General features: G+C 37.1%; 4 protein-coding genes across 23 annotated transcripts; 1 reads left to right on the top strand and 3 right to left on the bottom strand.

The window, feature by feature from the left end:
- Positions 1–17,528: 17,528 nt before the first annotated feature.
- LOC122090994 (hydroquinone glucosyltransferase-like) lies at positions 17,529–18,985 on the bottom strand. The gene has a single exon (XM_042660786.1). It carries the CDS (start codon positions 18,983–18,985, stop codon positions 17,540–17,542), a length of 1,446 nt encoding a protein of 481 aa, XP_042516720.1. The 3' UTR covers positions 17,529–17,539.
- Positions 18,986–24,251: 5,266 nt separating this feature from the next.
- On the top strand, positions 24,252–33,258 carry LOC122091850 (probable arabinose 5-phosphate isomerase). 13 transcript variants are annotated; one of them, XR_006144046.1, is made up of 7 exons: positions 24,252–24,985; positions 25,977–26,200; positions 26,276–26,391; positions 26,492–26,599; positions 27,470–27,529; positions 32,201–32,562; positions 32,878–33,258. XR_006144046.1 is itself a non-coding variant. In XM_042662031.1 (5 exons), the coding sequence occupies exons 1-4, from the start codon at positions 24,338–24,340 to the stop codon at positions 26,578–26,580; spliced, it is 1,071 nt and encodes a 356-aa protein (XP_042517965.1). In that variant the 5' UTR covers positions 24,252–24,337; the 3' UTR covers positions 26,581–26,599; positions 32,878–33,258. The 13 variants fall into 13 exon arrangements, 7 of the variants coding, with proteins under 7 accessions (XP_042517965.1, XP_042517963.1, XP_042517964.1 ...); XR_006144048.1 differs by lacking the exon at positions 32,201–32,562 and having other exon boundaries at positions 27,476–27,529; XR_006144047.1 differs by lacking the exon at positions 32,201–32,562.
- Positions 33,259–34,821: 1,563 nt separating this feature from the next.
- Positions 34,822–50,865, bottom strand: LOC122091589 (putative lysine-specific demethylase JMJ16). Of its 8 annotated transcripts, none has more exons than XM_042661603.1 (14): positions 50,211–50,865; positions 48,699–50,006; positions 48,320–48,483; positions 47,907–48,196; positions 47,711–47,782; positions 47,509–47,586; positions 46,859–47,386; positions 46,552–46,764; positions 46,038–46,199; positions 38,817–39,185; positions 37,104–38,697; positions 36,897–37,000; positions 36,047–36,244; positions 34,822–35,448 (listed from the first exon to the last, which is right to left on the bottom strand). In XM_042661603.1, the coding sequence occupies exons 4-14, from the start codon at positions 48,189–48,191 to the stop codon at positions 35,116–35,118; spliced, it is 3,936 nt and encodes a 1,311-aa protein (XP_042517537.1). In that variant the 5' UTR covers positions 48,192–48,196; positions 48,320–48,483; positions 48,699–50,006; positions 50,211–50,865; the 3' UTR covers positions 34,822–35,115. The 8 variants fall into 8 exon arrangements, with proteins under 8 accessions (XP_042517537.1, XP_042517538.1, XP_042517540.1 ...); XM_042661604.1 differs by having other exon boundaries at positions 49,434–50,006; XM_042661606.1 differs by having other exon boundaries at positions 49,434–49,522.
- A 4,604-nt stretch (positions 50,866–55,469) lies between these two features.
- On the bottom strand, positions 55,470–63,231 carry LOC122092116 (protein CUP-SHAPED COTYLEDON 3-like). Its single transcript, XM_042662433.1, has 3 exons — positions 62,817–63,231; positions 57,450–57,715; positions 55,470–56,102 (listed from the first exon to the last, which is right to left on the bottom strand). Exons 1-3 carry the CDS (start codon positions 62,983–62,985, stop codon positions 55,689–55,691), a joined length of 849 nt encoding a protein of 282 aa, XP_042518367.1. The 5' UTR covers positions 62,986–63,231; the 3' UTR covers positions 55,470–55,688.
- Between the last annotated feature and the right edge of the window lie 8,858 nt (positions 63,232–72,089).

Raw genomic sequence — 72,089 nt, 5'->3', positions numbered from 1 at the left:
TCATTAGAAGGAGAAGGAGTTGCTACAAATGGCAGATAGTGTAGCATCCTCCACGGTTGGTAAGTGGAGGGACTCTCAGGTGTATAAGAAGGGTAGTAGCCGATGTGGGACTAAGCTCTTAAAACTCCCTCACATGTGTAGTAGAAATTGTTTGAACTCTCAGGTGTATAAGGGTGGTAGTAGCTGATGTGGGACTAAACTCTCAAAACTCCCTCGCATGTGTAGTAGAAATTGTTTGAACTCTCCGGAGTATAAGAGGGGTAGTAGTCGATAGCCATTGTGGGACTAAACTCCCAATACTAGCTCCCCCGCATGTGTGGAAGAAGCTGTTTGTTAGCGGGTGATATTTCATTTTCATTGGTAGGAGAAGGAATTGCTAAAATGGCGAACATTGTAGCATCCTCATCACTTGAACAAGTAGGTGGAAGGACTCCCAGGTGTATAAGATAGGTAGTAGTCTATGTGGGACTAAACTCTCCCCCCACTCACCCCACGTGTGGCAATACGTATTGTGGTGAAACTCTGCTCTGATGCCATTTAAAGTTTTCATCGATCCTAAAAGTTTGAACTGATAGATGAAAGGACTCTCAGATGTATAAACACGGGTTGTAGGCTAATTAATAGCCAACATGGGACTAAACTCCAACACCTTTTAACCTCATTTTTTTTTTTTTTTTTTTTTTTTTATTCTCATCTCATTGACCCCTTGGGGTTCATCTCAAGGGGTTCAATGAAAACAGTTAAACCAAGTTTGAGCTTGAAAGAAACGAAATCTATTTAGATCCTTTTAGGGAAAAAGACATTATCCCATTCTTTCCAATTTCCATCATATACGGTAGCTGAGAACAGAGACAAGTTTAAATTCAATAAAATAATTACTTGGAAAGAGGAACAATTGGTTTATTGAGATTTGAGTTAGCAAATTAACAATTTCCTGATCAATCTGGCCGACAACCTACCTAAGGTGATGAATCGTAATTGTTTATGATTGGTTGATGCTGGGTTTTCCATTTTGGAATATCGGATTATTTATTTGCTTTTGAACTTGAAGGATGTAATTTGCTCAGTCTTCTATATGCTTGAAGATGGAAACTCCCATCCATCACGTGAGTTTATTAGTATCTTGTGTTAATTTTGGCAGTGCGAAACTACCACTAAGCTTGATAAAAGGTCTCTTCCCTCTAGTGATCATCTAGGATTAAGTCAAGATTTTTAAAACTCAAAGGGCCCATCTCTAAGAAAAACAAGGAATGATTCATGATAGCATTTTCTTTGTGATGTCATGAAAATTTGTTATTAATTATTATTAATTGGCTAATTGTACTTAATTTTATACTTATTATTTAATACATTGTTGACCCTGATAGGCTGAATGTTTAAGGTTATTAAGCTAGCCCTAGTGCCATTAGGGTTTCTTCTGAATTTCTTTCTCCATTGAAAGCAACTTCATAATATTTCTACACCTTCCCTTCCCCAAATTCCTTTATATCTAGGGCATGCATGTAAACCTCAAATTCATGGATGAGTTGGGACTTCGATGTTATCTTATAGTAATTCTCCTCTAGGTTTGCTTGATAATAATGATAATAATAATAATAATAATAATAATAATAATAATAATAATAATAATAATAATAATAATAATAATAATAGAGAATCCATTGGTAATCATGTTTGTTTAATTTGATTGGGATATTTTAACCTTTTGCTCTAAAAGAAGAAACCTGGAAGATTTATCCAATGGGGATTAGGGTTAGGAGAAAAGTGAGATTTTTTTTTTGGGGTGGGGGGGCGGTGTTGTGGAGGCAAGGCATGGCTTTGGCATTTGGCGTGGCCAGGTCCTCTCTCTTTCTCTCTCTCTCCTTTGAAAATGATCTACATGCCCCTTGCATCTACCCCCAATTGATTGAGCTGCTAGTTCCAGGAAAACTAGAGATGTGCCTATCACTATCCTTTTTTGCTAAAATATCAGTTTGTATTAAAAAATAAAATAAAAATAGAAATAGATACAGAGAAATACGCTTAAGACCTAGATGATTATAACCACAAAGCATAATAGAGATGCCCCGACTTGAGCATTGCCATCAGCAAGGGCTTCCAACCACTACGTATAAAAACAAAATTTAGGCCTATAAAGCACACCAACAACTAGCTTTTCTTTGATGTGAAGAGACAGATCAACCATAGCTGAAGAACAACCAGATTTTGCCACATCCTTAAGGGAAAAAAAAAATCAACAATAGGATTAGCTTCACTAAAAAGCAATGAGTAGCTTTTCATGATATCGATTAAGGTAATATTGCAAATAGATCCAAGTGAGAAAACCTGATGCTCCGATTTATTGTGAAAATATATAGTTAATAATAATATAGTACCATACCCTTTTAATATATGATCGTAATTCATTAATTGCAACTTTACCTTAAAAAAAAAAACATTAATTGCAACAGAAATGGTGATGGGACTTCAACCTAAATGGATTTAATCCATGAAGAATGTGTTCAGTTTTATAAACATGTGTGTGTGTGTGCGAGAGAGAGTGTTCTGCATGCAGGAGATAAACCATTAAAGGGAAGATTCTTCCTTATTGATGAAACCATAAAAATCCAAGAAATACTATTGCATGAGAGACAATAGATATATTCCCATTGGAAAGATATCTAGGTATTATTAAAGATAAAATTTTAGCCCCTTGTATGACAAAACTTTGCCTTTCCAAGAAAGCATCTTTGATTGGACACCATGGATTGGGTATGAGCTATGTGTTATAGTCTTAGAATTCACAAGGGCATTCTTGTAAATACAGAAGGGTGAGGCTTCTCAGTTGGATTCCAATGTGAGAGTTGAAAGTGCATCATGTCTGAGGATTGAGGATTCCTTATTCCCCATATATAGATATATATATATATATATATCTCATCATTCAAACCTAAAATAACCAAATAATCAAACACAACACAACTCATATCCTAAAATTGGTTATATCCAAGAATACCCAAAAAGCATCTTTCGTATATGAACCTAAACTAACTGTAGGGGCAAATGGGTTCATGAGAAAAGTAGTTTTTGATGTCTAATCTACTTTATACTTCTGGGGTTAGTTGCCTCACTTTTTTAGAACCCTAATCTACATCTATGATCATCATCAAAAACCTAGTCTTTTTTGGATCTTTTTGTAACAGTAACTTGGAGCATATAATTGAGAACACCTAGCTACCTACTTTCCTCTTTGAAAGTCTAAATTCTAAAGGAACAAGGTACCCACCATGCTCTATGACCAACTCATTTGTCCATTCTTTACCCATAATTCTTAAGTCTTCATGACTTCTATTTTAAGTATCTATTACACTGTACTTAGCTTCTTGGTTTGAAGCTAGGAGAATCCATCACCTTTCAGATCATCTTCATTTTACTACTGTCATGAAATCATTTGGAAGGAAAATGAAGCCAGTAGCCGGGAAGAGAACCGCACTTTTTGAGGTATTCCCTTAACATGGCATAAGCAAAAGCAGGAGATATATGGTGCTTTTGGGTCCATGAGAGAGAGAGAGAGAGAGAGAGAGAGAGAGAGAGAGAGAGAGAGAGAGAGAGAGCACAGTTATTGACAGTTAAGATTAATAAACGAGGAATTATAAACAGTTAAAAAAAAGTTCAAACGCTCATAGAAGTCCTGAAGTCTCGGCTGGATACTCTCTCTCTCTCTCTCTCTTCACCACTCTTAGTTACTGTGCGTTTCTGTCGATAATCAGCACAGAGAGCCAGAGAAAATGGCTTTTTTCAGTCATCTTGACACGCGACTGCCTTTGTTTTATTCACACGTGTGTCTTCTTCCAAGGTAAACAAAAGAAAATACCAAAACTACGCTCGAATGAGAACGTCATGTCACGCGGATGACCCAGCCTCAAATTCCGTTGGGGGGCCGGAGGGATTCAAAGACAGCTTAGAAGAAAGCTACAATCATGGTTTTAGAGTAAGGTATCGGAATAGGTATCCTCCATCTCAAAATCGTTTTGGAATTATTGGTATTGAATCATTTTTTTCAGATAGAAATGCCTTTGCTTTTCATTAAAATCATTTTTTTTTTTACCCTTAATTTATTCTATTCAACTGATATGATATCAGCGAAGTATTGAAATCAAAGACTTGCCAAACTGATAAGGATCACTCATATCAAGTGATCTAATACCGATACTTAGAACCATGCTATAATTGTATGTCACATATTAATTACTAGTATGAATATTAAGATAGCTTAGTGGTGATTGTTTCGACTTGAAGAGCTAGTACCCAAAAGAAGAGGTTGTAGGACTGAACACTATCGTATATATTGTATGTTTGGGTGTGTATGTATAGAAGTAGGTGACCATTGATCATACTAGAGTCCAGTGTAGCTTCTCTTAATAGGATAGAGTAGTAAAAAATAAAAAGGATAAAAAAATTACCAATGAGTGAAGAAGAGGGAGGAGTGGCATTAGATATCATGGTTTGAGGAATTAAATTAAGAGGCCTGAATTGATCGAATCAGATCGATATCAGTCTTGATTAATTTCGATTCTTGATTGATATCATATCAGTGTACTCGAAGGGTATAACGGTAAAAAAAATATAATGATTTTTTTTTCTTTTTAAATGAATAGGTCGAGTAGGAAAGCGAGTGAGTTGAGGAGACAGTCGCACTGGCAACTCCTCCGGTTTTCTCTCTCTAAAATTAAGAAAATAAAAACATAGAATCTAAACGACTCGTACGAAGATTCAGGGTTACCGCACTCCCTCTCTTACAGTCAATTCGACGGGACGTATGACTTGACTCGTGGGACCCACGAGGTCCCACCAATCGTGCTCTTACTCACGTGGCTGTCTGTCATGCATGTCGACTACACGACACAGCTACTGAAAGTCTTGTCTGAAAGCCATTACGCTTTCCTCAATCCTCATTTCTTACCATCAGATCCTAACAGCCACGTGTCATGATCAGATCGATTAAACATCCAAAAAATGGAGGTGGGACCCATACAATTGGTTTTCCCCCGTCCGTCGGTGTCGACCATGACTATTCCTTTCTGTCTTTTTTTATTATTATTATCTTCCTTTGGCAGAGTCCAAACGGTCAAAATTTCCACATGTGGGTCCCACAGTTTATTATTTTTCCCGACTTTACCGTACACCACTCGCCTCGGGTTGGTTATTATTATGTGCAGACAGAAATGGAAATTGAGAATTAAAAGAAAAAAAGCGCAGAGAAACGACGAGATGTCTTGTCACCGAAATGAGGTCGAGAAAACTTTGACGCACGGAAGGTAGGTAGGGCGAGAATCCTTCTCCTCATCCTCATGATACCACCTTCATTGACTTAGGTCTATACACATAATTGTGGGGAAATGGGAATATATGAGAAGCTTTCACCTTACTCCAATGTTTCTGCGTAGTGGTGGGGAATTTTTCACTTTGGCATCAAATCGTTTCTTTCACGTATGAGTTCTATCAATTTACAAAGTGAGAAAACCTAATATCATATCAATTCGCATAGAAAATTAATGTGAAATTAGTTTTCATAAGTTAATATTAGATTGTAACATAGGATTTAAATCTCATTTTTTCTTTTCTTGAATTTAAGTGTAGGCACTATACTTTTTAATAAAGTCTTTTTTTTTTTTTCATCCACATAATTTATGGGAAAAAGAAGTCTGAAAGGTAGTGTGGCCTCGGCACCCAGATATAGAGGGGGCAAAATGAATGCCCCATCCCTCATGAAATGTGAAAATCCCATATAATTGATGTTTCCACATTTGCAATCCCATTGACTCTTGCGTTGGCACACGTTATGGATGACAAAACCTAATCCAAATCGGCAAAATCAAATCAAAACAAATATGGACTTATTGGATCCTGTTTCTGGACTAGGATTTTATGAGGCCAAAATCAAACCAAGCTGCAGTGAAACTAATAAGACACTAGACCAAACATAATAACCAACCAAAACTTATGTAACCCAAAATTCATTAAACAAAAATCAATAAATAAAAGAAAAACACATGCTCTTTTCATACTTCTAAATATATTTACATGATAAATCGTGACCAAACGATATGAAATCAAAACTAAACAGAAACTGATGCACCATTGGTTACCCTTAAGCCATGGTGCCTTCCAAGGATCCCTCTCCCTTATTATATGTAAGAATTGTTGGGTATATGACATGACGTCCCATTAGAGCACAATGAGATTTTGGAACCTATACATAAGGATGTGAATTTGAAACCAAAACTATTTACCAAAATCGAACCAAGTCGTTTACATCGAAACTGCAAAACCATTTAGTGAATGGTTCGATTTTGATTTCAAGTTTAAGACTGATTAGTTAAATGGTTTAGGTCGGTTTTAACTGTTTAACCCGTTGATTTCAAACCGAATTGACACTGTAAAAATCGAACCGTTTAAACTGCCAAAATCGATCTGATTAACCTATATAATGATTAAATATTTGTTTGTTTTAACAAACATAATGGTTTAATTTAGGGAAGAATTAAGGACCATAGAGGTTGTCCAACAGTTAATTCAATAATTTACTTCTATTATGTAGTTATGTAGTTAAATCCTTGCTTGTTGAATGCCTTATTTAATTTGATACAAGATTGAAGTGTTTATCAGCAAAAGAAAATTTTAGTAAGCATGCGAATAAACTAATAAATCGATTACTAACTGTTTAAAAACCATATAGAATAAACCGTCATCAAAACCGTATAACTGACACTGTTTAAAAACCGTGGAACTGAAACCATTTACTAAATGGTTGCAGTTTCAGAAAGTGGAACCGTTTAGCAAATGGTGCGGTTTTAATTTCAGCGAAATAAATATGAACCTAACCTAACCACACCGTATACACCAAAATCGAACCGATTAACACCCTTACCTATACATACCCCATTGTAGATTTAGGCTACGTTTGATTGTCAAGAAATAAACAGGATTTTTTTTTTTAATTTATGCATATTTTGTTTTGCTTTTTTTTTTTTTTTGGGTCTATCTTTCTTCTAAATTAAAAAAAAAAAATTTATTTATTTCTTGACAACCAAACATATCCTTAGAGTTTGATTAGATCGATCACAACCCTCCAAATGGTGCTAAATGGGCTCATCAAAATCTCATCTGAGTATGAGGCATCAGATTTGGGATGGGGGGGGGGGGGGTGCACACCATTTGTCCAATTGGAAGGAACATAGCACCACTAAAAGTGGTGAAACGACAAGCAGGTGAAGTGGCATTAGAGTTCATAAAGTGTTGTTCACTGCTCATATTATCCTATTAAAATGGGGCAATGAATCCTCTCAATTCTAAGTCCGAAACTCACACAGTGTCTCTCACAAAAAGCAAATAAAAATCACTATTGAGGTTACCAAAAGTATCTCAACTTTATATGAAGTGACTATGGGAGAGAAGTGAGAGAGGCTGAAGGCTGAGGCAACGTAGGGTTGGGATGACATTTGGTACGTTTCCAATGTGAGAGAACAGTACGTGCATGGGGTGGCGTTATTCACTTTTTTTTCTTATGTATTCGGACGGATACGTTCGCCACACTGGTGCATGTTTAGGAGGGAATCTTTTGATGATATATATAGTTCATTTGTGCTATGGATGATGATGTGGCAATTAAATTGTCAGAGATATTTAAATAATATTTTATGGGAAATGGTTCTCTTCTTTTCGACTCGAGTCTCCCATTCTAGTTTTTGCATTTCTTTATGTTACTTTGAAAACAGCTGCTTTAGCTTCAGCCACTTGAATTTTCGATTTTTTTTTTTAATCAAATAAATGGCATCTTTTTTCTGAAAATCTTAGTTATTCTTATAATGATATTTGGAAATATCATTGTTTGCTAGAGAACATGGCCTTGGCACCAATGTGGGGGTCAACGGAAGCACACATTGAAGCATCAACATGATGGACATTTATGCCTTTCATGACGATCGGGTGGTCATTTAGCCTCCCTCTGTGTCTGGGTAAATCCTTCACACTCTTGGATAATCTCTTTTCCCATATTTTATATTAATTAGTATTCAAATTTTATACTTGAATTCAATTATGGGAGAGAATCTGCACTTCACACTAATGGCGATGCAGAAAACGATATCATAGAGTAAGAGAGAAAATCTATGTCCTCTACTCTCCCATACCCCCTCCCCGAAAAGAAAAAAAAAAAGTAAGGAGATAATAAAAATCTCAGATGAGAGGAAATGGCATCTTAGTGATTATTTTACTTTTAATTATACACCTTCTTATGTATTGGCATGTCTTTGCATATATGACCATATATATCTTTCTTTTTCTTTTTTTCAGTTGGCTAAATTCTTTTGGCCTCAAATTTGGTGGGATTTTTTCATTTGGGATAAGAACACTACCCGACGGCATTCCTTTTGCGCCCTCTCACATTGAGGGGTGAAATGACCACCCCTCCTCCCATTGGATGTCTATGTAGTGCTTTCATTGGCCCCACGCTGGCATAGGGACCACACAACTTGGCAACAAACCCCTTCCGTTTTTCATTTATACAGAGCCTTGAGCTAAGATTATTCGAATGGTTCACTATTTTGAGCCACATAGGAGAGTGGCAATTCTATCTATTAGATTAGGGTACCTAATGCACAAGGCTCTAGCATGTGTGAGGTTCGAGGGGGAGAGAATTATACTGCCTTACCTCGAGAGCAACGAGAGGTTGTTTCGACTACTTGACCACCAAGTCACAATATTCATACCTTAACGTTGGACCAAGTGCAGCCCTTTTGGATTGGCCATATATCGAATTCCAGACTTAATTAAATCAAACATACATACTTTTTCTATGTATTGTCATTCATTCTTGTATTTTTCAACGACAATATATGCACATGCACCCTCACACATAGTCCATAGATTTTCGAAGCTTTATTTTTCCACTTGACAATCCATCCCATAAAACTATTTCAATTAATTGGTTTCGTGGGAAATACATTAAAAACTATCTTTGTAGCTAGTATACCAATTTTTTTAAAACTAAAGGGGAAAAAAAAGTTATACCCCCCCGAAAAGCACCAATCAAATGGAGAACTGAAAAGGTAAATATTTCCCTAATTTTTTTGCGGAACAAATATATGCATCTTAGGATATCCCAGGAAAAGGAAAATAAATGTGATCTTAGGAACGATAACTCCTGGCACATGTATATACCAACGGGCATGGCCAATTGAAGGTCGCATGCAAGCATATGTAGCATGGTCTTTCCGCATCCTCTATGTCTAAGACTTTAAACGTAGGTACACGCTAGAGGATAGCATTCTTTCTTTAAAAAAAATAAAAAATAAAAATCTCTCTCTCTCTCCCTCTTTTATCATTTCCATCACAACCAATAAACAAGGACATGGCAGAACTAGACACTGAAGGTAAGAACAAGAACACTAGCAACTGTAGGTATCAGCATAAATTTGTCATCTACTTAGTGCAGTACCACTTCAGTTTAGTAGCAACTTAAGTCTCTTTCTTCATATCTACGATTGGTGCTGTATATAGTTAAACTTGTTGAAAAGGACATCTAAGAACAAGTACAAGTACAGGATTAATAATAAGTATTCATTGGGAGATAAAAAGAGATACAACAATAAGGTCAGACTCCAAACAGGAACACTAAAACATGGGGAACATACCAACCCGTTGAGCAGTAATTCTTGACTGAGAACATGGGGATCGAAATGCTATGATATGAACAAAAGAAGTTCCCTGTTCTTCTCACCAGAAAACAAAATTCCTTCTCTCAAGGTATAGCAAAACATGTGTAGTTAGCTACTTGTAGGCTCTATATCTAGCTTCTAATTTATAGGTTAATTAAGGATTCATTTAGGTTTCACCAACCTTCTCTGATAGATTTCAATACATTGTCTCCCCTTTTTTAAGTGATCAAGATATTTACCTAAACTTCGTCCATATGGGATTCATCACTTGCCTGCGATAGGAATACTATACAGTATGCAAGGACTTAGAATTTAGTGTTCACAAAGCCCACTTATCTGGGCCTGGCCTGTAGCATTAAAGCTTATCTGGGCCTGGCCTGTAGTATTAAAGCCAGTCCTGACTGAATGTTACCTGTACAAGATTTTATTTTATTTTATTTTTATTTAATTTTTTTTTTTTATGGAAGTGTTACCTGTACAAGATGGGGAGTAAGGGACATGCATGAGATGAGATCCCATGCTTCTATAAAGGCCCAATCAGCACTCCCCTTTTGGTTCAATGTATGAAGGGTAAGGGGGTCATTCGCAGGAGCCACACTCCCATACGGCCATACGGGAAACTTTCTTTCTTAAATATATTATGTCCTTGTTCTATTAAAAAATAAAAAATAAAAATGGTTTCGGGATTGGCATTATATTTGTATAGGAAAGGCCTCTCTGAGCCTAAGGCATACACTTCGCTTCCACACAATGTCATTTTTTTCTCCTTTAAATAAATGAATAAACAATGTTCATGTGTGTAGGCATGCGAAATGCCATAGGTTTATGTTAGATTTTATATCTATTTTATTATATTTAAGTTTCAAAATAAAGTCTTTCTTTTATGTGTTTTGATTGTCTTGTTATGGTGTGAGACCCTTGGGGTCAAGGTAGTGGAAAAGGGTCAATAACACCCTATGGGAGCCCTAAATTTCATTCATGACTATTACTATGAGTGAAGAGGTGGGCAAAGAGAAATGATTGGGATTAATTTATGAAATTAATTCTTAATTCATGCCATAGGTTATTGTCAAATGGAGGTAAATGATCAATGTCATTATGTGGGTGCTCTAAAGTCCATTCATGGTCACTATCATGAGTAGAGAGGTGGGTTGAAAAATGGTCAATAACACCCTATGAGAGCTCTAAATTTCATTCATAGCCATTACCATGAGTGGCGAGGTGGGTTAAGGAATTGATTTGGATTAATTCAATTTATTGAATTGATTTGGATTAATTCAATTTATTGAATTAATTCCCAATTCATGTCCATATGACATTATTCTTCAATTAACTTGCCATTAGTTGGAGGTTACTCTTGGGGAATCCAAGAGGGTGCAAGGGTTGGTTTTGGGTCTATATAAACCCAACCAAATATCTTGCAGAGACAGACATTCACACATTAACACTCCATCTATTTTTACTATTTGCAAACCATACAAATCTTTCTCTTTCTTCTATTTTTTCTAAGTCTTGTGTAAGGTTAGAGGGGACTGTTGTGGAGTAGCTTTTTGCTCCTAGAAGGGACTAGAAGAACTGTCTCATCTTCTAGTGGAATGTTGTTTTATCTTGGAGGTAGAGGTGCAGAACAACTCTTGGCAGTAGAAGGCATCAATTACCTTAAAGGCAGCACTATGAGTGTGACTCAACCTCAATTCTTTTCGAAGTTTCTTTAGTTGTTGTGGTGGTGATTCAACATCTATTTCAAGTTTTTTCTCATCTCATTTCAGCTAAGGATCAATACTACTACAACATTATAGTAGTTTCTATTGCAAAAGATTTGTACTGCAATTTATATTTTGTAAGAAATTGTAATACAATTACCCAACAAGTTTAAGGTAATTGATAGTTGTAAGATTCCATGACTGATCTTGAAAATGCAAGCCTCAACAGAGGTGATGACTCCAACAACAATGATGGTCCTTCAATCACTATCATAGGTGATGCTTCGAACAATAATGTCGTAGATGAAACTATCACCGGAGGAGATCCTTCAAACATCAATGTTGAAGGAACAATCAACAACCAAAGAGGCGGGATTCATATTAGCCACAATGGCAAGGGGGTTCTTCATTTCCCTACCATTGATTCAATTCTCACCAATGTTATCCCGTCGGTAATTGACCTTATCCTAGATTTGGGAAAGATGAGGATTGTAACTGAATTTGACAAAATTGAGCAGTTTGGAGGTTAAAACTTCAAATGATGGAGGCAAATGATGTTGTTTGCATTGGCCCAAATTGGGATGGTATTTGCCTTGACTGAACCCATGTAAAAAAGAATAATAATAATGATTCTGTAAAGGAGGGCAAAAGGGTAGCTTGGATTTAAGCAGATTACCAATGCAAAAATCGGATCTTGAGTGCATTATCCAATGACTTATACTATGTGTATAGTTCATTGGAGTATGCGTATTTGATTTGGAATGCTTTGATAAATAAGTACTCACAAAAAAGTACTTGGTGACTAACTTTCTAAATTTTACTATGAAAGATGGTGACACCATTTCAAACCAAATTTATCAATTTCAAATCTTGATTAGAAAGCTAGCAAAGGAAAAAATGGTTCTACCAGAAGAATTTGTGACCGATGCTTTAATTAAAAAGCTTCCATCTTCTTGGGATGCTTTCAAGTTGTCAATGAAACACAAGAAGACAGAGTTGACCTTAGACCAGTTGGTTGTAAGGATCGAAATTGAAGAAAAGAATCAGAACAAGGACAAGGGTGAAAAAGACCTTGACGAGAAATGCTTAAAAGCAAACTTGGTAGAAACCAAAAAACAAAACAAGCAAATGAAGAACCATCAATACAATGATGAGCCTTCTTTTAAGAAGAAGAAACTCACTTGTTATGTGTGCGGTAGCCAAGGCACTTCAAGAAAGATTACCGATTCAAGAAGAAAAAATCTGAAAATGTGAACCTAGTTGAAGACAACGTCTTTGTAGCTATAGTCATAGAAGCAAATTTGGTTGAAAAATCAAAGGATTGGGTATTGGATACCAGTGCTATAAGACACATTTGTAGTGATCTGAAGATGTTTTCCTCTTATTCCATGAGTATGGGAGACGAAAAGGTATTCATGAAAAATTTCCAAAGTGTCCCTATTATGGGGAAAGGAAAAGTAATGTAAAAGCTCACTTCAGAGAAGACTATGGTTCTCACCAATGTCCTCCATGTGCCGAACATTAGGCGCAATTTAATTTCAGCTTCTTTGCTTAATAAAATAGGAATAAAATTAGCTTTTAAGAGTGATAAGGCGGTTATCACTAAGAACAATGTATTTGTGGGGAAGGGATACCTTAGTGACGGGTTATTTCTACTAAGCATTGAAAATATTGTAATTGAGAAAGCTAGTACTTCTTCTGCTTACATTGTTGTCCTTACTAAAGGCCCGTTTAATAACGTTTCAAGAAACGCGTTTCTGCCGTTTCTGTTTTCAGAAACAGCAGAAACGGAGCAAAAAGCGTTTGATAAAACTGTTTCGTTTCACTTATTTTTAGAAATAGAAATAGAAATTTTTACTTATTTATGGTTCAAGAAACGACCCATGCGAAACAAGTTCAACTTGTTTCGCCATTTCTAGAAACGACTTGTGGCAATTCTTTCACTGGTTACCATCGACTTCTAAAAACATGACTTATCAAACACCTTCAATTCCGTTTCTGTTTCTAGAAACAAAAATTTATATTTCTGCCGTTTCTTGAAACAGAAACGGCAAAAACGTTATCAAACATGCCCTAACTCTTTTGATTTGTGACATGGTAGGTTGGATCATAGTAGTGTGAAATATATCACCAAACTATGCAAGTTAGACATGATCACCAATAAGGTGGAACCCCCTGTGAACAAGTGTACAACTTGTGTAGAGGCAAAGTTAACCAAAAAGCCTTATAAAACTATGGATAGAAAAAGTGATCTCTTGGAATTGATTCATAGTGACTTGAGTGACTATAAGTCATATGAGTCTAGGGGAGGAAACAATTATGTCATCATAACCTTTGTAGATGACCACTCTAGGTATACCATGATTTATTTACTCAAATCAAAGGATGAGGGTGGAAAGGAATTTACATCTTATAAAATGGAAGTTAAAAATCAACTTGACAAGAAGGTTAAAAGATTTAGAACCGATAGAGGAACTGAGTATTTTAACCTTGAAAAGTTTTGTAAGGAAAATGAAATTATCCATGAGACAACCACTCCATACCAACCGGAATCCAATGGGGTTGTCGAAAGAAAAAATAGATCTCTTAAAGAGATGATGAACTCTATGTTATTGAGTTCAAGTGTACCACTTGATATGTGGGGGGAAGCCATGCTATCGGTATATTATCTATTAAATAGAATCCCACATAACAAGACTAGTATGATTCCATTTGAGAAATGGTTTGGAAGAAAATCAAATCTAAAACACTTACGGATTTGGGACTGTTTGGCTAAGGTACTATTACCAGATACCAAGAAAAGAAAATTGGGGCAAAAAACATGAATTGTGTGTTTTTTGGATATGCCACAAATAGTGCTGCATACTGGTTCATGGTGATTAAAGCCATGGATGATGTTATTAAAACAAATAGCATCATAGAATCAAGGGATGTTGAGTTCTTTGAAAACATATTTCCCTTTAAGTCCAACTTACCTACAAGTAAGGATAGTCAATTGATTTATGGAAAAATTGAGTCAAATGAAAGGGTTACCAATCAAGAATTGGATAATAATGATAGAAGTCAACCAAGGATAGCAAGCGACTCAAAAGACCTAAATATTCAAATGATGAATGGCTTGTCTATTTAGTAGATAAGGATCCTCTTACATACAAATAGGCTATTACATCATCGGATGCCGTCTTTTAGAAAAAAGACAATCAAAAGTGAACTAGACTCAATCTTAAAGAATAATACTTGGGAACCAAAAGGTTGTGTTGTAAATGCATAAGAGTAAAAAATCTTCGAAAATCTTTATATGGATTGAAATAGGTGCCAAAGCAATGACATGATAAATTAGATAAAGTTTTAATTTCAAATGGTTTCGTTATGAACGATACTGAAAGGTGCTTATATAGCATGTTTTATGGTGGTAATGGCGTATTCATACTACTATATGTAGATAATATGCTGATAATGGGAACAAACTTGGAAATAATGAATCAAGCTAAGAAACTTTTGATGTCTAGTTTTGACACAAAGGACTTAGGAGAGATTGACATAATCCTTAGGATCAAGATCATCAAGCAAGAGAATAATATTTCACTATCTCAAGTCCATTATATAAAAAATATACTTAAAAAATATGGGTACCATGAAGTTTTAGTGGTTAAAACACATTTTGAAATGGGATGTCATTTGAAAAGAAACTTGGGTGAACCAGTGAATTAAAAAAGGTATGCTCAAATTATTGATTCAGTCACATATTTAATAAATTGTACGCATCCTGATATTTCCCTTGTAGTAGAAAATTTGAGTCAACATACTCACAATCCAAGTAAAGAGCATTGAAGCGCAGTTGATAGGTTGCTGAGGTAGCTAAAAGGTACAATAAACTATAGATTGCACTATAGTGGTAAACCAGAGGTATTTGAAGGATATTGTGATGCAAATTGGATCTCGGATACAAACGAGTACTTAGCGACTAATGGATACGTATTTACACTAGCAGGCGGTGCCATCTCATAAAAGTCTACAAAGCAATCTTGTGGGACGGGTTCTACCATGAAAGTTGAGTTTATAGCCTTAGAAAAGGCAGGAATAGAAGCCGAATGGCTTAGAAACTTAACAACGAATATTCCATTGTGGTAAAATCGACGTCATTGATATCACTACATTGTGATAATCAAGCGGCTATACATCTAGCCAAAAACTAGATATACAATGGTAAAAGGAGACACATACGCTTAAGACACAATCTTGTGAGATAATACATAGATGAAGGAATGATAGCTATCGATTATGTAAAGTCAAAAAGCCTATGTCTGTCAAGAACTTGTGTAGTGCATCTACAAGAATGGGGTTGATGCCTAATCCTTAGGTCATGTGATAGACACCCTACCTATGTGAAGAGGTTTAATGCCTGAATTAAGTTCAGTGATACAAACGAAATCATGGGATGACCAATTCAGTACTACTACTTATTTAAGTATTCATTCTAAGATGTAGATGGTAATAGTAGTACCACCGCAAGGAGAAAGGTTAAGCGGTAAAGCTCTTAATTTGTCCAATCCCAAGAAACGTGGGGATGTGTTAATTGTGGTGCACATCGAGGACTAACCTAAGTGAATGTAGGGGGTGTGACCGTCGTCGATGAGAACTTATAAGCAAGTTCTCTAAACATTCATGAGTCCAAGATAAGAGACATGGCCGGTTCAAAAGTCCAAAGTGATTATATGATGGGTAGCTCAAAAGTTGACTTATGGGATGTGGTTGATGGGTCGGTCAGCTATACCAATGAGGAAATGTTCAAGGAGTCTGACTCTACCCGTACTTTGTACCGACTCATTAGGCCTAGTGTAGGTTCAAGTCCGAAAGACACCTACAACGATGCATCCTATAGTGTCTAATACAGTCACAGCACATGTGTCCTTCGTGTCGTTTGAAACTTGTGGGGGATTATTAGATTTTATATCTATTTTATTATATTTAAGTTTCAAAATAAAATCCTTCTTTTATGTGTTTTGATTGTCTTGTTATGGTGTAGACCCTTGGGGTCAAGGTAGTAGAAAATAGTCAATAACACCCTATAGGAACCCCAAATTCCATTCATAACCATTACTATGAGTGGAGAGGTGGGCAAAGAGAATTGATTGAGATTAATTTTATTTATGAAATTAATTATTAATTCATGCCATAGGTTATTGTCAAATGGAGGTAAATAGTCAATGTTATTATGTGGGTGCCCTAAAGTCCATTCATGGTCACTACCATGAGTGGAGAGGTGGGCTAAAAAATGGTCAATAACACCCTATGAGAGCTCTAAATTTCATCTATGGCAATTACTATGAGTGGGGAGGTGGGCTAAGGAATTGATTGGGATTAATTCAATTTATTGAATTAATTCCCAATTCATGTCCATATGACATTATTTTTCAATTAACCTGCCATTAGTTGGAGGTTACTCTTAGGAAATCTAAGAGGGTGCAAAGGTTGATTTTGGGTCTATATAAACTAAACCAAATATCTTACAAAAATAGACATTCACACATTGACACTCCATTTATTTCTACTATTTGCAACCATACAAATCTTTCTCTTTCTTTTATTTTCTCTAAGTCTTGTGTAAGGTTAGAGGGGACTGTTGTGCTGTAGCTTTTTGTTCCTAGAAGGGACTAGAAGAACTATCTCATCTTCTAGTGGAAGGTTGTTTTATCTTGGAGGTAGAGGTGCAGAACAACTCTTGGCAGTAGAAGGCATCAATTACCTTAAAGGCAGCACTACAAGTGTGACTCAACCTCAATTCTTTTCGAAGTTTCTTCAGTTGTTGTGGTGGTGATTCAACATCTATTTCAAGTTTTTTCTCATCTCATTTCAGCTAAGGATCAATACTACAACATCATAGTAGTTTCTACTGCAAAAGATTTGTATTGCAATCTATATTTTGTAAGAAATTGTAAAACAATTACCCAACAGTTTAGATAACACTTTCCCTCTTTATATATGCTTGACAAGCCAAACCTAGGGTTTAAAATAATTTTTATTTATGATTATTTATACAGAGATCATAACCTAGAACATAAATAATACCAAAGTTAGCCTAAGGAGCTTTATCAGCGTACACATTTCCATCTATAGAAGCTAAAACAATTTTCTTTATTAAGTGGTCAAGTGGGCCTTCCATTTGTGAACCACCTCAAATAGTGCCTCTGTAGAAGATCCATCTTCAGTCAACACCTTAGCAGCTGCATCTCTAAACTTCATCATCCTCATACATACTCCTTTCCCTTCTTCCTCATCCATTAGTTTCTTCACCACCGCAGCGATCTCCGTCCTCGCAACTATCCCATTCTCCTGTGCTTTTGGCCTTAATGACACCTTCAGATCTTCCACCAACATCACTGCATCCATCTTTTGTTCAGCGTAGAGAGGCCAAGAGATCAAGGGCACCCCATGAACCACACTCTCCAAGATTGAGTTCCACCCACAGTGGGTTAGGAACCCTCCGGTCGAACCATGGCTAAGGACTTTGATCTGAGGGGCCCAAGAAGGCACCACTAGGCCCCTTTCTCTAGTCCTCTCCATGAACCCTTCAGGCAAGAAATCAAATGGGTCCTCAATGCTTTGCCCATTAGAGTATCCAACTTTCATGGCACTTTGAGCTGGGCTTCTTATCACCCATAGAAATCTTTGCTCACTCAACTCCAATCCCAAAGCCAATTCATTTAGTTGCTCTTTTGAGAGCACCCCAACACTACCAAATGATACAAACAGAACTGACCCATTAGGCTGTTGGTCCAACCACTTTAAACACTCAGACCCATCAATCCCATCCCTTGAACCGTTTTGAATTAAAGGTCCAATTGGGTAGACCGGTGGCATGTCCGGGTCTCCACCTTCATTCATGGCCTTTATTGCCCCATATTCCATGTCAAGGAAACTATTCAATATAATACCTCCAGCCAATTTGAAACGTTTGGAATGATATAGGGCCCATGCATAGGGTGTACCCTTCCTATCTTGGGCTGGGTCCATAAGATCTCTTCCATGAAGTGGTACACACCCAGGCAACTTCACTGGTTCAGGCAAGTCTTTATAGTCACAAGAGTACATTTCATCAAGCTTTGGCAAATGGAAGTACAAAGACAATAAAATAGCTGGCGAGGGGAAGAAGATGTAAGGTGAAACCTTGAATTCCTTGGCGACATCGAAGGCATGGGTGCCGAAGTGGTCCACGACCAAGGCAACAAGATTGGTAGTAGTAGTAGTTGTTGTTGTTGTTGTTGTTGTTAAGACCTTGAAGAGCTCACGGAGAGCCGGGAGGGATTGAGATATTGCGAGGCACATGCGGGTTTCAATGGGCGTATCCACATCGATATCATCAAGGCCGGCCGATGGTAGAAATATGGAATTTATGCTTTTGGGAAGGGAGTTCAAGAAGGTCTCTTGGGCTTTCAGAGGAGAACCATCAGTAGGGATGGTGAATGTAACAGAGAAGTTGTGGTGGTGGACAAGTTGCTTTGCAAACTCGGCGAGTGGGATTAGGTGACCCATCCCTGGAGCTGGTAGAATGATAATGTGAGGGGTTTGTTTAGCTTGTGCCATTGTGGCCGTGATCTATGGATGATGGAATGGGCAATGAAGACTTGTTAAAGGAAGCAGTAATACAAATTGGATCCTTTCTGAATGTTCAAGAGGGGAAGGAGAAGAGAACATATATATATATATATATATATATAGGGCTATCTTGCATTTATATTCTCTCCTTCTTGATCATGTGGGTTCTTTATTGTTGTGACTCTTTCGCATACCCATTGTGGCATGGAAAATGCTCTCAGGAGCTTTCGGAGGTAGGCCCAGTCTAGGCTTATGCGGTGTTGGTTGTTGTACAATGAAAAAACGATGTGTTAGAAGTATTAAACAGAGAACTGATGCCGAGATTCACCAATATATCAGCGGCACCTTTCACACGTCCTTATTATTGAGGGCATGGAATCCTTCTCCCTTCTCTTATTTACTTGATTAATTAATTATAATGATGGCGGATTAGAGAAGGTTATGTGATAGGTAGATGGGATTAGGAGAGGCAAGACGATTGCATCTACCATATTACAAGCTCATGTCTTTTTCTCTCCAAGTTGGATTTTTATTTTTTCAAGTCATCTTTGTTTGTCTTGGTTTCCTAACACAAAAAATAAATGATGAGAGGTGGAAATTACAATAAATAAAAAATAATATTTAATAAAAAAAAACATGGTACATACATATGTGGATAGTGACAAAAAAAATAGGGTCGAATATCTGCACATGTTTGGTTTTTTTGTCTTTTTTTTTTAAGTAAGGAGGGAAGCAGGTAATAGCTAGAAGGCTTAAACTTGTCTAGTGAGCATAGGGTCGAGTATCTGCACATGTACATAGGGCTTTAGCTTAGGAGCTATGATCACTACCATGAAACACACTTCTTCTTTTTTTAAGAGCAACTCGATTCAGTTTCAGTTTGAACCGATGGTTCTTACATCCTAAACTGAACCGAACCAAGGTCCGTACTCACATAATCAAACCAAATTTGAACCGAATTAATTTGATTCGGTTCGGTTCAAATAATTTGGCTCAGTTTTGTATTCGGTTTCGATTTGAAATTGACACCCAATCAAGAGGATGTGAGATCGATTATTAATTTGTTAATTTTATTTTCATCCTTTTGACACATGTCAAGTAAACAATGCATATGAAGTGAAAAATAAAATAATGGTTTAGTAAAAAAAAAAATTATAATTCAACTTTTTTTGCCATCATAGAATAGCACACTCTTTTCCATGGAGGAAGACAAAAAATTCCTTACATTTCACATGTGCACTAAAAAAATATGTAAACAAAGACAGTTTTTGAGAATAATATATAAATCATTTTCAAAATTATTTTGGATTTCTTTTCTTTTATCTTTGATATTAAGATGTTTCGAGAATAAGAAAAGGCAATCAATTTACTTCATTCTTAGTTTGATCACCACTTTTGATTATAATAAGATGCATTATTATTTATAAATATTTTTAACTTTTTTTATCATACTAATTTACCAAAATATCAAATTTTAGTGAAGGCATTCATTCCCCTTAGTCGAATTGACCACGTTTCTCCACGTCGCTCAAATAGGCATATATTCACAGACTGTTGAAACACAATTTTCAAGCTAATGGCCAACTAGCACTAGCGTTGCCTCAATAGAAACTAAATTTTGATTTATTTTTTTTTATTTTTTATTTTTTTAACTACGGTTATCCAGACCTTTAGCCTGCCTAGTCCACGGATTCATACTGACCCTACAACCGCATAGACCGGGTCATATCGGGGTTGAATGAGAACCATTCAACTTTCACTGAAAGCAGTGAAAAGTACTAAACACCACATGTGAGTGGCCCAAGGTATATCTACTGGAAGTCGAACTTAAAACGTCCGAAAACTAAATTTAGTTCAGGTTGCATGCTTTTTTGGTACATGCAATGACCCAAATTAGAAATTACATCGCCCCAAGATGGTTTAGGGTGAGGTAAGGCCAAAGGTTTAGTGCATGGCCATGCATGGTGCATAGTTGTGCACAAGACCATCGATAGGGACAAAGCTCCATCGAAATACCATAAACACCTGCTATATGATGAAGCATCAAATAGTGGTTTTGGTTTTTATCTAGGGTTTTTTGGGGAAAGGGGAAATCTAGCGTAGGAACACCCAAACACAATTGAGCGTGAAAATATTCAGATGTGGCAAGGGCAGCTGGATAGGCCTTGATTTTTTTTATTTTTTTATTATATTCTTTCGAAGGTCCAACAAGGGTTTTTTTTTTTTTTTTTTTTTTTTTTAGCTATTTTTTTTCAAAGGGCTTTCTCAAAATATGGAATACGTACAGCCCAGGTTGATGAAGTTGATCCACCTCTTATAAGTTCCTAAATTGCCCCCTTTCTATTTTTTTGAAATACAACCCACCTTGTCATTGTACACATTATGTTCGTGGGTTGCCCAGAAGTTTAAGGTGAATTGGGGATTGGGGATTGGGGATTGTGTGGATAGGCGTACGGTCTTAGGTTCGATTCCCAATCTGTGCATCTATGATTTAAGTGGAGAATGTGAGGTGGATTACTACACTAGTCTCCCCGAGAATTAATCAAAGTGCGCGAGATGATATGTCAATATTGGCTATCAAGACCAGCGATAATGAGCGGCACAAAACATAATTTTGACACAAGGGATGCAAGTTTGGCCTAGTGAGTCCGAGTCTACCCCAAGCCCATCTAAAGAATATTTGGCTGAGCTTTCAACCCACGAGATGAGTCAAGGTTTGGATTTTGAGGCTCGAGGTCAAGCCATCGCCAGAATGAGCTTAGCTGAGGCTTTGGTTCGAGTCCAACTGAAACTGGCCCAACTAGGCCCAGCCCCATATTTACGCACATATATGGAAAATGACATATATATTATATATGTATAGATGTATGTAAGAAAAGCTATGGACAAAGTATTGCTATTTACATTCAATATTTATCATCGATTAAGGATGCAATTCGAGCACAATGGCGGTAGTTAGCCAGTGGAGGTCTAGCGTATGTTCAAGGAAAGGTTATGTCTTCGATCCTTGTACCCTTCATCTTCTCTAAAGTAACGCTAGTAATATATAAATGGGTCCACTGGCCCAAACCCAAAACAAAATGAGACCATCATTTATAACAATAAGAATTTTGATTAAGAGGGCAAAGGTGGAGAAGACAAGCAACGTTGGAGTTGATCTGGATGAAAGGGTTGTAGCTGTTCAACTTGATCGAACTAAAGAAAAATGAATTGTAATAAGTGACACATCTTAGCTCATAGATCAGTCACCTCATCCATTTCTTGGTTGCATGGTGACTGAGGCATTTCTTACTGTCGTATATATCATCCATAGGCAACAACCCTCTTTCCATTTAGTTGTCCCCAACTTATTGGCAATCGTATGCTATGTTATTCTTCCCTTTTTAGAATGAGGCAATCTTAATTGTTTAAGTAGATACGCTCTTCAAGCACTTGAATCCACTTGGATCACATCTAGACAAATAGAATTAAGCAGGGCTCTTTGCTACTTAACCCCGATGATGAACAAACCTATGGGTGGGCGTAGCCACTTTCTTTTTAGGTGTTTTGAAGTGCTATATGAAAATCAACATATTTTCTCGATTGGAGTACAAAGCACTATAAGTGATGTCCCATTTAGGTCTTTGATTCCTGAACGTGCCACAATGTTGGGATAGGCATTTAAACCTAAGCGTCGTAGAAGGATGGTTCTCAGATAGCTTACCTAGTACTACTTTCTCGAAAGAGTGAAAGGAGAGAGAAAAGATAGAACATCCACTAACAAAGAACAAGCCTTGTTTGTGTTAAACCTATAGCTGGCATTCTTGTACTTAATGTTCAAAGCATATAACTGTTGCTCGTCAAGCATAAAGTGTAGTCTTGGCTTCATGGTGGCTTTTAGTTCCGTGTTTTCGTCATATCCCCAACTTTTATAGTGAATATGAACGACCACAATTGTTATTTTTTGTTACATGAAATGAAGACCCCAAAAACTGAAGTTCCTTTTTATTTAATTCTTGATCAATGACAATTGCTGCATTGGTATCATATCGTATTATCGTACCATTGTCATGTTTGATTTCTCCATCATTTTTAAGTTTGTTGCAATGGTATAACATATCGTATTATCATAGCTACCCTCTTAACACATCAGTTGATGGAGTTTAAGGGTTCTTTTTTCTTTTTTTCTTTTTCTTTGGTGAAAATGGAGTTTAAGGTTCACTTGCTAAAAACGAAAATGCACTTTTGATGAGCAGATGTCGCACTCAATTAGGATTCATACTCAACTACGTGAATAGATGAGACCACATAGGAAAAATTCCAAAAGAGCAGACACTTTCATGTAATTGTCATTTAATAATCATGTAATTGATATTTATAATTACAGGAAAAGAACATTGCCTACTTGCATGGCTTTATGCCAAGACACATGCAAATGTGAAAAGACACTATTGCCCCTACCTCAATGCTTCCGCATGGTCTCCTACTGGTCTATGCACCAATGCAGTGGACGTGCAAGAGGATAGAGTTCTTTTACACTTATAATAAATGTTACTCATTTAAAATAAAATGGCAAGAGAACCATGTTCACTTGCACGGCCACTACGCCAGAACATAGACCAATAGGGTACGCAGAGACATCTAGAAGGGGGGTAGTGTAGTCCTTTCACACCCACCTATGTCTCGGTGTAGAGACACAAGCGGGCTAGTTCTTTTCTTCTAAAATAAAAGGGCAAGTATTTTCTGTCTGAGAGCGTCTCTATACCAAACACAATAATACAAAATGACCATTGCACCCCTAGATTGATGCCCCCTCTAATGCTCTCATTGGTCGGAGTGCTGACGCAAGGGCCACGCTCCCAACAAAAAAAACTTTTTCTTAACATCATTGAAAAATAAATTGCCCTGACCTGCGCTGCCCGGTGCTTCCCTAGTCCTAAAGCAGGTCCAGAGTCCACACTCTAGACTCCAGAGTCCGGAGTCCGGACCCAATCTGTAACTTTGGCTGTGCAATCGTCACTCGGGACTAGTCGGGAGTCTCCGCAGACCAATGTGGAAGGAACAACCAAAGAAGCGGTCCAGTGGAATCCAACCACAATCGCTGATCTTGACCCCACCAATGAACGGTCATGATCAAATTACTATGACGTACTTTAACTAACTCCCGCCGCCATGACATCACCGTCCGATCTTCAAAAGCCTTGCCAATTGAAATCAATCGTTCGTCCGTTTGCGGCGTACAATAACGGAATTCTTTATCCTGTGTTTGGGTGTCAAGAAAAGAAAACAGTACAATTCTCTCTCTCTCTCTCTCTCTCTCTCTCTCTCTCTCTGCAACAACAGAAGCTGAAGAAGAAAGAAATGGGGTCTCTTCATCCATTTTCCGATGCGTCCCAAGCTTCCGGAAAGACCCAAACCCTAATAAACCCTAACGAACTCCTTGATCTCTTCAAATGCCAGCAGAAATTCCTGAATTTCTTTTTCCAAAACCTCGATCTCTCACAAACCCTCTCCTTCACTCAGACCCTATTGAACGCCAAAGGTACTATCTTCTTCACCGGCGTCGGAAAATCTGGTTTCGTTGCTCAAAAGATCTCTCAGACCCTTGTCTCTCTTGGCATTCGATCGAGTTTCTTGTCCCCTCTCGATGCTTTTCATGGAGATATTGGCATTTTGTCTAATTCAGATCTCCTGGTTCTCTTTAGTAAGTCTGGGAACACTGAGGAGCTCCTTAAGTTGGTTCCATGCGCCAAGGCGAAAGGAGTGTTCTTGATCTCTATCACATCTTCGGAGGGAAATTTGTTGGCCAGTGTTTGTGATTTGAATGTATATTTACCTTTGGAGAGAGAATTGTGCCCGTTTGATCTGGCACCGGTGACATCCACCGCGATTCAGATGGTTTTTGGCGACACCGTGGCTATTGCTCTGATGGGTGCAAGGAATTTAACCAAGGATGAGTATGCGGCGAATCATCCGGCAGGGAAGATCGGCAAGAGCTTAATCTTCAAGGTAAGAATGGCTTCCGTTCAAGCGACGACAAAGATTTAGCCTTCTTCCCATTTTTTTTTTTATCTTACGTTCTGTTTTAAGAGTTAAGGTTATATCTGGTGAAATTCATATGAGAATTATTGAATTACGTTGCTTTCCTCGTCGATCATTAGCTTTTTCTGATACTTCATTGGTATTTTTATAGCAGATTTCCTTTGATTTAATCTCAATATTATAGTATTAACCTGGTAGCTTGGCAGTCCTTTTCTAGGCCGTGTAGTTGTTGTTGGTGTACGGTGTCTTGTATTCCGTCACAGTTTAATCCAAGGAGTACTGGTGTAGGCGTCTCGACAGGATGGCAGTCCCGCTACCCAGTTTGAGAGCAGTTTTGTGCTTTCCAGATTAGGGTTTTTCTTGCTATATATTTGTAACAAAGGTTTCTTTCTTTGTACGGCAAACAATACTGAGAGGTGTAAGGACGAACGTGGTAACCCTATTCTCCATTGATAGTGAAGCAGGATCTCATCTCACCGAGGAAGGAGGCAATATTTTCGAACCTCATAAAACTGTGTGCATGGTCTGTCCTTATTTTTCCATTATCTTCTGCATCGTTTTAGGGTTGCGTTTCTACAGTTGTTTTCTGTTTCAGCTATTTCAAGACAGAGAGATGAAACTAGAACTTCTGTTTCATGGTAATTTAGACCTAAATAGTTAGGAAGTGCGCAGTTTACTTATTCTTACTTATTCTCTGAAAGCTTCTTGAATTATTGATGGTGATAAGAAGGATTTGCCTGTAACCTTGATTGATTGTTGTTCTCTAATTACTTAAGTATTCGCCTGAGTTTTCCTTTTCTAATATTGATAAATATTGGTAATAATTATGAAACAGCATCACTACTAATGGTTCCCGTAAATCCAATTTGAAGAGAATTTGAGGGGTGAGAAGGTTGGGGAAGAATGGGAAGTAAAAGGTTTCTGGAACTCTGATTCAGTGAGACTATGTTATTTGCAGGTAAAAGATGTAATGAAGAAGCAGGAGGAGCTTCCAGTTTGCAGGGAAGGAGATTTGATAATGGATCAGTTAGTGGAGCTTACAAGCAAGGGATGCGGATGCCTTCTTGTCATTGATGATGAGTACCATCTAATTGGAACTTTCACAGATGGTGACCTGCGTCGCACCCTGAAGGCCAGTGGAGAAGGCATCTTCAAGTTCACAGTAGGAGAGATGTGCAACAGGTAAGCCTGTAACTGATTTGAATGTAGCTTCTTCTTCTTATCTCTATCAAGTATTGACCCTTTAGGTTTTTCCAGGAACCCAAGAACAATTGGTCCAGATGCCATGGCAGTGGAGGCTATGCAGAAAATGGAGTCCCCACCATCACCTGTGCAGTTCCTGCCTGTTGTCAACCCTCAAAACATTGTGATTGGTATTATCACACTGCACGGATTGGTCTCTGCAGGATTGTAGATTAGTGTAGCCTCCTATACTGTATGGTGGTAATGCTATCATTCTTTGTACCTGTTTAGATGCAGATCCTCCAATTGAAATGGAGAAACATGAAAAGTATATGATTCCTTCATTCGTTTGGTCTTTCTCGCCTACTTATTATCTATAATATTTACACCTATAGACAGGTATGATTATCTTACAATTTTCTTTCCACTCCTCCCCATTTATCTCATCATTTTTCTGGGATACAACATATCATAAACACTCACAATGAAATGAGATTTTCTATCATCTAATAAAAATTGCAAAATTCAGTTCAAGATGCTGTTAATATTTTGGGCTGAGTTGTGGTTCATTCATCTGTTAATTTTGATGCTCAAGAAAATGATCACAACCCATGGTCCAGAAATTATAGTTAAGATACGGTAGATTTGTCTGAGTGCATTTTTTTGGTAATCTGTATCAATTTTATTACATCAGCAGACAGAAAGAGTAAATCATCTGGTAGAGGCCAGATTTATATGAAAAACAGGAACTGGCATGCCTTATGCTAGCGATAGTAACAGAGGAGATGCACTAAGCTCACTATCTAGGGCTCTTTTTGTTTCACTGTAGAATCAACTTGTGCAAAATATTTTAGTGGCTTTTAAAAACTTCCAACATTTGTTTTAAGAAGAATTTAAAATTGATCAAACTATTTTACCTTTGAGGAGTGTAACCCATAAATTGACATACAACTTCTATGGGAAGTTGTTTTCTGGAATTTGTTTCTCAAGGCCCAATAGATTGAGTGACCTTTCATCCGACTGTTGGAGCCTCCACGAACACAGGTCGTAAATGGTGCTTGACCCCCCCCCCTCATTTAATAGGAAACTTGTGCTCTGTGGAATCTATAGCTTGAAGATAGACACGTTTGTGAGAGCTGCTGCGAATCTTAAATCCGCCATTGTTGGCTACCAAATCCAAATTTTTTTTTCTAGGTGTTTTATCTATTCCTTCCGTTCTTCTTGTTTCTTACACTGATTTTGATGGTTTATCTTGGATGTTGAACCAAGCTAAAGTTTCCAGCAAAACTGGGTGATCTGATCTCGAGTCGACATCGGCAAGTTTTGCAGGTTTGTTACTTCATTTGTGCTTCAATTTATTCTGAAAAGTCAAATCTAAGACTTGAAGATCGACATACATGTCATCCCTATTTCTTCAATATCTAATGTAGGACTAGATTGGACAACCAAACTAGACCCAAGACTGCAGGATTTTATAAACCAGAGAACAACCAATAATAACCCAAAATTAGGCAACAAACAACAGTCCAGAACTAAGAGTCAAACAGTCTTTGTAAACCAGAATTTTCAAACCCAGAATTTGGAATTTCCGAAACAGAGATGACACCAAACAAATAAACTAACCAGCAGCAGGTATAGAGTACTAGATAAGCCACAATCAAAAACAAATACCACAGGATCAGGTAAGTCAAACCAGATCTGAAATCTGGGTAGAAACACAGTCGGCCAGAAGTATTTAACACCTCAGATTAGATAAACCCATGGTCTGATTGGTCCCAAATTAAGGTCAAACCTCCCTCTTAATAAACCCAACAATCAATCAAAAGGGGAGGGACATCGGCTTGCTGGATCTTCAGAACAATATAGGGGCAGCAGGAGAGAAACTTGAGATTTCCAGAACCAGAAATCAAAAGCAGTTCAAATCCCTTACCTGGTTTGAAGAACCTTGCAATTAACTTTGGAAAGAAAGAAATAATAGTTGAAGAGACCTCTTGGACTTCACATCGCAAAGAGTCAATTGGATCAAACACCAATTCCTTCAGCCTTGATCAAACACAAGACAACTCTTCATGAAGAAGACAATAGCAACAACCATTATTTTTTTAAAATCATTCTAAGCTTTTAGGAACCTCCTCTTCTCTATTTATAATGTTAATGGGGGGAGGGAATTACAAAATAGAAGGTTCCTCAAAAAGGAAACCAAATATTCTCCTAATACAATAGTTACTAAAAACTGAAATTAGAAACTAACTGAAATTAGAAACTAGTTAAAAAAGGAAACTAACTACTAATGACTTGACTCAATTAATAACTTGACTCCTAAAGAAACAAATATAATTCAAACCAAGCCCAACTAAAAAGGAAACTAATGAAAATGGAAACTAACTAATAATCCCGTATTCAATCTTAGAGCCCCCCTTTTAGACTCATAAAAGTGGTCTATTACACTCAAAACACATGGGATCAAAGGCCTAACATGTATAGAACCCAACCCTAGGCTTATTCCTAATAAAACAGGCGTATTTTGGTAATTAATCTGCATCAGTTCTCCCCATCTTGAAAAAATTTGTCCTCAAATTTTGCAGTGATAAGGAGGAAACAACATGTGCGTAGCAGCTTTAAACATTCCCAAACAAAATTCTGGTTGCTTGTAGACTTTTGGAAGGTAGTCTTCAAGGTGTGGAGCTTTCTCTTCAAAGAACCATGATGGCATAACAAACTCTATATGTTCAACCTCTGAATCAATACCAACTGTGAATGTTGTTGCATAGAGTCGTCAATGTTGGTAACCTTCTCATCAAGGATTGGAGGAACAATCTCTTCCTTCTCATCATGAGTCTCAAAGACTTGTTGTGGAGTTTTTTCAATTACTACCTCATCTTCCATGGCTTCAGTCTCGTCTACTACGCTCTCTTCAATGTAGAACTCTTTAGTTGAATCTTTTATCTCTTGATCTTCTGTCTTTGAAGCTTCAAGAACCATCTCTTCAATGTGAACCTTGACTTCAAGTTCTTTTGGTTTGAATAGAGGTATCTTCACTTCACATAGAGGAGTTGTGCCTCTTGGGGGTATTGAAGTGTTAGGTTTAGTGGCTGGAAAATTCTTCTTAACCTCCCTAGCTTGGTAACTAAACCTTCTATCTGGCTGTGCTAAAAGTTCCTCTGCTCGAAGAGCCTTGTCAAAGCAATTTCTCACTGTATACACATCAGCAACACCAATTCTTCTATTTATTTCAGCTCGTAATCCCAGTCGAAACTGAGAAAGTAATTGCCTCTCATTCTTCCTAATGCCTGTGCAAGAATAAAGTGCATCAAACTTATTCATATACTTCACCACAATCATATTTCCCTGATGAAGAGAGTTCAGCTGGTCTTGTATACGAGCTCTGAAATTACGTGGCAAGTACTCATCAGATAGTTCTTGCTTCATCTCTTCCCATGTAGTAGGTTCTCTACCACGGTCCTCTAGTTCATACTCATAGGTTCTCCACCAATCACGGGCAGCCTCAACTAGCTTGGCACGAGCTAGTTTCATCTTCCGTTCCTCAGGTAACTCATAATAGTCAAAATAGTCGTCTAGTGCGACTACCCAATCATAGAACAATTGGGGGTCATATCTCCCATCAAATTCCTTCAGATCGAGCTTGACCTTCTGTGAATCTCCAAAATACCTCTGTTGCACGGGACGCTCAGTCTCAAAATATCCTCTTACATGCTCTTCAAAAGTAGGTTGTACTACCGGAACTCTTTGTGGTGCTCTCAGATTAGGGTTTGCTCTCCTGTTAGTCAACTGAGCAACTACATTCAATGGGGTTTCTACTTCGGGTGTTGTACGTGAATCGCCAGTAGGCGGTTGTGGTGGGGTCTCTTCATTCAACAACCTAGCATCCAATTCAACCTTCAATTCAGTTTTCCATTTTTGTAGAAACTCCATAATAGAAGCTAGGGTGGGGGTGTTGTTCTCAGCCATGCTCTGATACCACTTAATGTAGGGATGGATTTGACAACCAAACCAAACCCAAGACTGCAGAATTTTATAAACCAGAGAACAACCAATAATCACCCAAAATTAGGCAACAAACAACAGTCCAGAACTAATAGTCAAACAGTCTTTGTAAACCAGAATTTTCAAACCCAGAATTTGGAATTTCCGAAACAGGAATTACACCAAACAAATAAACTAACCAGCAGCAGGTATAGAGTATTAGATAAGCCACAATCAGAAACAAATACCACAGGATCAGGCAAGTCAAACCAGATCTGAAATCTGGGTAGAAACACAGTCGGCCAGAAGTATTTAACACCTCAGATCAGACAAACCCATGGTCTGATTGGTCCCAAATTAAGGTCAAACCTCCCTCTTAATAAACCCAACAATCAATCAAAAGGGGAGAGCCATCGGCTGGCTAGATCTTCAGAACAATATAGGGGCAGCAGGAGAGAAACTTGAGATTTCCAGAACCAGAAATCAAAAGCAGTTCAAATCCCTTACCTGGTTTGAAGAACCTTGCAATTAACTTTGAAAAGAAAGAAATAATAGTTGAAGAGACCTCTTGGACTTCACGTCGCAAAGAGTCAATTGGATCAAACACCAATTCTTTCAGCCTTGATCAAACACAAGACAACTCTTCATGAAGAAGACAATAGCAACAACCATTATTTTTTTAAAATCATTCTAGGCTTTTAGGAGTCTCCTCTTCTTTATTTATAATGTTAATGGGGGGAGGGAATTACAAAATAGAAGGTTCCTAAAAAAGGAAACCAAATATTCTCCTAATACAATAGTTACTAAAAACTGAAATTAGAAACTAGTTGAAAAAGGAAATTAACTACTAATGACTTGACTCAATTAATAACTTGACTCCTAAAGAAACAAATATAACTCAAACCAAGCCCAAATAAAAAGGAAACTAATGAAAATGGAAACTAACTAGTAATCCCGTATTCAATCTTAGAACCCCCTTTTAGACCCATAAAAGTGGTCTATTACACTCAAAACACATGGGGTCAAAGGCTTAACATGTATGAACCCAACCCTAGGCTTATTCCTAATAAAACAAGCCTATTTTGGTAATTAATCTGCATCAATATCACTTCTGCCTCATGTGATGTTTCAATAGACTATAAAGTATGATTAACGGTGCATCATAGGATGAGTACTTGTGATATATTTGCTCATAAATATTTCTCTGCTTCTCTGCACTTTCCATACTAGACATTTCTTTGAAGATGAGAATGCCATGTTACTTGAATGAAAAAGCACAAGCAGTTAGTTGAAAGGGCCCACACAGACTTTTTTTTTTTGTCTTAGATCGGTACATACACAATCTACACAATCTTCAATGAATGAATGGATGTTTAATCGTTGGGTTGAAAATTGTAGAATTAATCTTTGCTTGTTAAAATTTATATGATCAAGATCACCGATGTTAGTAATATGATCTGCTACAAATGCCTTGGGAAGTTAAAACAGTGTAGATTTTTGAACTTCAAGTGGAAAGTTCCCAAGTACCTCGACTTTCAAATGCATTATGTTAATATTGACGGCATCCCCCTTTTCATGTTCATTTTTCTATTTCCCTCTTCAATTTCCACCTATACGGCTATGCTTGTTTACATTAGCTATTGGGATTAAAAACAAGTCTTGCTTTCTATTAAAAAAAAAAAAAAAAATAGCAACCCTTATTTTGGGTTGTTGCTTATAAATGCTGTTTTGTAGATATGATTTTCCATCTCGTTCACCAACGGGCCTCTAACCATCAAAACGGGATTTCTTTTGTTCAGGAGGAAAAAAAATCTTGCATAAATTGTTTTGAGTTATGGACCGTTTGCGTGGTTGAATACTTTAGTCACAATAATGTAATTTTTCCTATTCACTTGCATGTCTCCGCTCTGCCACAATGCCTAGTAATTTTCATTGCTTCTGGGGGTGGAGTGGTTGCTGGTTGGTCTAGAACATGTAGTGATTATTGATTCTGATCTCATGGGCCATGACCTGCAGGATTAAAGTTTGCTTTATTACATATCCTGGGTGGATCATCATGTCAAACTGATAGGCAGCTCAACTTGATGCAGAAATGCAAATATTAAGTCATGATTATTCAAAAGAATAAAGCAGGGCAGCTAAGAAGGTTTCTTGAAGTTCTTGTGATGTTTAGATTTTGGAGTCCAAGACTGAACATATCTGAGCTTAGTTTAATATGTTAGGAGTTAACTGGATTCAAGAGTGGCAGCACAACTCAATTGGATCACATTGAAGGAAACCAGACGTGATAATTGTCATAAATTTCAATCACCAACAGAGTCCTAATACAACTATTCATTTCATGTGCAAATCTATCCAGGAGGAAACAATAGGACAGAGTAAGGACATGTGCATTTATGTTTTGGTGGGTTTTGTCAGGGAAGCATGACTCAAATAAATAGACTGACTTACTACCTTCATGGATCTTCTTCATCCTTCCATGAGGTTTTGCTTTCTGAGTTTTATAATTGAGATTTTGTTGATTCCTCTTGCTTTACCTTGCATCTTTATGTCACTGATTTTTATGTAACTTGGTTCTGGTTTATTATGCATTCGCCAACACCTCATGGTTATTGGCTTCTTCTGTACATGGCTTATGAGTATATATCACTTTGATCTCATTTTTCTATGTACATTTTTTTTTTATTGGATAGGGATAGGTATGTCACCAGTATTACGGTTAACTAGCGGACAGCACCAATGGAGCCTCTGGAGGAAGTATCATACAGGAGGGATAGGGGTGTCATTTCAAAAGGGGGAGAGAGAGAGAGAGAGAGAGAGAGAGAGAGAACGGGTGCTAGCTTACTGTATACCAGCAGCATGCCCGACTTTCATTTCTCCATTTTTGTGGTATTTATGTTCTGCTATGGCATTGGTGTCCAGCTTATATTTATTATTCAAGGAGGGTATAAGCTTCTCTCCATAGTCTGTGAGTTTGAAGTGTATTCATGTAATTTATGAAAAGAAATACAACAGTATCAAGGATCAAACCCGAAATTCAAGGAGAAACTAAATCAAAGCTTGTTTCTGGTGCATGTTTCCTGATTTTCTCTTAGCAACCCACTCCATTTCAGCTGTTTGCACAATGAAGATCCAATAGATAAAACAAGTTACCAAGAGGATGTAAGAGTTGAACCAGAATGCTTGGTTTGTTGATGTGAAGACTTCTTAGGTGACATAAAACACTATGAGCTCCCTTGGTAAGTTTTGGTGAGAGTTCCAATGGAGTTCATTATCAGGCCTAAGAAATATTGTTGCAGCAAGATAAGCAAACCCATTTATCATAGGATTACCTTCCTAATTAAGAGTGAACAATTTCCATTAATCAGATCTAGCTTATGATGGATTCTCATCTTACTAGCTAACTTGTGGTGGTAGCCATTGAATACTACACCTGTTCCTTAGCACCCAAAGAGGTAACAATCAAGAAATTTCGAAGTGCAGTTGTACTGATCTACATTGATAAAATAAAAAATTAATTTTAGCATCTGAAGGTAACACAGCTTTTTGGATAATCCAGCTTTCTTGCTCTTCTGAGTGCAATTTTTGCTGCCTTCCATGACCTGAGACATGAGTTGATCCAAAGGAAAGGAAATCTATAGGTTCTTGTCTTCCCACATATTGTGACAAATCATAGTACCCACCCTAACTGAGGTTATTGAGTGTATATATATATATATATATAAAGAAAAAAAAAAAAAGGTGTACCTTGTCCACATGGCTCCTGCCATTGTGGGGCCTGGGGAGGGTTCAAGGGACATATGTCCGCGGCCTTACCCCCGTCCTGCTTCATGGAGAGGCTGTTTCCTGACTAAAACCCACGACCACCAGATTGCAATGGAGCAAACTTACCATTGCATCAAGGCCTGCCTGCAATTGAGGTTATTAAGGATGTTATCGTCCTATGTTCCTTCGTGGCACATGGATTTTTTTTTTCCCGTAAGAGAATTTTGAAAGCTTTGCTGCTAAGAGTCCATTCCTTGCTTTGATGCAGATTCACAAGACTGTTCAAGGAAGTGTAACCGGTAAGATTCTGATTCTGGCTTAATCAGCCTGAACCCTTGAAATGGGGCAACTTTTTGAATCCGGCATCGATCAGAATCGGCCAATTCCAATTCCAATTCCTCAAACAAAGTCTTGTTTGACAGATGAAAACAATTACCGACCTCTAACACTTCCACTTGAACATCTCATGGAAGAGGCACATTTGGCCCCACGGTAAGGTACGAATGTTGCAACTTGATGATCTAACGGTCAAAACAGTCTTTCGACATTCTCGGGATAAGGCCGCATAGTTCTCGTCCCCATGCGAGAGCCTCACGTACCAAGTACGCCCTTTTTTAACCTAGGTAGATAGTTCACCCATATGCTTATCCCTGAGCCAAAACCTCTAATACAGAGCAAAGGGAAATAATAAATGGAGTTCCTGACATGAATCCACATTCCCAAGCAATTTGAATTACTTTTCACAATATCATCATTTCCACATCAATCAAGTCAGTGAAACAAACATAGAATACAGATACAACATCCCGCCTGAGATTAAACTGTCTAAGAAATTCCAGCAACTATTATGGCAAAAGGAGTAGATGTATAAATTAGAACAAGTGCAAATATTTATTGCTAAAGAATTAGAACTAGAATTAGAATTAGATTTGCTACATTTATCTGTTTGTGTATTGATTAAAAAAAAAAAAGAAAAAAGGTATACAGCACTTCCTCTCTTTATTTTTTCAGCCCCATTTGGGCGTGTATTGTCCAATGTCCATACGAGAATTAGGACATATATGGGAGAGGATTATGAGAACCACAAATATCTGAACAATGATACAGCATTTACAAAAATGTACCCAAAAAACAGGGCAGGACTGGGGAGAAAAAAAAAAAAAGAATTATCTTGGCCGCTTATGAATCTCTTCGTCAAGGAGCCGAACTAGGAACTCTCTATCAGCATTTGGTTGGTTTGTGCTTAGTATATTGTGCAGTGAATGTAGTTCATCTGGGATTGCCTTCAAAAACAGGCCCCTGAGAACTGTCTCAGTCCCAACGGTTGAAGGATGATTCTCAATTCCATTGATGGCTTCTTGACTGGTGGGGTCCTCCTTGGTATTCAGGTTGGGATCTGCAACAATATTTCCAGGTTGACAGTCAACTGAATTTGGGGTCTGGGACCTGAATTTCCAGTATTCCATACAGACCCGGTTCCAGTCAATTGCCTCTATACCCTGTAACAAAAATCAGTATGTAATGAATCAATTTCTTGGCATCTGTATGAGGATATATGATCACAAATACAGAGATTAGGGTAGCAGCAGAGTGTTTAGCCTCCAGGAAAAAGAGAGAGCAATGGACAGTAGCAATAAACAGTGAAAAATGAAATCCAATTGTTCAAGATTTCTTAGGGTTGGAAGTTTTGAACCATCTTTAGTGAATTTTCTTCTCCATAACAGCTTGGAAGTCCTTAAATGATAATTCTGTGAGTAAATAATTTGGTCCATTAAACACAATATAGGATTCATTTTCTTCAGAAATGCCAAGTTTTGTACCCACAGAAGCCAGACTTTAATCATTTCAAAAGGCAAAATTTGGAATTCACCTTAGCCACTAAGGTTCAGTCCCGGATTATCTATAGACAAAAAGTTGGGGGCGTGGCGGGGCGGGGCGGAGTTCAAGGAGGGGAAACATCTACAGCAAGACTCATATAATTGGATAAAACCACCTTTGCCTCTAAGGGACACTTAAAGCAAAGTTGAAAGGAAGCCTCCACTATAAGAATGACATCTAACCTGCAAGGGGTATGCTGTTCATGATAAGAGGTCCTACCTGTGTGATTGCCGGAGACAAAAACCCAAACATTTCCAGGCCATCAAGACTTCCAGGGGGTTGTAGAGGAGGGAGGTCCACTCGTCCCAGGTTATGCTGTCTCCTTATCTCTTGATTCACTCTCTCTCTCACCAATTCCCAGCATTTAGCAGCTGAGAGATGTATGAATACCTCACTTGGGCACTGCTCCACAGTGACCTGAAAATCCAAAAATGTGGGTCATTGTTCAGTTAGATTTGTTTCCACATAAAAGAGCCTTCAGGGTTATAGGTACTAAAATTGGTGCATGTTGGAAATCATGCCAATACAAACATAACATATGCATGAATATAGCAGGACATAACAAGGTAAAGCATGAGTGGCAACCGGGTAGAAGAACCTTAAACTCTGATCCATATCCACCATGCCTTGGTAAGAAAGCCCATCCAGAAATGTTAGAATAAATGTTATTGTGTCAAGCTTCTACAGCTATTATTGGAAAACATTGTAGATTATAAGAAAGAATTGGAAGCTTCTAAAAGTAGATGAATTTTAATGGGTGTCCCCGAGTAAGAATTTTCCCACTATTGCTGGTCCACAAGCCCATAAGCAAAAACACAGATTGTGTAAACATATCTTTTTGCCTTTGGTCAAGGATCTCAGAAGGTGCAGAATAACAAGGTAACAACTCATTAAGAATCAAGACTCGTTTGATATGGACAGAAGGATCCAAAGACCAAAAGAGAAGAGTCCTCAAACATGAAAAATATTAATCATCATGAGGAAAACAATGGATTGATTATTAACAGAACCCATACTTTCATAAGCGGAAAAGGTGATCAAACCTAAATGAAAAAGAAAGTACTATTACCATAAAAAGAGGCCTGAGGAGTCCTGCATCAAGGATTTTTGATACATAGAAACACATTTTGGTTGGATCTAGAACACTAATGTACATAACCCGGCTCTTGAATCCTGCAATAAAGAGAACACATAAAGAAATAATGTACGATCCAGTTGTTATAGTTGAAAAAAGAATTAGGCTTTTAGAGAATGCACAGTCGAACAAAAACATTACCTTGGGGGAATATGGCACGGCTGTTGCACCACAACTCTCCAGAAAGCACAACCCCAAATTCCAAAAGTTCAACATTGCAGTTGATCCTTCGCACCACTTTTGCAATGCGAGGCCCTTTGTGACGAAGATATCGGTCCAGATTATTTGGGACAGAAGATGTTGCAATCACAGGCAAAGGCCTATCCACTAACATTGGGTTGACATGCAATCCCACCTTTTTATCACTATCCTCGTTTGATTTTCCATTGGTGTATGGCTGTGATTGCTGAAGAGAGATTCCAGATTTTGCTTCATTGAAGTTTCCAGTTCCCCTAGGAAAGACAAAATCCTGGATGTTTTTACCAGGAACTGCCCTGGCAGAACCACTTTTATTGAAATTAAGGTTCTGCGGTAGGGTTCTCTGCAGTGTATCATTCAATATCCTAAAGCTGTACTCTTGGCATGTTTTTCTTTTCCCAAGATCTGCAGCATTGAATGTCACTGGGCCAGAGATTTGATTATCCTTACACATAGTTGGTAACACTGATGCAGTGGTCTCGGGTGTATCCAGCACTTGATCATTCTTGTAGATACATGGACTCACCTTATCAGTGCAATTATTTATTTTTCTAGAAACTTCAAGGTCCTTTACGCCAATGGCTTTACTTGAGAATGACCCATGCGGCTCTTCAGCTTCACCATCACCAAGAAGTATAACACCGCTATCTGCCATTGTATCCGCATTTTTCACTTCACAGGACAATGTAGCCAAGTTGGTCAAAGGATTACCAAAGGGAACGAAGGTATAGTTGGCTGGAGTGTCACATCCACTAGAACCATCTGGTGACTCATCATATGACGTGTCTTCTTGCGATAGCTGACAAAGAGGAGTGCCTAAATTAGAACCTGAAACTAGGCCTCCTGCTTCCCTCAAACAAAAGCTTCGATCTACTGTTCCTTTTTCCTGACCTGGTGCACTTGAGTACACATTCTCAGAAGCCAACAGAGCTTCAGACTCCTTTTTCTGCAGTGCACAAAAATTTGAGAGGTTACCAGGTTTTCTCACTGCAATAGCTGCACTTTGTTCCTTAGGTTCTTTTATGGGTATCACTTGGAGTGCAGGTACCTTAGTTTCTGGATATGATCTAGAAGTGGGACTCGAACCAATGTTGGCAAAATTTACTGCATCTTGCAATCTGTGCTCTCCTTGTTTTGTTTCTGCTGAGGAATGGGATAGTTTATGGATAGGCCCCTGCGCCTGCGATTTATCTTTGAGGATGAAGGAGCTTAAAGACAGTCCAAGATATAGTTTTGCCCATCTATGAATTGCACTTAATTTCCCTTCTAAAGCTTCAACTAGAACATTTAATTCACTAATTTCATAACGGAATAGGAAAAATTTGTCACTCCAAGCACAAGAGCAAAGCTGCTTTGCATGATTCAAGCATGCATATCTGTCAGGGGAACAATGACAACCTGCTGCAGACAGGTGCAGATCATAAAAACATATGATGCATTCCCTCTCACTTGTTGCATCAAAACTGACATCCATCTTCCTTGACTGTGAAGACGTGCAAAGATATTCCCTCCTTGTGTGTTCCATCTCAACACGTTTCTATGAAAATGAGGAATTTACATTGTCGGGAAAAAAAAAAAAAAAAAGAGCAACCTTCTTGAGGCATAAATATGTCGTCTTTCATAAAATATGCAAAGTCATTCAAGGAAAGAGCTTACCTTCAGCGCCTTTGCTAAAATCCCATCTTTTCCACAGACATCTTTCCATCTCAAGTTATCCAATGTGTTCATCCTCAATAATGAAAGTTCCCACTGTGCTCTAACTGCTTCCTTGGCTGCCCCAAGCAACAGCTTATCATGGGAAATAGATGTCTTTCGCCCCTGCTCACGGTATAGTTCTGTGGAATTTTGCCCATGAGGCAACCAGTCAACAGGGGCAACATTTACAGCCTCAGCACAGTTAAAACCACAATTAAATCCTGAGTGATATGCTCGAGGGAAGGTGAGAACAAACTCCCCAGATTGCTGAACACACCTGTACACAGATAACCCCTCAGACTTTAATATGGAAGGTGACAGTTGCGTGACCTGCAGCCAATGGGAAAAAAAATAGACAAATAATTAGACAGACCAACTCAACTTTTAGTAGGTCAATTTGAGTTAAATTCCACCAAAAATAAATTAAGTGAGAGAGGCCATTAGCAGAAATGACAACATTGTTATTGTTTTCTCTTCTTTTTGTTTCTTAGGTCAGAAAGCTCAGCATCATTCCAAAAGAAAACCTATAGGAACTGATCATAGTGATGTGAAAATGATAGAAGTCAGGATGCTTGTCTTCTATGCACCCTTAGTTATGGAATCCTGGTTCAGTCCTTGCAACAAAATCAGAATCCTCAATAGACAGGATCACAAGGAAGTGAGAACTGAAAACACAGCTAGAATTGGGAAATTTTGATAACAAAGGAAGGCTTAAGAAAGTGATAAGTAGGCAAGGTTTCTTGCACCTTGCATGAGTGCAGGTAAAGAAGCTAGTCTAAAACCTTAGGATTAGATTAGCATCTTGGAACATTAGATCTTTAATAGGTAAGAGTCTAGAATTGATAGATGTTATGAGGAGAAGAATGATTAGCATAGCTTGTATTTAAGAGACTAGATGGAAGGGTAAAAAAGCTAAGAAGTTGGACGACTTTAAACTTTAGTATACGGGTGATAAAAGTAATAGAAATGGAGTAGGCATAGTAGTGGATAAAGATTTAAATAATGATGTGGTGGATGATAAAAGAATCGGAGATAGGATTATATCCATCAAGCTTGTGTTAGAGAAAGATGGTTAACATAATTAGTGCTTAGCACCTCAAGTAGAATTTGGATGAAAGTAGTAAGTTGCAATTTTGGGAACAGATGGATTGATTAGTGCAAGGTTTTAGTCAAGGAGAAAGATTATTATAGGGGGTGATCTGAATGAACATGTTGGGAAAGATCGAAGCTATGAAAATGTACATGGATGATATGGTTTTGGAGGAATGAGGAGGGGATCTCAGTTTTAGAATTTATATGGCTTATAATTTATCCATTATAAATACTTACTTTGGAAAGAGAGAGAGGAGCATTTAGTTATCTTCAAAAGTGGGCATCATAGCAGCCAAATAGATTTCGTCCTAACTAGAAGGTCTGATAGATTATTATGTAAGGACAGTCTGTAAGGTTATACCCAAGGATTAAAGTATCGGTATCGGTCGGCCAAAATTAAGATACGTATCGGAGGGTATCGTATCGTATCGGAGATACGCTAATGATACGCACATAAATGGATAGGAAACACTTTTTTATACACTTTTGCATAAAAAAATAGTTAAAAAAAGTTATATATAACATGTATTATGCATAAACAGTAAATTGAGAGTATCGCACTAAGAATCCAAGGTTTGTAATCGTCCCATAAATGTAAAATCCTTGTTCCCAACCTTGATTTCCACTTTAGTTAGAGAGAAAAATGGTTGGCAGCAATTTTTGAACAAAAACACCTCAAAAAATTGTGTTTTTCTAAAAAATTACCCATTTTGGCCATTTTATGACTATATCGGTACGTATCGGGGTGTATCAGTCGATACCTACCAATACGTACCGATATATACCGATACGTACCGATACATACCGATACATACATTTCACTTCAATTTTGAATTTTTCATAGAGTATCGGTACGTATCGGTGCGTATCGGTGGTGTATCGGTGCGTATCGTAGGATACGTATCAATACATAAGGGTTTTAAATTTTTCATGTATCGTATCGGTATGTATCGTGCCGATGCCTACCGATACGGATACGTATCGGCCGATACGGCACGATACGCACCGATACTTAAAACCATGGTTATACCAAAGGAAAGCCTAACCACACAACATCGATTAGTGTCATGAAATATATGCCTCACTACGCAGAATCGTAAGAAATGTGAGCTTATTTGCTCTAGTTTAAAGTGGTAGAGCTTGGAAGGAGATACTTAGAAATCATTTACTAATAAAGTGGTCAAACAAGGAAAACGGGACTTCGAGGGAGACACTAGTACAATGTGGAAAGAGATGACTACTTGTATTAAGAAGGTTGTTAAAGATTTTCTAGGAGAATTAAAAAGAAAACATCATTCGTCTAGGGAGACTTGGTGGTGGTGTCCTAGCCTATGTTTATATAGGCTAAACAAGGCTTCCCTGAAGTATTGTAGCCTAATATGACTATTTGCCCACGGAAATAGCCAACCGAAATAGTCTGCCAAAAAATACACTGCTTCAGCAAAATTTCATTATTTTTCTCATCTTGGTCTGACCGAAATTAATCCAATAGTAGATTAAAAATAACTAACTCCGCAGTTTATAACCCCAAACAATACAAATAGGAGTAAGAAACAAAGAAATAATACCATCAAATAAACCCCCAAGGATACAATACCCATATAGGAGCAAAACCAGCCCAAAACCCAACCCGATAGGAGAGAGAAAGACCTTCTATAGAGCTGGAGAGAGAAAGGTGCGGCCAGGTCTGTGGGAGTCCAATTGAGCTGCACTTTTTGGTGTAGATAGTCCCTAAGGAGGGTAAAAAATCGCCAAATATGAAAGGCTTCTGACGGCTGGTTATGGAGTTATGCGCTTTCTTGATTTTTAGACCTAGGAGAGAGAATGTGAAGAATTCTGCGAGAACAGCAACTTGTCTTCTTCAGATAACCTTCAAGAGAGGATCGATTGATCTTAGAGTATAGACCCAGTCCTCCAAAGGATTTGTAGATCAGATCTCAAACTTGGGCAGCAATGAGGGTCGATTGGCTTCAAGAACAAGAACTCTTTGGCTGGCTGATTCTAATTTTGTATGCTTTAATAGGTCTGAACTTCTAATAACAATAAACAGAAAATAAAAACAGAAAAAGAAGAATCGATGGAGGGTTGAAAAGGGTGAAAGAGAATAAAGGAATGGGTATCTCACTCCTTAGGTTTTGGGTATCACACCTCTCAAAGGTTTAGGCATCTCACCTCTCAATAAAAGTTATTTTAGCTAAAGAGTAATCACTCAATAATTCATTCATTCAAATCTGAAATTATAAGTATATAGGCTCCTCTATTTATAGAGGGCAGAATAGCAATCAAACTACTACTAGGAACTACTTTCCCAATAGGACTAGACACTCCTACTACAACTAGGAATTCAAAATAAGATTAGGACTTGACTTTATGACTCCAACATCGAGTAGGACTAACTAACTAATAATTCATATAGGACTTTACAACCGACCAATGGCCTAATGGGCCTTTATTGAATTAAATAGCAACTAACTAAACTAATGAATTAAATCCCATTTTTCTACCTTCTACCCCTATTTTAGGCCCATTAAAGTGACTCATTTCAAAGAAAACCCATGAGATCAAAGGCCCAACACATATATAACACAATCCAAGGCTTATTTGTAATAAAATAAACCCAAGTGACTTATCTACATCAACTCGCCCTCTCTTAGAAAAATTTCGTCCTCGAATTTTGTAGTGTGTGAGGATAATTATATCATGGTGCACGTCCCTCTTCAAGCCGTAGAAAAATTCAGGGCGCTCTTTGATAATAAAGATGTAGTCTAGAATGTGAGAAGCTTGATCTTCAAGATACTTTAATGGGATGGCGAATTCCACATGCTCAACCTCAAGGTCTTCATATGTATCCATGAGGTCGTCTTCTGGCACGCCCTCTACTTGCTCTTCTTCGATCATAGGCTCTTCAAGTCCCTTGTCAGTGTTCGTGTCCTCATTCGTGTATGTAATGAGGTTTAAAATATAGATACAACGATCATCCGTCTCACCTTCAACTTCATCACCTTCCTCCTTGTCTTCAGTGGTGGCATTGGCTATCCAATCATCAAGTTGTGGTTCACATACTACAATCTTTGGATTGGCTTCAAGTGCAGCAATGACGGAGTTGGTGTTCAATCGGTAGGGGCAAAATTTGGCAACGTGACCAAAACCCCTGTAATGGAAACACTTGATTTCTCCTTCTTTCCCCTAGCCATGTTTTCCTCATAATCATGAGTTGGTGGGTAAGAACGTCGAGGAGTTGACTTGAGCAAGTCCTCCACCTCTAAGGATTTGTCAATGCAAGTATTCATGGAGGGTATTTCGATCACGCCAAGCTTCTCACAAATGTCATGCCTTAATCCCAATTTGAAACGGGATATGAGAAGTTCTTCATCTTCCTTATAGGCACCTGTTCGTGAAAGCAAGTCATTGAATCGATTAACATATTCTTCTATAGTCATAGTACCTTGCCTGATGGTATTCAGAATGTGGTAGAGCCGATGTCGATAAGTTGGTGGTAAGAACCTTTCATTAAGGATGAACTTCAAGTCTTCCCAATTGCGGGGCATCTGGCGCTTACGCATGAGCTTATCTTCTTCATTTTTCCACCAGTACTTAGCTCCACCAGTTAGCTTGGTGATAACTAATTGGACTTTCCTTTCTTCAGGCATACGAAGCCACTGGAAGTAGTCATTAAAAGAATTCACCCAATCTTGGTAATAGACAGGATCATGTCTTCCATTGTACTCTTTCAGTTCCAGCTTAACATTGTATGTATCATCAGGTTGATAAAGTTGATTTGTCATACTCATCATACTCTTCATTCCAAACTGGAACATTCCTTCAAGGTTGCATGGTGACTCTTCTGGGAACATTACTAGTGTAATTGACAATAGGTTGAACATTAGTTTGGGCAGCAATTGGTTGGGTGTTAGAGTGGGCAGCAGTACTCTCTTTTAGGTCAGTCAACTGTTGGTCATGTCCATCCAACCTCGTAGACAAGGCTTGGATTGCTTTCATCACATCTTGAACGGTGGGTTGGGGTTCTTCTGTCTGAGCCATAGCTCTGATACCACTTAATGCAGGAGTAGATTACAAGTAACTAACTCCGTAGTTTATAACCCCAAACAATACAAATAGGAGTAAGAAACAAAGAAATAATACCATCAAATAAACCCCAAAGGATACAATACCCATATAGGAGCAAAACTAGCCCAAAACCCAACCCGATAGGAGAGAGAAAGGCCTTCTATAGAGCTGAAGAGAGAGGTGTGGCCAGGTCTGTGGGAGTCCGATTGAGCTGCACTTTTTGGTGTAGATAATCCTTAGGGAGGGTACAAAAACCCCCAAATATGAAGGGCTTCTGACGGCTGGTTATGGAATTATGCGCTTTCTTGATTTTCAGACCTAGGTGAGAGATTGTGAAGAATTTTGTAGGAACAGCAACTTGTCTTCTTCAGATAACCTTCAAGAGAGGATCGATTAATCTTCTTAGAGTATAGAACCAGTCCTCCAAAGGATCTACAGATCAGATCTCAAACTTGGACAGCAATGAGGGTCGATTGGCTTCAAGAACAAGAACTCTTTGGCTGGCTGATTTTGATTTTGTATGCTTTAACAGGTCTGAATTTCTAATAACAATAAACAAAAAATAAAAATAGAAAAAGAAAAATCAATGGAGGGTTGAAAAGGGTGAAAGAGAATAAAAGAATGGGTATCTCACCCCTCAGGTTTTGGGTATCTCACCCCTCAGGTTTTGGGTATAACACCCCTCAAAGGTTTAGGCGTCTCACCTCTCAATAAAAGTTTTTTTAGCTAAAGAGTAATCACTCAATAATTCATTCATTCAAATCTGAAATGATAAATACATAGGCTCCTCTATTTATAGAGGGCAGAATAGCAATCAAACTACTACTAGGAGCTACTTTCCCAATAGGACTAGACACTCCTACTACAACTAGGAATTCAAAATAGGATTAGGACTTGACTTTATGACTCCAACATGGAGTAGGACTAACTAACTAATAGTCCATATAGGACTTTATAACCGACCAATGGCCTAATGGGCCTTTATTGAATTAAATAGCAACTAACTAAACTGATGAATTAAATCCCGTTTTTCTACCTTCTACCCATATTTTAAGCTCATTAAAGTGGCTCATTTCAAAGAAAATCCATGGGATCAAAGGCCTAACACATATATAACACAACCCAAGGCTTATTTGCAATAAAATAAGCCCAAGTGACTTATCTACATCAGAAATGGCCTACCGAAACGAGATTTAGAACTGTGCCAAAGATTACCTAACTGGATCACTTTTCATATCAAAATTACATTGCCCACAGCTTTTAGAAAAAAGCATACTCATCAGATGGTTAGAATCTTCGAATCAAGCAGTTTTATATCCAATAGGTTTTCAAAATGGATCAACTAAATCTAGGGTGCAGATTCAAAATTCAATACATTATTTTTCTCCTATCTTATGGCACCACAGAGATACCAACGTTCATCCTTTACCACAGGGATATAGATGTTCATCCATCATTTAAAATTGATGCACAATACGGTTAAAATTGTGCAAGGCAAAGCAATGCTTTGGACTCTCTCTCTCTCTCTCTCTCTCTTAACACAATTCTATGAGAAGGGCAAGAAGTCTATGTAATATAAAGAGAAACTATAACACAAGAGTTTGTATAAAAGGAAGGAACACAGAGGGAGATCAAGAAGGAAAGTTGAAGTTTAAATGGAATTAATGAATTAACTGTTAATGGGAGAACTCAACAATCTTAAATAGCTAGGATTAGGAAATCAAAACTCTAAAGTCTGTCCAGTATGAGTCCACAAAAGAAAAAGTTGAAGTTCAAATTGAATAAATGATTTAATTTTAATTCGAGAAATTAATTAAGTTAAATAGTTGGTTAGGAAATCAAAAATCAATGAATAGTTAAGGACAATGAATGGATGACTGTTGCTGGACAGAAATGAAATTGCCTCAGGTATGTGGCAGGGTTAATGTTCAACACATTACGTAATGAATGCGGTCCAGGCCACAACATCCATAAAATGATGCATCCTTGTCACTGGAAGTATAAAAAGATATCATTACTGACCAGCTTATGGAGCAAGTCGGGCTGCTCTTTGAACAACTCAGGCAAATGCCTCTTCATAGCAGCCTCCAATTTGAGAGCATCTCTTCCTGGCACACCATACCACATTTTTGGAGCACCCCAATGCATGTAATTTAGTGAGTACAAGTGGTGGTCCTCAACGTGCTGTTTCACAAAAATAAACAGAAAGAGTTAATATAACAGCCATCAAAGTCTACTCCACCCACTTCTATTTGTTTCAAAACATAACATCTGTACCGGCCAAAGCAAGATGACATAAAAAACCTGACAAGAAAATATTTCATGAGATTCAGGTACACAGAACAAAAATCAAGTAACCAATCGGTTAATCCATCGTTCCATGAAAAGTTTGGGATGATAAGAATTTTTCAGTCCTATCTACAATGATGAGAAGCATATTCCTACATGCAACCATGAGACTACTGGACTAGAACACCAAAAGTATCATGCTTTCAATGTAAATAAATACAAACTAACAAAGATCTTTCGATCTTACCCAACAAAATGATGAAAAGCACATCCCTATGTACAACCATGGAACAAGAACACCTGAAATATCAGCGCTTTCAAAAGAGAGAACAGACCCCGGGAGCCGAGGGAAATTGTTCAAGTTCCAGCCTGATCTTGAATATTGGTCCTCACAATCAAGGGACACCTTTGGGAACCCACTGCCAAATACTCCAGTTTCCAGATCAGCCCCATATAAAACCTACACATACAGATCAGCAACATAAAGAAGCTACATGGAGCAAAACTTAAAAAAAAAAATTTCTCAATAGTCTTGTCAGCCTCTCCTATCATACCTCAATCTCTTCAGTTGGCTTCTCAACCAGCCGCCAATATTCACCCTCAATATTTTCAACAGATGGTTCCTTCCACTTGTGAAGCATGTGCTGATTGTCCCCTGAATTTGTAATTATGTCATGCTCCCGAAAATACTGCCCCTTGAAATCATCTGCATATTTCTGAAAAGTTTCAAGAGTGAACTCGGGACCAGGTTCAAAACCAAATCTCTCAGCCTCGTAGCAACCAGATTTTTCAGGACTCGTGCTACCTCCGTTAACAATCCCAAAATCCACCCCCATTTTCGTGCATTTTCTCCTTTTTCTCTTCATATTACCAGAAATTCTAGACATCTTTTTTGCTGAAGCCCGATTTTGAAGCTTGTCAACCCGCTGGATACGGGTAACAAAATTAGAACCTTCCCATTTATTCTTTTCCTTCAGAGGGCAAGGAGGTCTCCAGGAAGGAGGAGGAACAATGCGGCAAATTCCATATGGCTCTGCTCTTGGATGTATACTTGCAATATACTTTAGCGTATCTTTGAATTCCTGGAGAAGATACTCTTTCAATATCTTTTCCTTCCAGCTAGAGACTTGCTTTATATGAAATAGTAGCAATAATGATAGAAGACAAAGAAAAAAAAATCAAAATTACAAGTAGAAAGAAGGACCTCTTCGGTTGGGTAAAATACAGGTGCCTCCTCAAGAACAGGCCTGCATGCATCTTCAGGATGCCATCTTGCTATAACCTGTCCGTACATTATATCATATTAGCTACACAAAGTACATACCTGAACGTCCTCAACATTATAATATGGCACAAGGAGCACACAAAACCAGGAATTTCTCGAATCATTTACTCAGAAACCCAACCTTTTGGCAGTTACTACAATCTAAACATCCACGAATAACACCTTTAGGAAGGACAGGCCTTGAACGATGATTCTGCATTACAAATGAAACATGAATAACAAGTGAGGAATATATTAGTCTGGATATCCTAACACACAACCACTGTCCAGACCTGAAATCAGGGCTCAGTGACACAATAACATTAAGGATAATCAACCTGTTCAGAGTCAGACTCCTCTGAGCTGTCATCAAATTGATTGTATTTTATCCATGGCCTATGCCTAAGGGTCCTTGTAATCTTCAAATCATCAGTAATGTCACTCTTGGTGTCCATCTGAGCCAGCTGTGGCTCGGACGCAATGGAAGAGGCCACGCAACTCATCATGACTTCACTATCTTCTACCCTCTTTAAGGTGAACGATGTAAGGGACGAAAAACCAGGTGGAACAGACAACTCAATGCTTTCTTCTCTAATTTTAGCACTTACACATTCTGTCCCCATTAATACTGCAAACCATAAGGGAAAAAAAATTAGAACAAATTACCAATCCAGATATCTGTTTAAAACCCAAAGTATTCAATTTAACATTAACAATATGAAAAGATATTCAAGTAATACGATTTAATAACCTTATCAGGGAAACATAAAGAGTGGAGTATGCGATATTGCCCCATCAACCTCAGACTGCCTCAAAAGTCATCTCAGGAGACGCAACTGTAAGTTGAGTCTACTAGGGAAAATGCTCCTATCCAAAATATCCCAAATGAATGGCCAATGACAAGAATGATCTGCTCTGAGGGAAAGAAGATGAACTATAAGCAGGCAGGTCATGTAAGTTGCATCAGCATATCTAGAAGTAAACATGATTTCACATCTAAGCTTGTTGTAAGAAAATCCTTTTTCTATGAGTGAATTCATACTATAAGTTGTATCAGGACAATGAGAGACTTCCAATTTTACTGGTGACAAGATAAAGAAATTAAGATGACTAAGAGATGATCCAACAACCCTAATCTTTCTCCTCAATTCATCCTTTCTATCTGCACACGTCATAATTTAGAGCCGGTTCTTGATTCTGCAGTCTTTCTTAGGAACTTGAATGTGCAAGTGAGGCAAACAGATCAAACAGCTAAATCCATCAGCCAAAGTCCGTTCATACAGTAAGAACGGAGATGCTTGAATAGTTTTCGCCTCAGAAGATATATCAATAAAATTAATTAAGGCAATATACAATGCAAAATAATCCAGCATTCAAAACAACTTCTGGATCTGGAATTCTAAGATAGACCACATAAAGGTCAGCTCAGATATAAATTTCAGATGGTTTCATCTTGTTTTGAGGATTAGAGATTTTTTTGTTTCTTTAGTACATTACGCTAGAATGCAAATGGCCTCAACTCTTTTTGTTCCTTCATCACTGACCAGTATGTTCATTAGTCAGGCTTGTAGTTGCTTCACATCACATAGTTCGTGATTCATATTTCATAGTATGGTTATTGAATCCAAGCACCTATTCAATTCCACACAAATTCACTTAATTGATGAAATTGATTTAGTCGCTTTAGCAATCCACTATGTGTAGAAGTCTAACCACCCATGTTCATCAGTTCAATTCATTAACAGCATTCTTGAAAAGATAGATTCAGAGTCCTTAGGTATAATAAGAAGACTCAAAAGACTTGACTGGCTTGATTGGCAACTTAAAACATCTCCCCGCACAGAGAAATGAAATAAAAGTTTCACCTGCATTATAGTATGGAACAGCATACAATGAACATTCCATTTTATAGCCAACATTACCCTCAGTCCTCAGATATCAAACGATAAATTCACTGCAACATACATAATTGAAGATGTCAACTCATACTATTTCATTGCATATGCTATTCATATCTTAAATGACAGACTTATTAACACAAAACCTAAAATCAAAATTTTGAAGCTTAAAGTTCTAAAGATATATATATATATATATATATCTTAGACCCAACAAAACCTTCAATCCTGTTAATAGCTTCCTCAAAGAGTAAGACTAAGATAGACCAATGATTTCTGAAGAGTCCCACAAATTGATAAATCATGGCTGCAGAATCATCCATCCCCATAATTATTAAATTACAATAATATATTAGGTTAAGTACTTCTTTCCATATTTCGTTTTCTATACCAATACCATCTGGACAACACAAGCTACTAGAGATTCTGAACTGCAAATCAGCCAGCATGTATAAATCTGCATCAAGTTCTTCCCAACACATCAGATTCAACATTGCATACTTTTCAGATTTTGATTTGATCAGTACTATAAAGTCCTTCCTACAGATCAACAGAGACAGAGTATCAACCCTATCCAGATTAACCGATATATCAATTTAGTCCTAAAATTCATAATTAAATCACCCCCCACCCCCAAAAAAATAAATAAATAAATAAAAAACAAAAAAAATATTCCAGTTCTAATAAATATATATAATTTTTTTTCTAAAGGACAAAAATAATCCCCAAAACTATTGGACTTACACAATCTAGATTGAATTCCTCGCTCTGACCAGCAGCTCAAATTTATACCTAACATGTCCCAAAAACAAGTTGCAACCTAAACCCAGAAGAAACTAAATCTGGGAAGAACAGAAAAAAGGATTAAAAAAATTTAGAAATTCAGGAACAGAGCCGATCTAACGCTATAGCAGATATCCACAGGTGGAAGTCACCAAAACCGCTCATCTAACAGGAAAAGGAAAACTAATTTTAATAATTCCCCTCAGACCCAGGAGTGGAAAAAAGACACACCCTCCCCCTTCCTATAATTGGACTATAAACTCGAAAATTTCATCAGCAAAAGCAACAAGAACCCTAAATTTGAAGTGGGAAAATTAAAACTCAGAAACAAATTGAAACAAGGAAATGAGGAAGCATAAATCTGGGGAACAAATTAGTCATTTTATCCAAAAAGGGAAAGATTTAAACAAGACAAGAAAATAAAAATAAAAAAACAATCACAGAAAGTTAACTTTGAAGAACCCTAACCTAAGCTAAGTAGTACACTGAATTGATCATGGACGACCGACCCATGATCTGCCGTGGAAATTGAATAAAGGGCAAAAAGGATCACAGAAAATTTCATGTCACATTCTAGGGTAAGATGATATGTGTACCCTAACCTAATAACACGAGTAATTGGTGAGATTTTGGAATCTCACCTTAAGATTTATGATAAAACCTTCTAGAGTCCTTTTCCATCCACCCTATTTAAGTCAGATTTCCCCCTGCAGGCCATAGGCTACGATAAGATGGGCATAAGAGACTTTTCCAAGGAGGAGGAGACTCCTCGAAAATAGAGATAGACATGGTAGGGGTGTCTAGGGGTGTCAATTTGTGGTCCGAACCGGGTAAATCGACCGGGACCGACCGTTTAAAGACCGGCCCGGCCCGGACCGTTTATAAATGGTCGGTCTCGGTTTTGCTACTTGAACCATCGGGTGCCCGATCGAGACCGACCGAATAACGCCCGACCGAGACCGGCCTATTGTGCACCGACTTGGCCCGACCCTTTAATGATTGTAGAATACCTATTTTACCCCCCAAATTAAAGAATAAAAACTACAAAATAAAAGACATGTTCACATTTTAAATAATGGCTATATTTGATATCATTTATTGATTTATTGTCATTTTTTGGGCTTGCATGAGTGGGCCGGAATATAATAGCACATTTTAAAGAGGGCCCGTTTAAAAACCGGTTAAAGTCCGTTTAACATTAAACATGTCCGTAGCCCGGTTAAGGCCCGACTAAAGCCCGATTAAGGTGGCCCGATTATAACCCGAGACCGACCGACCGACCGAATATAAAGTGTACCATGCCCTTAATAACTAAGCCCGATTAGTTAAATGGGCGGACACGGTGTAGCCTTTGAAAGTCTTCAAGCCCGATTAAGCCCGACTGAAACCGAACCAGCCCGACCGGTTGACACCCCTAGGGGTGTCAATCAGTCAGGTTGGGCCGGTCACGATCTAGCTTAGCTGGTCTTGGGAGGCTTATACTCTTGGACAATGACCTACCTATTAAGGATTGAGTCGGTCTTAGTCGGTCTCATATCGGGCTTGGTTGGGGTTCTGGGCTTTAACTGGGCTATAATCGAGCTTTAAACCAGATAGTGTACCAATAAAGCCTTAAATGGAGTTTAAATCATCTTTAATTGTCTTAGATTTAAAATACTTTAATATTTTTTATTTTTTATTTTCTTAGAAGATATATTTTATTAAATCGAGAATATCGGTTACGATGGTTTAGGCATGTCCAAAGGAGGCCCTTGGATTCCCCAATACGAAGGAGTGACCAGATACAAATGAATGAAGCTAAAAGGGCTAGGGGCAGGCCAAAATTGACCATTGATGAGTTAATTAGTAGAGACATACAAAAGTTAAGTCTTCACCCAAGTATGATATCTAACAGAGTTGCTTGGAGGGCTAGGATTCGAATTGCAAATGGTTCGTGAGTGGGATGCCCCAAAGATTTTTTTTTTTTTTTTTCAAATACTTGCAGTCTTGCGGATCCATGTAGTCGACCCCATTTAGTTGGGATAAGGCTAAGCTTTGTTGTTGTTGTTGTATATATTTTATTAAATCATCAACAATTTAGAAAAGATTTTGCACCTAATTACATTCAATAATTGATAAAAATATCAATATGTATCATATTCTATCAAAAAAATCAAAATATACATATAAATGGTTGAGTTAATAAACAGGCCAAGCCGGTTGTGCACCCGACGAGCTTTCCCCTTGCACCATGTACTATCTATTATAAACAGGCCGGGCTTAGGCCTGACCTGTTTAATAATCGATGCATGTCGAGCTGGTCTTTAAATAGTCAGGTTCAATCGATCGAACTAATGTGGGCTTGAGATTGATTCTCCTAAATTTAAGTATACCACTAGCATATCTAGCCTTTCCCCAATAAGAAAACATACCAAGTGAGGCTAACAAATTTCACATATTTATGTGTATTTCCTACACTTACAGCTTAGAGAAGCTATATGAGCCGTAAACATATGCCTTTTTACTTGTTGCCATGTTAAGGTTTATCAACGATTTTCCTCAGCACCCAATCGGAAAAAGCCTATTTCTTGTTTGAACTATGAAGTAGTTGTATACTTGAAAGGTCGTTAGTTATGCCGTCTTTCCAAAAGCTAGCAGGTCAACCAGACTAGAATAGAAGTGATATAAAGGACTTTTTCAAGGGAGGGAGAAAAGAGATAGACAGGGTTCAAGGTTTACCGACAGCATACCAACCTTCTCCCTAAGAGGAAAAAAAAAAAAAAAAGGCTGAATATGCTACTGATAAACCCAAATTTGTGCATATATCTCTCCTTCACCCCTTGACAAAGTCTCCTATATCCCTCTCATCCTTTTATTGGTTGAGCGACTAACTCTAGGAAAACCGATAGCGTATCTAAACTCTTCCCAAAAAAAAAATTTAACACCAAATATGAAGTTAGGGAAAGGAAAAAAAAAAAGCTACCAGATAGTGTTGGACATGCCCAAACGCATGGGGAAGTGAAACTAGGCTATGAAAAGATGTACCAATTCTACTTCACCATGTGTTTAGGCATATGCAACACTCTTGAAAAATGTTCTTTTTTTCAGTTAGTTATGAGAGAAGAACAGACACACAACCTATGCACTAATGGTGGCACGAGATAGGGCATGGCACATAAGCAGTGTGCCAACCCTTTCCCTAAAATGTTATTTTTAAAAATATAAAATTGACGTATGAACAATTTAGATTGGTCTACGAATAGACCCATAGTTAGATAATGAGATCGAGATCATAAGACTCATAATGCAAGATGGTTCACAGGGAAAGAGATGGGAAACGTTAAGGTCATGTTTCGTAGCATTATGTGGGAGTGTTTCTAGTGTTTTTTTACTCCACAGGAATGCCAAACATCTCTCTCTCTCTCTCTCTCTCTCTCTCTCTCTCTCTCTCTCTCTCTCTAATCCTATAGTCTTCTTGTACTTTGGGAATGAACTAGGTATGCTGGAATTTATTGAAATGTCACAATCCATTAATTTCTCAATGTGAAAAGGTTCTCTGAGCCATTGGGGTAGGCTGCTCTTTAGTCTATGATACTGTTTTGTGGCATCTTATTAAGGCGTTGCTTTATGTCCCTTGATCAAAAAACCCTCTCCCTTTCTTAATATTGGATCTTGATTTTAAAAGTTACATACTTGGTATTAAAATTGTGAGGTCACAAAGATAGATGTTATGGCTATCTCAATTATATTGACTCAGACCTGGTCAAAAAATCATTTGGGTTCATGTATCTTTCAATCGTCCAAATATTCATGTACTCCCTTTGGTAATCCTTCATTTTTTCTTTTTTTTCTAATACCTTAGCTTATCTCATGGGTAACCTACCTTGGGGCTACGTACCTGTCTTTGTCATCTCGAGAAATATGAAACTTGTGTATACAAGCCAGCCTCCCCTCTTCCACATACTTGGCCTGAGCTTTTCTTGATAATAATACAAAGAGAATTTTAAGGCCTAGGACATATTGGGTTTGAGACTAGCCAAATCAACTTGGCTGAAGCCCCTCAAGACTAAGCGTATGGGCTGGCTGGCTACCTGCCAATGCTTATTAAATGCTAAAGTTTCCTAAGAGCCCATCACATTTCATGTTAGGGCTACTTAAGCCCATATTTGTTGGACCTCATCTCTGTGGCCTCTCTTGCATGGTCTTCCTTGCTAACAATTGATATCCCCTGCAACCAAGATCAGTGGCCACAGGGAGGTTGCACATAGGATGCCACAGACTAGTTTTTTTTTGGGTGAAATCATATACTAGTTTAGGTTTAGGATTTAAGTCTTGACATGGTACTGGATTGAGCCCAATTCTACTAATATGATGAACTTGGGGCTTGGGTTGGGGCCCAATGAGCCCAAGCATTTGAGAGAATCCTCCAACGCCCAAGAAAATATCACAGGCTTAGGCCTTAGAATGATACTGAATCCAATATGACGGTAATGATCAAGATTTTAAAGGAGGGGAATCGTTGTCAGGCTGTGTGGTCCCTATACAAGCATGGGGACCAATGAGAACGTGCATGAGGGTATTCAATAGTTGTGGGATTTTCATTTAATGGGGGGCATTGCTTGGTTGGGGAAGTCTTTTTGCCCCTTCTTATGTCTGAGTGCAAGCTCCACGCAGCCTGACAATTTTCTGTCTCCGAGATTTCAAATACAATTTTCACTAATAGAGAGTCACATTTTCATCCAAATCCTCTCCGTATATTTCTAATAAGCCTTGGAAAGCATCTGAACTGGGTTTGAAATTTTGAATCACCTTGGTAGCACATTTGAGGCCACTCACAATGGGATTAATTTAGCTTTCTGGTTAATCCACTAATGACCTGATCCAGTGTTCTTGAGAGGTTGGCTAGACTAGGGGGAATAGTCAGGCCGAAGGCCTGGAAGCTTCGTTTATGAAAAAAAAAACTACTAAACGCTTCATAATTTTTTGGTGACAGTAATACTTAGATGTTGAGTTACAATAATACTACTTGATTACCTTGCTGTGACAGCCAATATATGCCTTGCCTGATGCAATGGCACCAAAATTGTTCTTAAGAAAGATCTTTCATCTCTCCTCCTTGGCATAAATTTTTTAGCTCTGTTGTAAGAAAATTACTGAATAAGAATAAGATAGGCTTTGGAAGTACAGATCAGTTCATCAAACTAATTTCCATCTCCACCAGGAAGAACTGGTAGAAAAGATTTAAAATAAATAAAAATGATTGATATATTTTCATTTTGTAATTTACAACATAACATAAATATTACAAACCCCAAAGATAATAACAAACATTTTTTTTCTTCTTATAATTACAGAAACAAATGAAAATGCATGAACAAATGAAATGGGGTAGGGTTTATATTAAATTTAATTATTATCAATATTATACTTATTCATCCTCTCATCCCTTCTTAACCCAATCTAGATAATAACCATACTATCATAATCATCAAATTTCATGTCCTCTAAGCTTGAAGCAGCCTCTTCATTCCTGAAGTTGTGATCTTCCAAACCCATATCAAGTAAAAATCCATACTCATCACCACTTCTAGAGTGAATCTCAAAGAAGGGTTTGTTAATGATCTCTTCCTGTGGAGAATTGGAATTCAATACTGCTAAATTTAGCAAATTGTGGTCTTGATGGTGTAGGAATTGAGGGAATGGGTTGATTTGTTGGGACCCATATGGAAGAGGTTGGTAAATGGGAGGAGATGATGATGTGGAGAAATTTGGAGGAGAGGCTCTGGTTGATGTGTCAAGTTCATTTTCCAGGGTAGGCATCTCCATGCGCTCTCCCTTGCCTTTGTAAGTGACTCTGCACAGTACCCAATCTTCCTGCATACCAATAAGTTCAGACATAAAATATATTAGGATCCTTTGTCGGACAATCTCACCCTTTCATGTATGAAATAATTAGAGTGTGTCAGAAGGAGAGAGAACGTTCATGTTTGAGGCCAATTTGGTATGATACTCGAACCAATTAGTGGTCACTTTGGGGTAACAAACCTAGTTAACCTATAAAGGGTGAATGTTTCCATATATGGATCACTTTCTTAATGTCCCACATATCTGCTACATGATAGATCAGATATTTCCAAATTTTGTGAATAGGTAGATCCCAAGATCCCTTATTTACAAATAAAGTTCATTGAATCAGATCAGTCTTCCACATTATAAAGTAAAGAGAACCTACATTACCGATGGGGGCATGAGAAGGGGATGTCATACAATACTTTATCAACTGAGGCCCACGTATCAAGGGGAGAGAATGTGACATGACGGTACACACTTTCACTGTGCACAACCTTTTGTTGGGGCATGCATGCCACTAGCTATTTTTGACCTAGGGGCTCAAGTACTAATGGGGGAGGGGACTAGGATGGGAGAGGCATGGAGGTCATTTTCAAAGGGGAGGGAGGGAGTAACATGCTATGCACCTACGTGCCCAACCTTTTCCCGTTAAAATAAAAATATAAAAATCCAAAACTATGTGACAATGCATACTAGTGGTTGAAATATCGTAGATGTGATGGATGTAGGCCAAGTTAGAGGAGGGTATTGAATGAACTAAGTTCTGAAATTTGACCATGACTAATCTATCCAATGGTTGGAACTAACACATCATCTATCCATGCGACACAATAGAGGTGGACCATTAAGGAAACCCATATAAATGTAGATCTAATGAGCAGGTGGGTTCAATAAAATGAGGTTCAACCCATGGAATCAGTGCATGGTATCGGATTAGGTATTAGCTATCACAAAATCGACGTGCATCGGTCCAGATCAGACAGTTTTACCCTCTTACCCTTGATCCATACCATACCACTAATACGAGTTCACTCTGATATCAGGATTCATGGTTAGCAATACCGTTATGGACAACTCGTTACTGATACCTCAAACCATGGTCCAACCTGAACCCAACCCAACCCAACCTTACCCAACCCAACCCGTCGATAAGGGACCTTCTAGAAGACAAAAATTCCAGCCCAAATGATTCCTTGGGGTCCACAAGTGATTACACCCACGACCCAATCCTCCCAATTTTGGCCCATTCACCAAATTATTGTAACATGGGACTTCCATGTCGGCCTTTAATTAAACTGTACAGAGTACAGAGTACAGACCAGTTTGTGTGTGTGTGAGTGCGTGTGAGAGTGATGGTAAGTGGTAACTGACCTTAGGAGGCAAGAATGGGTTCTGCTGACGAAACTCATGCATGATCCAACCAGTCTTAATCCCATTTGGAGCTCTATTGCGATAGAAAACCAAAGTCTTCCTCATCCCTACAATTGCATGGGAGATGGGTTCATGCACCGGCCGATCCTTTCCGGTCGCCTTCCAGTATCCCGACATCGTCGCCCGGTTGGTTCGCAGTCCGGTCGCGTATTTCCGGTCCCGGAAACTGAAGAAGTACCATTCATTAGCTCCCAGCTTGGCCACATCTGTAACAAACCCACACACAAGCTTTAGTTCAGAGGTAATCAATTCTAGTTTTAATCTCTCTCTTATAGTTTAAGCTTCTCATTATTCTCTTCCTATTGAGTGAGAGAGAGAGAGAGAGAGATCTGTAAGAGAAGATACTTTGGAGTCTTAAGGCTTTTAGAACTATCAAAATGGCTTACAGAAGTACTATTAAATGAGATTAGGAGGAATCATAATCTTTATATGAGTCAAGAAGCCAAAAGCCAAGGATCAAAGATGAAGATCTAGTGAGAGAAGATAATCACTTTAAAGGGATGGTCACATCAAGAGAGATTTAATTTGCATTTTAATGAGAACAATGATTATGAAAGTTTATTCACTGTGGCTTCATATTATTGGATATTAGATTTAGGAGACTTTTGTTTCAGTTTATTTTAGGATGGGATTTACTTAATATGAAGGACTAAGGTCTTATGGACTCCTTGATCATAGGTGTTGTGATTACATATATATCTCTTAGCAGCTGGGGCTTCAAAGACGAAGGAGTTAACTCAGAACATGGATGTACAAGACCATGCATCTTATCCTATGGCTGGAAGCATGGTAGGTTGAGCTAGCACATGATAGGTTCTTTATCTTGGAGTAGACATAGATATAGACAAAAGGGATACATCAATGTGTTTGGATGGGTGTCTGGTAACAGTGAAGGGCATTTTGAATTTTTTTTTTTTTTGGTAAAATTTTGAACTTTCATCATATAGGAGAAGTATGAACCCTTGATCAAGGATAAAATAAACCTTTCTTCTAGACAAAAAGATCTAACATTATCCTCAAAGTGGCTAAAGAACAAGTTTTCTCCTAGACAAAAAGAAATAACATAATTCCTCAAAGTGGCTAAAGAACAAATCAAGCTGAGCTTGTAGGGATAATATTTTTTTTATTTTTTAATATTTTGTATATTTTGGCCACATTGTAGTGTAATGTAAAGTTATTGTCTCAAAATTATGAACTGGTAGGCGGTGGGATTCCCCGATGTATAAGAGGGTTGTAGGTAAATTCATAGTCGATGTGGGACTAAACTCCCAATACTCCCTCACATGTGTGAGGTACATACTGCCGACACATATATATGGTGAAAAACCGACATTAATACCATCATGTAAAGTTTCCTCCCAAAAACTTGAAGTATTAGCTGAAGGGACCCCCATATGTATAAGGGGCTGTAGGAAAATTAGTAACCAATAAGGGACTAAACTCCCAACATGCATGACTGTTGTTGTGTCTAGGTTGGAAACACAACTAGAGATTGATTGGAGATACTATACTCCGCTGGGGGGAAGCAAAAGAAGAAAGTGAATTCTTTGAAAATAAAATATGGGTTTACATTAGGGTTTTTAAGAGTGAATGATTGAACTTACGATCTAATGTTTCCTCCCCCATCCAACTAAAGTTAAAAAAATAATGATAATAATAAAATAAAATTGCACCAATTTGATTTGTATAGGTTGCTAAACATGCATAAAATGATTAATATATTTTTCTTAACTGTCAATGCATAAGAAAAATTATTGGGCTGGTACCCGGTGGTTATGAGTTCTCTCTATCCTTTTGTATTCTCTTTGGATTTGCTTTATAGCTTGATTCGACTGTACTATTGTAGGGATTGGCCATTGTTTTGTTGTGGGCTTTTCTTCATTTATTTATTTATTTTTTCCCTCTTCCTTCTTCTATATTATTCTTTCTTCCATTTTTCGGGGGCAATAATTTTTGGGCTTTATTGAATATATTAATCATTTACTAAAAATAAAACAATAATTAGCATTAAATAAAATTTGGATTGAGAACCAGATATCTTGGTAATACTACTTTATCTCTAGCTCTCGCACAATTCAATCAATTTTTTTTTTTTTAATACTATTCAAGTTTTTGAGGTGCCCAAATTATTCAACTAATATTTCCTTTTTCTAATGCACATTTTTTTGTTAATTAACATTGATTGGTTCTTAGTAATACCAAGTAGTAAATATGATCTCCTTTGGCATATTAGTAATATGTATCTTTATCTATAAAATAGCTACTCGATTTAATTTCTTTTATGTAATTCTATTATTATGATTTTAGTATATTAAATTTAAATAATCTAATTACTTAAAAGTAAATAAAGGATTGTACTAGTGCTAGTGCTAGTATTAGTAGGAAAGGAATGAAGGAGGGCACCGGATCCTCTCTAGTGCCATGGGAGGCCCAACATGTATCTAATGGTTGGGATGACTTGGGCATGCAGCTCAACACACGAGCTTGCACCCCCAAGTTCTCTCATCCTTTGGATGCTCGGTAGGCCTCCAATGATAATGGAGAGAATTTGAATCCATGAAGGAGTGCTCTTTGGTATTCCTTTCTCTCTCTCTTTCTCTCCCCCAACTATTCTATCTTCCATAACTGTGGTTCTACAAAAAATATAAATAAATAAATTACTATGGCTACTTCTATCCATAAGAAAGTATTTTTGTGGGAAAATAAGAATTGAAGTTGGTTTAAAAAATTTTAGACATAGGAAGATCAAACTTGTAAAGTATTTAATCCAAATCCAAGAAAAACTAAAAGGTATTCTAATCCAAGAATATTTACAATAGGGTTGGTTTGTTAAAGGGCATTGCAGTCGACAGTCTAGCTAGGTAAAGTATCTACCAAATAACTATGGCTGATAACAGAATCTTCTACTTGAAAAAATTGTTAAGTCTCAAATTGTAGTCATCATGGAATGAAAAGTTGAATCATATCACTACATGCCTTGGAAGGTTAACATTGCTTGACATAATCAAGTCTGGCATCCAAAGGTTGTTATGGCCATAATCTCATCATTTTCACTGATATAATCTTAGTCAAGAGGCCAGAGAAGTATGAGTGCTACTCTTTCAAAAATATGGCAAAAAGGATTTATGCACATGGTAAAATAACCTCAACACCTTCTCAAAAAATCTTTTATTTTTTAAGGGAGAAGGTTGGGCATGCCACTAGCTTTCTTGAAACTAGCAGCTCAACCAATGGGGGAAGGAGAGACAGTTCCATAGGCTAGGCACCCGGTAGCGTGTCCAGTCTTTTCTCATCTTTTAATTTAAAAAAAAAAAAAAAAAAAAATATGACTCATAATGCAAAAGAAAGTCCAATACAATGGATTTCTTATAGTTGATGTGGACGATGAATCATGCAGTTTGGCGAATCCAAACAATTTGATCAATCATTTTTTGACTTTGCCCAGATAGTTTGGGATATAAATTAGGATTACACTCCCACAAACAAAATGAAAATGACTTGTTATCATGTGAATCATGTCTTAATGGTTCATTTCATAGCTCCATAGCTAACTATATAGCTCGTAACTACTTGCAGCTCATTTTATTGATTATGAAAACCTCATAAGGGCTAAGGGCTAGAGATATCATTTAAAATATAAATATATAAATATATATATATATATATGTATATATATATATATATATATATATGGATACGTGATTATGAAGGTGGATAGTAGTGTTTAAATAATTATAATCAATCAACATGACAAGGACAGGTCATGTAATTAGCTAGGTTCAAGTTGTAACTCTTTTTTATTATTATTATTATTATTATTATTATTATTATTATTATTATTATTATTATTATTATTATAATATATTCAATGAAGCCCAGATTCTCCCCCTTCCAAAATGGAGGAAAGAATAAAGAAAAATAAAAATACATGCATAGAGAGAACTCGACAACAAAATCAACACCGAATCAAATTATTGGAAGAGAAATCCGAAGAGGAAACAAAGACAGAGCGAGCCCAAGGCAGCTAAACATGAAGGCCTACCCTAGAGAACCAAGCCAACTCAAGATTCATGTGGATTTGGATAGATCAACCCTACCCACTTGCATTATTGGTCCCTATACCTTAATAAAATCCCACATTATTTATAATTAATTAATATTCTTAGCAAGATATTTAAACATATATGCCTAGTCCAATTATTATTTAAAAATTAAAGGATCTCTACTAACAAGATTATAAATTATACGGGGATCTATGGATTCCATATCAAGTATTTCTACTACTTTTAAATAATTGAATCAAATTTGGATATACCTAGATTCTTATCAAATTTCTTAGGGGAATACTTATAAAAGAAAAATTAACGAGAAGAGGTCATCCCTCATCCCTGATAATTTGGCCACGAAACTATCTATTATTTTAAGAAAGAAAAGAATCTCTATGACTTTTAGTGTACATAAAAGATTACTTTTGTCTTCATAGGTCACAGGAAATTTGAAGTATCCTTCCATAGGCCAAATTTCTTTGTCTTCCTTTGTACGTATACTATTATTATAATCTAAATATTAACCACACAAAGCTTGGTCTCTAAACCCTTCTTCGTCTTCTCACTAGCTCACCTCCTAAACCACCACTTTAGCTATAAATAGAAAATAAAGAAAGAAAAGAAATATGAAACTATCATACTTCCATGATTTCATTTCATTTGCACTAAATGAATGATGAAATTTCTAGAAAACCCATTTGATAGATCTTTATTTGAAACCAAGCACTATCATATAAAGATAAGTTTGGAAAGCTAAACTAATAAGAACTCAGGAGAGAGAGAGGAATCTAGACATTTGAAATTTCTGTGGCTATAAGCCTGGGTACCTGAAAAGTTTCTTTATGTCCACTGATATCCTTCTAAGTTTTAGTATTTTCCAAAGTATCGTTTCAGATTTCATTTCTTTGGCTGTAAGCCTGACAACAAGATAATTCCTACAACTCGGGTAGCTGCAAAATTTTATCCTCAAGACATGCACCTACCACTGTGTGGAGAGCACGAAGTACCTCTGTTGTATGAGTTTCTCTCTCTTTCTCTCACATATACCCAACCACCCTGGGTTCCCAAAAAACCACACACCACACACAGTGAATGGCTTTTGTGTATCAATCCTGTGCTTGTAATGTTCAACCATTAAACTGGGGTAGCTTAAAATTTAAATTTGATTTTATAGAGAGAGAGAGAGAGAGAGAGAGAGAGAGAGAGAGATTTTGATGGAACACCACGAAATGGAAACAAGCAAAGGTAAACTGTCACTGACCTGGTAGTTGCCAGGGCTCACATGTATGCAAGTCCACTTCCACCATGGTTCCTTTGGAGACTCTTTCATTAGCAATCTTTTTGTATAGATAGTGGCAGACCAACTCTTCATCACTAGGGTAGAATCTGAACCCTGGAGGCAGTGTAGCCTCAATGTCCCTCAAACTCATCTGTGCTGTTTTGGAGGGAAAAAATACGGCCAAAGAAGGTGATTGTGTTTTGAGTTTTAAATGCTAAAAGTGATACACTGTCAGGAGTTCTTGGGAGTAGATAATCTAAAAGAACCTTAAAAATCCTCTGGTTGGGGTTTTGGGAATGTTATATAGATGACAAAGTCTTAAGTATAGCTATTGTTTATATAATATATACCTCCTTACAGGTCAGGAGTCCCCAGAAAGATTCTAGTTGCTTATATGCTTCTGGATTATAATATAAGAGTTCAAGAAGAACCACAAGCACAAGAAATCAATTATATACTATGATCTAGGGAACGACAGCTTTGGAAAATAATTGGTATTTAATAAAACAAAACGTCCAAAATTCAAAAACCCCACTTCTTGTCATTGTTTTATGATTAAGATAATTTTGCTAAATAATCTAATTAAGACATAAGTAGCTTTCATATTAGATGTTAGGCAACCCAACTTATTGTCCATTGATTAAAATGATTGGGATTCTGATCTAAGAAAAATCTTGATCATGGCCCATTGAAGAGTTGATATAGATCTTATTAGGATGATGATTACTGCCGCGCGGCTACATGTTGGTGAACCAATGAATTATCTCTACTGCTACATATTATAATCTTTCCCTTCCTATAAAAAGAAAAAAAAAAAGAAAAAGAATATATATATATATATATCAATTCTCATACAGCTTACGTGTGGAGCAATAATTCATTCAATGTGTGTGGACCAGCTCTAGCTAGGTACTGATAAGCTTTAGAATGTCAGCCTGGAGTAGTATGGCCCAAGCCAAGCTCCCTTTTTTATTGTGTGAAAGCTCAAGCCAAAATCCAATTACTTAAAAAGAAGTAAAACCATATGTGATAGTCATTCCTTTCCAAAAGTTCAAAATAACTACTCATAACAATTAAAAAGGGTATGATCTTACCATGTTCACATATAATTAAGAATAAGTACCCAAAAGAAATTTCATTAAGAATCATAGCAGATAGGTAATCAAGAAAAGGAAAGAAAAGGGTAAAGTTTGATTAGATAGAAAGATTAAGAGAAGCTTTAGTCATTACAAGACTTGCTTTCTAGGATAAACCACTAACAGTTCTACAATAAGCTATTAAGAGGAGATACTAAATGATTTGACCAAAGGTCCAAAATTTTCAATTAGTATTTAAGTGGTCCTCAACTTGTAAAATGTATTAGCTTACAAAAACTACCACATAGCCCACAAATCATATATTATTGACAATATTTTTTATAAAAATTCTCATGCACAATATGTGCTTCAATCCCGGGTCCATCATAATTTTTTATTGAGGAATAAATTTTTGAATAAGAGAACATAAATTATTGGTAGTGATCAATAATGAAAATAAAGACAAGAGAAGTTGTCATATTGTGCATCAATATGAAGATTGATTACAACAAATAGGAACCATATATTACAGACAATGACTTGAAATGTGAGGTTCCTTATGATTGGAACAAGAAATGATAATAATGGAGCTCAAGTTTCACTTGAATATGATCGAACAACACCTAATAAGATTTTGAATGTGGATTAAAAGGTTCAAAGCATTCTCCCTTTTTTTTTTTTTTTTTTTTTTTAACAAGGAGGGTGGCTTCAAAACTTTTGGTTCCCACCCTTTAAGAAGATTTGACACTATCTCATAAAACTTGCTTCAACTGGTCAGGAATTGAAGCAACCATGGTATACTCCAAAGTGTACTGTTGGAGTTCAAGCTATTTTAATCCTCTCGGTGGATATAGTAATATAAGATTGGGACAACATGTGGAGCCATGCATTAAGAGATTAAATTATTGAGCTGTATTGCCTCAAATTGGGAAAGAGAATCCAATGATTGAATAGAATAATTGTGAATTCTAGGGTTAGGGTTTCTCTTGGGGAGGTTTTGTTAGGTAGGTGGGAAGTGATGTTGTAGCATAAGTCACGTCTTCACGCAAGCCCTTCTCATCCTTTCGAGTGTACCTTTTCTATCTTATCAACTCCCATAAGTTACGGGCTTTTCCTCTGCAATTCACAGAGTTCTATGGGGTAAGGTGGGTCAATGTCCTAGGTCATAGTTTGTGTGAAACAAATGTTTTCTAGGTCTCTAAGAGTGGTGATGTGGCATTCTATAATATGTTCTTTCTTGTCACCTCTTGCTTGCTTTCTTGTGAATTTCCATATCATTTTCACTAAAGTTTCTTTTTTTTTTTTGGTAATTCCTTTACAAGCCGCAAAGGAGCAAGTCAACAGTTACATCACAGGGGCAAGGTAGAGCCCCCCCCACCACCCCAAAAAAAAAAAATTTCCTTCTAGGCATTATTATGCTTAGGCTGCTGTTTGGTAATGTTTTAAAACGTTTTTTTCATTATATGGAAATGAAGAAATGAAATAAAGCACTTGGTGTAATTATGGTGTATTTTATTTTTTTGGAAACAAAAAGTGAAAAAAAAAAAGATATTTTGACACGGAAACTGAAATTTCTATTTTTGACACGAAAATTGAAATTTCTGCTTTTTACACGGAATATTGTTTCTGGAACAGAAACGTTACCAAACGCAGCCTTAGTGAATTGTAATGTTTTACTATTTATCACTTTTAATACATGGGATATATGGGTTAATCCATGTAATAGAGGATCTCATATACATATTCAAAGTAAAAAAGGAAAGTTGTTTAGACTTGATTCAAAGTCTTAGTAAAATTACCAATGCCATCAAATCGAGATGGATATAAAATACAAAATAAAAAATGGCACATTTTATAATTTTAGTTACTTGTTCTACTCTTTTGAAGCTGAAGTTGTACCAATGAGATGCTTGTCTGGTCCTCTATCACATGAACTTAACCCATATTTTGTCTTGTGATAAACAGTTTAGTGTTATGCTTCACTAGGTATAGTGAAAAAAAAGAAAACCCTAAACCTCCTTTATCGTAGTTTTATTTTATTGGGTGCAATCCTCTATCCGAAGTTCAAAATGAGTTTGAATATGGAAACAATACGGCATGACACAAAGTTAGTCCTTCACGAAAGCTTTTTTTTATCTAATAAGAGAGCATGCATCCACCCAAAGATAAGAAAAAGAAAGTATACTTCACTAGGCATAATGATGAAAAAGAAAACCCTAAACCTCTTCTATCCCATATTTAAAATGAGAATGTGGAAGCAATATGGCATTGCACATAGTTGGTGAAGTCTTTTACGAAATCCCTTTTTTTTCTAACATGAGAGCTTGCATCCACACAAGGAGAAGAGAAGGAAAGAGGAGAGAGGGAGAAAGAGAATTTCTTTTTCTAATGTAGGAAAGTTCACAGATGATCACAAAAACAAACACTGAAAGAGAGAAATGTAAAAAAGGATAAAATATATGAGGGTGTCAGCTTGGACCCACTAACATGTGAAGGAGAAAAATCTCTCAAAGATGGCAGTTAGGGGCCCACTAACATGCAATAAAGTCTTGGTAGTATGACACAAGTAATTTGGTGGATATTGTGAGATCATCTCCTTGGGGGAAAAACAACAAAGAAGCTATCCTGTCTTACAAAACACAGACACTTTTAACTAAAAAAGTGGCTAAACTTCTATTATATTTGGGTTATTGTAGGTAAGAAGAAAAAGGGTAGAATGAGATCTCTCAATAAAAATAAAAAGAATTCCGGCAATGTTAATGTCAATGTTTCCTCTTGAGAATAGCCCTTTCTCTCCCACTCGATGGAGATAAATTTTTTAGTAATAAGAAATCTTTATTATATTTTTCTTTTCGTTAAATATTAATAACAGTAGATAAAAGAATATAGAATTTACATGATTACTGTCTAGCATTCTTAGACCAAAACATGACTTACATAGTTTCATCTTTAGCATTGCCATTAGTAAAATTAGAGATTGCACTACTTTGCATGATTATCGTATATTATACTTTTCTTACTAATAAGAATTCTCTATTTACAAATAAAGTACAGTAGCTGTTAGATCAAATACTAAGAAATACGAAAATAAATGGACAAAAGCTTTACATGACAGAGAGATTTAACGAGGTTCACACACCAGTGTAGTGTGCTATGTCCTTGGGCAAAGAAGAAGTTGTTTCACTATGCAGAAGAGAGATTACACCCAAGCAGTGGCGAGAAAACTCGCCCTGAAACCCTAACTTGAAAAACCCCCCAAATACAATGACTTTCCCAACAAGATAACAGTATATTATATACTCCGAGTTGCGGGTTGACCCATTGGATCGTGGTCAATTCGATTGACCCAACCTCTCTACTTCCATCACAGATCTCAGAAAACTTTTCATTCAGGTTGCCACCAAAATATATCGAAGTGGGTCAATCTTTAAAACGGATCAAAATTTTGAGACAAACTTAACAGTAGGTTTTGTATACCCTCTCCTCTTCTACTTTAACCTTTTTTTTCCTTCTCATTAACTTACTTTCTGAAAGAGGTTCATATGTCTTAGACCATCAAAGCTAATCCCTTATTGTTGAAAAAAAAAATCAAAAATCCCTTTTGGAAAATCTAATTTTATTTTTAAGTGTGAACATCTTAGGTATTAACAACTCAAATTTGTCCAATTGATGAGTCACCACAAAAATCCCTTTAAGAAGGTTGATACTTCTAGAAAAGGATAAATGAGTCATTGCAAAACAAGAGTGATGAAGAATGCAGCCTGGCGGCTGGAATCTTACTGACTTTGTGACCAAAGGAAGGGGAATAAAGGAGAGAATGAAACGAAATCTTGAGACAATATTGCTTTGCCCTGATGATCAAAAGTCCTATATGATCCAACTGCCACCATTGTTGGTCAGATTACCCTTAAAATTAAGGGGAAAATGAACGATACATCACAGGCTTCGTTTAGTTGCAAGAAAAACTAAAGAAAGAGGAAGTGAACCCCATTCAACTATATTATTCTATATTTGATTATTAAAAAGAAAATTTATTTTACTTTGCATCCAATTTCCTTGTTTAAAATGTAAAGTATACTATTCCTAAAAATGGTAAGAAATTTAAGTAGTTTAAGACACTAATATAAAAATTTATTTTTTTAGGTTCACATCCCTTTCCTTTAATTCTGTTGCAACCAAATGTAGCCTTGATAGTACACACCCTCTGACACCCTTTAACATTCTCTCCTCCCAGACCAATGGGTCTCCCTCCCCTGTACATGAATCATTAGGTACTTCCTCCAGGGCACCCATTGGTTTGAGGTAAGAGACATCAGTATATGCTGGCAGCATGTTGGTCCCCCTCCCCTTCCCCCAAACACTGGAATAAATTATTGGCAATTATGTTGTCCAAGAATCTATTCAGCATCTAATTAACTTTCATACTTTAATACCAAGCCATGCAAGTTGCTTGCAAACTGATTACACTTATGATGTCATAAGCAGTGCGGATTATTATATCCTGGTCCATGTAGCAAAGCCGTAATTTGCATCTCTAAACTTGATTAAACTGTCTTACATTCCAATTTCTTCTCATTAATTATTACTATTATTCTTAAGCTATATAGAGACCCTGAGTTACACAAGATCATATTGCCAAGGTCCATCAATCAGTTTATTATTATCCATTTCCCCAAGCAGGGTTGATCAACAAATTTTGTTGTACATGCTCATCAATCAGGAAGTTGATCAACTGATATGGAAACTCTCAGATGGACCACCTCCTGGAAAAAGCAAATTGTTAGATTTTTTTTTGGGTTAAAAAAGCACTTTGTTAGATGAACATCCCTTCAGTCAATCCATAAAGTGTTGTCTGTTCATGGCTTTTACAATCAAGTTGTTAGCAATAAATATTTTCTATCAGATGGTTAAGTACTTAAGCCATAGATCTTTTGCGATTGATAGATAGGAAATTGCGAGTGTTGTTTTATTATAATATTGTGGGTAATTCAACTATCATGTATAAGAGTCACAAGAAATCATCCCACTTCAAGTCAATTGGTTTTAAGATGGAAGCCTCAACATGGTATCAAAGCGAGTACATTGACTCTCCATTGATGATGGGCCCTACTCTACCTATGATGGAGTCTATAAAAAGAAGACATGCACATAAAAAGGAGTAGCTAATGGAATTTAAGATAGAAGCCTCAACAACCCATGATCTACACATGAAATAAATGATTTTTAGATATATATATATATATAATGGTTAATTTCACATGAAAAATGCCTTTTATATCTTTGGGGTTGCATGCATGTACTTGCTAACAAAAGAAACTTTGTATTATGGCTCAACCCTACAATTGTAGTGAGGCTGAATATATATAGTTATAATTGCTTGATAACCAAGAAAGATATACATACAAGGAAAGTAGAATTTTACTCAACCTAGGAAGCTAAAGATAAAGATAGAGGAGTCTTACTTTTACAAGATAAACTAAATAAGGTAAATCTCTCCTACATGCACCATGGAAGTCCTCATGCAATTAAGGAAAATGAATCAATATGGAGTCTACGCGATATAGTTCAATAGTATTCATTAATTAATGCACCCTTTCAAAATGAAGAGAGACTCATCATCATGAACTGTTGCTTATCCCTAAGGCCATTAAGGTTAGAAATGCCATTTTTTAGGTCACATTTTAAGCCACAAATGCCAAGATTTAGTCAGTGCAAAGCTTAGCCAAGTTTTTTCTTACTATACATGGTTATCAACAAATGTTCAAGCTCTAGTTAGGTGACACATGGCAGTTTCCTACTAAATTATTAAATCCTTTTTTCCTTTTTTTTTATTTTTATTTTTATTTTTTAAATATATTCAACAAAACCCAAAAAATCTCCTCCCCACCCCCTCAAAATAAGAGGGGGGAAAAAATACAAGGAGAAAGCTCCTTAAACACAAACAATGGACTATCCCTACAGCCAAATCAAGTTGGAAGGGAAAACTGAATAGATACAAAAGGATAGAGACAACTCAAAACAGCCAAACACTTGAGCCAACTCAAGAGAATCTAGCCAATTGAGGGGTACAAGCACAGAACTGATCAAAAGGACCACACCTCAACTAATTAATTAACCATAATCCACTGTTACAATTTCATCTTCAACATAGGTAAGATTTTGAGATTGGTCACATGGAGCCATCAATCCACCCTACTTTCAATCAAGGGTGGATAGGATCCCACCTGTAAGAGTACTTGTTAGCATTTCTATTCCCTATTAAACAATTCCTGCCACAGATAATTAAAAATAAATAAATAAAATCATGAAATTGGTCACATGGAGCAAAATTTGGTAGCCAAATATAGCCATAAAAAAAATATAAGTTCCCTAGATCTCAATCTAAAAGTCCAAATGATTGATTATGATGTTTTTGATATCTAAACATTAGCTATAGAAAAAAAATGTCAGTGTTAAACATGTCTATCTCAAATTTTAGAAAAGATTATCTTTATGTTAATGTGATTAAAATTTGAAGTTTATTTGATAGCTTGAAAAGGTGGGAAATTGATCTCTACAAGCATTGTCCAACTAGGATACCTTTACTTGGTTAGGAAGCTTAAAGAATCACCAATAATAACTATAAACACCAATAATTATAGTTATTAACAGATTGAATCATCAGAGTTTTCTAGATTATATAAAAAAAAAAAAAAAACAGATCTTTCATCATCAATGACAAGCAGATCTATGTGAGCCAACCTAGATTTAAAGGGTCTAAATTTTGGGGTCATCAGTTCAATCCAAACTTGTCCGATTCGCCAGTCGATCCAAAAAAATGGTAACCCTAGTGACAGCTGATCTGTGGATTCTAAATTATCCTATGAGGTGTGTAAGACCCCACATTTCATCAAGACAGCAACTCATACAGGTTGGAACTTACGTGGATATGGCCACTCCATTCAATCTCTTGGTAATAAGAGTTTCAAGCATTATACATAGTTATGTGAAGGAGATGATCACTTAGTAGTTACAAGAAAGTCATCTTCCTTCACCTAACATTCCCTTCATTATGGATCTGTTAGTCACATATTTTTACCAAAAATCCCTTTCTTTATGAACCTGTTATTTTCATTTCATTCAGAATCACTATATATAATGTCGGAATTTTGGCACTTATGGAATAGTATCTGTCATGTGTCTTTCAATTCAATAATGGAGTACATAGAATAGTACTAGATGGATAGGTAATAGATAATAGGTAGACAAACATAATATAAGAGAGATACATTTTTGGATCATCAATTATATATCTACTATATACCCTTGTATTAAAAATTTAAGAAAATGGAACAACAAGAAATTAAAGTCATGAATTTAAGAACAGCTATCAGAAATTATTATTTAATTTTATTTAATTAATTATTTTTTTTTTTTTGCTTTAGATTTTTACAAGTAATGGCGATCTCTCTTGATGCCAGATTGATCCCTTGGTTTTTGGTGCAAGATTGGATTTTCCTTCTACCATATTTAGCATTATTGAGTGGAAATAATACACTGATATAGGGAGGCCAATCCAATTACGGATTACTTAGCAAAGACGGCTACTAAAAATGGGGTTTCTTCACGTATGGTTATCTTGCTATCTCATATGCAAGACAAGTTATTAATTAATGCCTAATGTAGACCAAGATTTTGTCTCTCTTGGTGATTCTTTGTGACTAGCTAGGTGGCACTTCCTTGTTGATGGCATTGTGGAAGGTGGGCGCTGTTGATTAGCTCTATGTGTTTGTGTATCTAAATTTTTCCAGCTTTTCTTATTTTTTTTTTTTTATTTAATACAAATGATCTTTTAGATGGACAAAAAAAAAATCAAATAACTAATGAATCAATTTGTGTGACTGATGTGTTCAACATCATGGCAGGTTGTGAGATCCAATGGTGAAATGTATACATTAGGTGACATCCGTAGGGATGTGGAAGACTTCTACCATGCACGTCTCCCCTCCTCAATGTCCGAAGTCCCTAAGAATGTACCATTTTCTTGATTTTTCCATCTTGTCTATGTGCACTCTATTTTTTTTTTTTTCTTTAATACAAATGATCTTTTAACAAGAAAAAACAAACCAAGTAATTAATAAACCAATTTACGTGACTGATGAGTTCAACATCATGGGTCACGAGATCCATTGGTAAAAGT

The sequence above is a fragment of the Macadamia integrifolia genome, chromosome 10 (genome assembly GCF_013358625.1).
Source record: "Macadamia integrifolia cultivar HAES 741 chromosome 10, SCU_Mint_v3, whole genome shotgun sequence".
In the NCBI taxonomy this organism is placed as follows: domain Eukaryota; kingdom Viridiplantae; phylum Streptophyta; class Magnoliopsida; order Proteales; family Proteaceae; genus Macadamia; species Macadamia integrifolia.
Note: the sequence above shows the minus strand (reverse complement) of the source record. Positions and strands in the feature narration are given on the sequence as shown.

Excerpts from the sequence above, each read along its gene's own strand:
- LOC122092116 (XM_042662433.1), bottom strand. The coding sequence starts at position 62,985 with ATGAGTTTGAGGGACATTGAGGCTACACTGCCTCCAGGGTTCAGATTC. Across the intron at positions 57,716-62,816 it reads TGAGCCCTGGCAACTACCAG|ATGTGGCCAAGCTGGGAGCT; the intron begins GTCAGTGACAGT and ends GGTTTGTTACAG. Across the intron at positions 56,103-57,449 it reads ACCCATTCTTGCCTCCTAAG|GAAGATTGGGTACTGTGCAG; the intron begins GTCAGTTACCAC and ends ATTGGTATGCAG.
- LOC122091850 (XM_042662029.1), top strand. The coding sequence starts at position 24,338 with ATGGGGTCTCTTCATCCATTTTCCGATGCGTCCCAAGCTTCCGGAAAG. Across the intron at positions 24,986-25,976 it reads GCAAGAGCTTAATCTTCAAG|GTAAAAGATGTAATGAAGAA; the intron begins GTAAGAATGGCT and ends TGTTATTTGCAG. Across the intron at positions 26,201-26,275 it reads GTAGGAGAGATGTGCAACAG|GAACCCAAGAACAATTGGTC; the intron begins GTAAGCCTGTAA and ends AGGTTTTTCCAG.
- LOC122090994 (XM_042660786.1), bottom strand. The coding sequence starts at position 18,985 with ATGGCACAAGCTAAACAAACCCCTCACATTATCATTCTACCAGCTCCA.
- LOC122091589 (XM_042661603.1), bottom strand. The coding sequence starts at position 48,191 with ATGGGGACAGAATGTGTAAGTGCTAAAATTAGAGAAGAAAGCATTGAG. Across the intron at positions 46,765-46,858 it reads AGCCAACTGAAGAGATTGAG|GTTTTATATGGGGCTGATCT; the intron begins GTATGATAGGAG and ends CTGTATGTGTAG. Across the intron at positions 39,186-46,037 it reads CCGACTTGCTCCATAAGCTG|GTCACGCAACTGTCACCTTC; the intron begins GTCAGTAATGAT and ends CATTGGCTGCAG.